Here is a 72089-nt window from a genome sequence, read left to right as displayed (position 1 = left end):
TGGAGGCCAACTGACATGACATCACAAAGAGCTCACCTGTGTTGCCTGGAGGGGAAAGACGCCACCTTACTGGCCTTGGGGCGATCTTTAAACAGAGACTACGAGTCAAACAGGAGGCCAACCTCCTGAGAGAAAGTGGAGGCCAACTGACATGACATCACAAATAGCTCACCTGTGTTGCCTTAAGGGGAAAGACGCCTCTTACTGGCCTTGGGGCGATCTTTAAACAGACTAGGAGTCAAACAGGAGGCCAACCTCCTGAGAGAAACTGGAGGCCAACTGACATGACATCACAAAGAGCTAACCTGTGTTGCCTTAAGTGGAAAGACGCCACTTACTGGCCTTGGAGCGATCTTTAAACAGACTAGGAGTCAAACAGGAGGCCAACGAACTGACAGAAACTGGAGGCCAACTTACATGACATCACAAAGAGCTCACCTGTGTTGCCTTAAGTGGAAAGACGCCACTTACTGGCCTTGGGGCGATCTTTAAACAGACTAGGAGTCAAACAGGAGGCCAACGAACTGAGAGAAGCTGGAGGCCAACTGACATGACATCACAAAGAGCTCACCTGTGTTGCCTTAAGTGGAAAGACGCCACTTACTGGCCTTGGGGCGATCTTTAAACAGACTAGGAGTCAAACAGGAGGCCAACGAACTGAGAGAAGCTGGAGGCCAACTGACATGACATCACAAAGAGCTCACCTGTGTTGCCTTAAGGGGAAAGACGCCACTTACTGGCCTTGGGGCGATCTTTAAACAGACTAGGAGTCAAACAGGAGGCCAACCTCCTGAGAGAACCTGGAGGCCAACTGACATGACATCAAAAAGAGCTCACCTGTGTTGCCTGGAGGGGAAAGGACGTCTCTTACTGGCCTTGGGGCGATCTTTAAACAAACTACAAGTCAAACAGGAGGCCAACCTCCTGAGAGAAACTGGAGGCCAACTGACATGACATCACAAAGAGCTCACCTGTGTTGCCTTAAGGGGAGAGACTCCTCTTACTGGCCTTGGGGCGATCTTTAAACAGACTAGGAGTCAAACAGGAGGCCAACGAACTGAGAGAAGCTGGAGGCCAACTGACATGACATCACAAAGAGCTCACCTGTGTTGCCTGGAGGGGAAAGGACGTCTCTTACTGGCCTTGGGGCGATCTTTAAACAAACTACAAGTCAAACAGGAGGCCAACCTCCTGAGAGAAACTGGAGGCCAACTGACATGACATCACAAAGAGCTAACCTGTGTTGCCTTAAGGGGAAAGACGCCACTTACTGGCCTTGGGGCGATCTTTAAACAGACTACGAGTCAAACAGGAGGCCAACCTCCTGAGAGAAACTGGAGGCCAACTTACATGACATCACAAAGAGCTCACCTGTGTTGCCTTAAGCGGAAAGGCGCCTCTTACTGGCCTTGGGGCGGTCGTTAAACAGAATAGGAGTCAAACAGGAGGCCAACCTCCTGAGAGAAACTGGAGGCCAACTGACATGATATCACAAAGAGCTCACCTGTGTTGCCTGGAGGGGAAAGGACATCTCTTACTGGCCTTGGGGCGATCTTTAAACAAACTACAAGTCAAACAGGAGGCCAACCTCCTGAGAGAAACTGGAGGCCAACTGACATGACATCACAAAGAGCTCACCTGTGTTGCCTTAAGGGGAGAGACTCCTCTTACTGGCCTTGGGGCGATCTTTAAACAGACTAGGAGTCAAACAGGAGGCCAACGAACTGAGAGAAGCTGGAGGCCAACTGACATGACATCACAAAGAGCTAACCTGTGTTGCCTTAAGTGGAAAGACGCCACTTACTGGCCTTGGGGCGATCTTTAAACAGACTAGGAGTCAAACAGGAGGCCAACGAACTGAGAGAAGCTGGAGGCCAACTGACATGACATCACAAAGAGCTAACCTGTGTTGCCTTAAGTGGAAAGACGCCACTTACTGGCCTTGGGGCGATCTTTAAACAGACTAGGAGTCAAACAGGAGGCCAACGAACTGAGAGAAGCTGGAGGCCAACTGACATGACATCACAAAGAGCTAACCTGTGTTGCCTTAAGTGGAAAGACGCCACTTACTGGCCTTGGAGCGATCTTTAAACAGACTAGGAGTCAAACAGGAGGCCAACGAACTGAGAGAAGCTGGAGGCCAACTGACATGACATCACAAAGAGCTCACCTGTGTTGCCTTAAGTGGAAAGACGCCACTTACTGGCCTTGGGGCGATCTTTAAACAGACTAGGAGTCAAACAGGAGGCCAACGAACTGAGAGAAGCTGGAGGCCAACTGACATGACATCACAAAGAGCTAACCTGTGTTGCCTTAAGTGGAAAGACGCCACTTACTGGCCTTGGAGCGATCTTTAAACAGACTAGGAGTCAAACAGGAGGCCAACGAACTGAGAGAAGCTGGAGGCCAACTGACATGACATCACAAAGAGCTCACCTGTGTTGCCTTAAGTGGAAAGACGCCACTTACTGGCCTTGGGGCGATCTTTAAACAGACTAGGAGTCAAACAGGAGGCCAACGAACTGAGAGAAGCTGGAGGCCAACTGACATGACATCACAAAGAGCTCACCTGTGTTGCCTGGAGGGGAACGGACGTCTCTTACTGGCCTTGGGGCGATCTTTAAACAGACTACAAGTCAAACAGGAGGCCAACCTCCTGAGAGAAACTGGAGGCCAACTGACATGACATCACAAAGAGCTCACCTGTGTTGCCTGGAGGGGAAAGGACGTCTCTTACTGGCTTTGGGGCGATCTTTAAACAGACTAGGAGTCAAACAGGAGGCCAACCTCCTGAGAGAAACTGGAGGCCAACTGACATGACATCACAAAGAGCTCACCTGTGTTGCCTTAAGGGGAAAGACGCCACTTACTGGCCTTGGAGCGATTTTTAAACAGACTAGGAGTCAAACAGGAGGCCAACCTCCTGAGAGAACCTGGAGGCCAACTGACATGACATCAAAAAGAGCTCACCTGTGTTGCCTGGAGGGGAAAGGACGTCTCTTACTGGCCTTGGGGCGATCTTTAAACAAACTACAAGTCAAACAGGAGGCCAACCTCCTGAGAGAAACTGGAGGCCAACTGACATGACATCACAAAGAGCTCACCTGTGTTGCCTTAAGGGGGGAGACTCCTCTTACTGGCCTTGGGGCGATCTTTAAACAGACTAGGAGTCAAACAGGAGGCCAACCTCCTGAGAGAACCTGGAGGCCAACTGACATGACATCAAAAAGAGCTCACCTGTGTTGCCTGGAGGGGAAAGGACGTCTCTTACTGGCCTTGGGGCGATCTTTAAACAAACTACAAGTCAAACAGGAGGCCAACCTCCTGAGAGAAACTGGAGGCCAACTGACATGACATCACAAAGAGCTCACCTGTGTTGCCTTAAGGGGAGAGACTCCTCTTACTGGCCTTGGGGCGATCTTTAAACAGACTTGGAGTCAAACAGGAGGCCAACGAACTGAGAGAAACTGGAGGCCAACTGACATGACATCACAAAGAGCTCACCTGTGTTGCCTGGAGGGGAAAGACGCCACCTTACTGGCCTTGGGGCGATCTTTAAACAGAGACTACGAGTCAAACAGGAGGCCAACCTCCTGAGAGAAAGTGGAGGCCAACTGACATGACATCACAAATAGCTCACCTGTGTTGCCTTAAGGGGAAAGACGCCTCTTACTGGCCTTGGGGCGATCTTTAAACAGACTAGGAGTCAAACAGGAGGCCAACCTCCTGAGAGAAACTGGAGGCCAACTGACATGACATCACAAAGAGCTCACCTGTGTTGCCTTAAGGGGAAAGATGCCACTTACTGGCCTTGGGGCGATCTTTAAACAGACTAGGAGTCAAACAGGAGGCCAACCTCCTGAGAGAAACTGGAGGCCAACTGACATGACATCACAAAGAGCTCACCTGTGTTGCCTTAAGGGGAAAGACGCCACTTACTGGCCTTGGGGCGATCTTTAAACAGACTAGGAGTCAAACAGGAGGCCAACGAACTGAGAGAAGCTGGAGGCCAACTGACATGACATCACAAAGAGCTAACCTGTGTTGCCTTAAGTGGAAAGACGCCACTTACTGGCCTTGGGGCGATCTTTAAACAGACTAGGAGTCAAACAGGAGGCCAACGAACTGAGAGAAGCTGGAGGCCAACTGACATGACATCACAAAGAGCTCACCTGTGTTGCCTTAAGTGGAAAGACGCCACTTACTGGCCTTGGGGCGATCTTTAAACAGACTAGGAGTCAAACAGGAGGCCAACGAACTGAGAGAAGCTGGAGGCCAACTGACATGACATCACAAAGAGCTAACCTGTGTTGCCTTAAGTGGAAAGACGCCACTTACTGGCCTTGGGGCGATCTTTAAACAGACTAGGAGTCAAACAGGAGGCCAACGAACTGAGAGAAGCTGGAGGCCAACTGACATGACATCACAAAGAGCTAACCTGTGTTGCCTTAAGTGGAAAGACGCCACTTACTGGCCTTGGAGCGATCTTTAAACAGACTAGGAGTCAAACAGGAGGCCAACGAACTGACAGAAACTGGAGGCCAACTGACATGACATCACAAAGAGCTCACCTGTGTTGCCTTAAGTGGAAAGACGCCACTTACTGGCCTTGGGGCGATCTTTAAACAGACTAGGAGTCAAACAGGAGGCCAACGAACTGAGAGAAGCTGGAGGCCAACTGACATGACATCACAAAGAGCTCACCTGTGTTGCCTTAAGTGGAAAGACGCCACTTACTGGCCTTGGGGCGATCTTTAAACAGACTAGGAGTCAAACAGGAGGCCAACGAACTGAGAGAAGCTGGAGGCCAACTGACATGACATCACAAAGAGCTCACCTGTGTTGCCTTAAGGGGAAAGACGCCACTTAGTGGCCTTGGGGCGATCTTTAAACAGACTAGGAGTCAAACAGGAGGCCAACCTCCTGAGAGAACCTGGAGGCCAACTGACATGACATCAAAAAGAGCTCACCTGTGTTGCCTGGAGGGGAAAGGACGTCTCTTACTGGCCTTGGGGCGATCTTTAAACAAACTACAAGTCAAACAGGAGGCCAACCTCCTGAGAGAAACTGGAGGCCAACTGACATGACATCACAAAGAGCTCACCTGTGTTGCCTTAAGGGGAGAGACTCCTCTTACTGGCCTTGGGGCGATCTTTAAACAGACTAGGAGTCAAACAGGAGGCCAACCTCCTGAGAGAAAGTGGAGGCCAACTGACATGACATCACAAAGAGCTCACCTGTGTTGCCTTAAGGGGAAAGACGCCTCTTACTGGCCTTGGGGCGATCTTTAAACAGACTAGGAGTCAAACAGGAGGCCAACCTCCTGAGAGAAACTGGAGGCCAACTGACATGACATCACGAAGAGCTCACCTGTGTTGCCTTAAGTGGAAAGACGCCACTTACTGGCCTTGGGGCGATCTTTAAACAGACTAGGAGTCAAACAGGAGGCCAACCTCCTGAGAGAAACTGGAGGCCAACTGACATGACATCACAAAGAGCTCACCTGTGTTGCCTTAAGCGGAAAGGCGCCTCTTACTGGCCTTGGGGCGATCTTTAAACAGACTACGAGTCAAACAGGAGGCCAACGAACTGAGAGAAGCTGGAGGCCAACTGACATGACATCACAAAGAGCTAACCTGTGTTGCCTTAAGTGGAAAGACGCCACTTACTGGCCTTGGAGCGATCTTTAAACAGACTAGGAGTCAAACAGGAGGCCAACGAACTGACAGAAACTGGAGGCCAACTTACATGACATCACAAAGAGCTCACCTGTGTTGCCTTAAGTGGAAAGACGCCACTTACTGGCCTTGGGGCGATCTTTAAACAGACTAGGAGTCAAACAGGAGGCCAACGAACTGAGAGAAGCTGGAGGCCAACTGACATGACATCACAAAGAGCTCACCTGTGTTGCCTTAAGTGGAAAGACGCCACTTACTGGCCTTGGGGCGATCTTTAAACAGACTAGGAGTCAAACAGGAGGCCAACGAACTGAGAGAAGCTGGAGGCCAACTGACATGACATCACAAAGAGCTCACCTGTGTTGCCTTAAGGGGAAAGACGCCACTTACTGGCCTTGGGGCGATCTTTAAACAGACTAGGAGTCAAACAGGAGGCCAACCTCCTGAGAGAACCTGGAGGCCAACTGACATGACATCAAAAAGAGCTCACCTGTGTTGCCTGGAGGGGAAAGGACGTCTCTTACTGGCCTTGGGGCGATCTTTAAACAAACTACAAGTCAAACAGGAGGCCAACCTCCTGAGAGAAACTGGAGGCCAACTGACATGACATCACAAAGAGCTCACCTGTGTTGCCTTAAGGGGAGAGACTCCTCTTACTGGCCTTGGGGCGATCTTTAAACAGACTAGGAGTCAAACAGGAGGCCAACGAACTGAGAGAAACTGGAGGCCAACTGACATGACATCACAAAGAGCTCACCTGTGTTGCCTGGAGGGGAAAGACGCCACCTTACTGGCCTTGGGGCGATCTTTAAACAGAGACTACGAGTCAAACAGGAGGCCAACCTCCTGAGAGAAAGTGGAGGCCAACTGACATGACATCACAAATAGCTCACCTGTGTTGCCTTAAGGGGAAAGACGCCTCTTACTGGCCTTGGGGCGATCTTTAAACAGACTAGGAGTCAAACAGGAGGCCAACCTCCTGAGAGAAACTGGAGGCCAACTGACATGACATCACAAAGAGCTCACCTGTGTTGCCTTAAGTGGAAAGACGCCACTTACTGGCCTTGGGGCGATCTTTAAACAGACTAGGAGTCAAACAGGAGGCCAACCTCCTGAGAGAAACTGGAGGCCAACTGACATGACATCACAAAGAGCTCACCTGTGTTGCCTTAAGCGGAAAGGCGCCTCTTACTGGCCTTGGGGCGATCTTTAAACAGACTACGAGTCAAACAGGAGGCCAACCTCCTGAAAGAAACTGGAGGCCAACTTACATGACATCAAAAAGAGCTCACCTGTGTTGCCTTAAGGGGAAAGACACCTCTTACTGGCCTTGGGGCGATCTTTAAACAGACTAGGAGTCAAACAGGAGGCCAACCTCCTGAGAGAAACTGGAGGCCAACTGACATGACATCACAAAGAGCTCACCTGTGTTGCCTGGAGGGGAAAGACGCCTCTTACTGGCCTTGGGACGATCTTTAAACAAACTACAAGTCAAACAGGAGGCCAACCTCCTGAGAGAAACTGGAGGCCAACTGACATGACATCACAAAGAGCTAACCTGTGTTGCCTTAACGGGAAAGACGCCACTTACTGGCCTTGGGGCGATCTTTAAACAGACTAGGAGTCAAACAGGAGGCCAACCTCCTGAGAGAAACTGGAGGCCAACTTACATGACATCAAAAAGAGCTCACCTGTGTTGCCTGGAGGGGAAAGTTCTTCTCTTACTGGCCTTGGGGCGATCTTTAAACAAACTACAAGTAAAACAGGAGGCCAACCTCCTGAGAGAAACTGGAGGCCAACTGACATGACATCACAAAGAGCTCACCTGTGTTGCCTTAAGGGGAACGACGCCACTTACTGGCTTTGGGGCGATCTTTAAACAGACTACGAGTCAAACAGGAGGCCAACCTCCTGAGAGAAACTGGAGGCCAACTGACATGACATCAAAAAGAGCTCACCTGTGTTGCCTTAAGCGGAAAGGCGCCTCTTACTGGCCTTGGGGCGGTCGTTAAACAGACTAGGAGTCAAACAGGAGGCCAACCTCCTGAGAGAAAGTGGAGGCCAACTGACATGACATCACAAAGAGCTCACCTGTGTTGCCTTAAGGGGAAAGACGCCACATACTGGCCTTGGGGCGATCTTTAAACAGACTAGGAGTGAAACAGGAGGCCAACCTCCTGAGAGAAACTGGAGGCCAACTTACATGACATCAAAAAGAGCTCACCTGTGTTGCCTGGAGGGGAAAGGACGTCTCTTACTGGCCTTGGGGCGATCTTTAAACAAACTACAAGTCAAACAGGAGGCCAACCTCCTGAGAGAAACTGGAGGCCAACTGACATGACATCACAAAGAGCTCACCTGTGTTGCCTTAAGGGGAGAGACTCCTCTTACTGGCCTTGGGGCGATCTTTAAACAGACTAGGAGTCAAACAGGAGGCCAACGAACTGAGAGAAGCTGGAGGCCAACTGACATGACATCACAAAGAGCTCACCTGTGTTGCCTGGAGGGGAAAGGACGTCTCTTACTGGCCTTGGGGCGATCTTTAAACAAACTACAAGTCAAACAGGAGGCCAACCTCCTGAGAGAAACTGGAGGCCAACTGACATGACATCACAAAGAGCTCACCTGTGTTGCCTTAAGGGGAAAGACGCCACTTACTGGCCTTGGGGCGATCTTTAAACAGACTACGAGTCAAACAGGAGGCCAACCTCCTGAGAGAAACTGGAGGCCAACTTACATGACATCACAAAGAGCTCACCTGTGTTGCCTTAAGCGGAAAGGCGCCTCTTACTGGCCTTGGGGCGGTCGTTAAACAGAATAGGAGTCAAACAGGAGGCCAACCTCCTGAGAGAAACTGGAGGCCAACTGACATGACATCACAAAGAGCTCACCTGTGTTGCCTGGAGGGGAAAGGACATCTCTTACTGGCCTTGGGGCGATCTTTAAACAAACTACAAGTCAAACAGGAGGCCAACCTCCTGAGAGAAACTGGAGGCCAACTGACATGACATCACAAAGAGCTCACCTGTGTTGCCTTAAGGGGAGAGACTCCTCTTACTGGCCTTGGGGCCATCTTTAAACAGACTAGGAGTCAAACAGGAGGCCAACGAACTGAGAGAAGCTGGAGGCCAACTGACATGACATCACAAAGAGCTAACCTGTGTTGCCTTCAGTGGAAAGACGCCACTTACTGGCCTTGGGGCGATCTTTAAACAGACTAGGAGTCAAACAGGAGGCCAACGAACTGAGAGAAGCTGGAGGCCAACTGACATGACATCACAAAGAGCTAACCTGTGTTGCCTTAAGTGGAAAGACGCCACTTACTGGCCTTGGGGCGATCTTTAAACAGACTAGGAGTCAAACAGGAGGCCAACGAACTGAGAGAAGCTGGAGGCCAACTGACATGACATCACAAAGAGCTAACCTGTGTTGCCTTAAGTGGAAAGACGCCACTTACTGGCCTTGGAGCGATCTTTAAACAGACTAGGAGTCAAACAGGAGGCCAACGAACTGAGAGAAGCTGGAGGCCAACTGACATGACATCACAAAGAGCTCACCTGTGTTGCCTTAACTGGAAAGACGCCACTTACTGGCCTTGGGGCGATCTTTAAACAGACTAGGAGTCAAACAGGAGGCCAACGAACTGAGAGAAGCTGGAGGCCAACTGACATGACATCACAAAGAGCTAACCTGTGTTGCCTTAAGTGGAAAGACGCCACTTACTGGCCTTGGAGCGATCTTTAAACAGACTAGGAGTCAAACAGGAGGCCAACGAACTGAGAGAAGCTGGAGGCCAACTGACATGACATCACAAAGAGCTCACCTGTGTTGCCTTAAGTGGAAAGACGCCACTTACTGGCCTTGGGGCGATCTTTAAACAGACTAGGAGTCAAACAGGAGGCCAACGAACTGAGAGAAGCTGGAGGCCAACTGACATGACATCACAAAGAGCTCACCTGTGTTGCCTGGAGGGGAAAGGACGTCTCTTACTGGCCTTGGGGCGATCTTTAAACAGACTACAAGTCAAACAGGAGGCCAACCTCCTGAGAGAAACTGGAGGCCAACTGACATGACATCACAAAGAGCTCACCTGTGTTGCCTGGAGGGGAAAGGACGTCTCTTACTGGCTTTGGGGCGATCTTTAAACAGACTAGGAGTCAAACAGGAGGCCAACCTCCTGAGAGAAACTGGAGGCCAACTGACATGACATCACAAAGAGCTCACCTGTGTTGCCTTAAGGGGAAAGACGCCACTTACTGGCCTTGGAGCGATCTTTAAACAGACTAGGAGTCAAACAGGAGGCCAACCTCCTGAGAGAACCTGGAGGCCAACTGACATGACATCAAAAAGAGCTCACCTGTGTTGCCTGGAGGGGAAAGGACGTCTCTTACTGGCCTTGGGGCGATCTTTAAACAAACTACAAGTCAAACAGGAGGCCAACCTCCTGAGAGAAACTGGAGGCCAACTGACATGACATCACAAAGAGCTCACCTGTGTTGCCTTAAGGGGGGAGACTCCTCTTACTGGCCTTGGGGCGATCTTTAAACAGACTAGGAGTCAAACAGGAGGCCAACTTCCTGAGAGAACCTGGAGGCCAACTGACATGACATCAAAAAGAGCTCACCTGTGTTGCCTGGAGGGCAAAGGACGTCTCTTACTGGCCTTGGGGCGATCTTTAAACAAACTACAAGTCAAACAGGAGGCCAACCTCCTGAGAGAAACTGGAGGCCAACTGACATGACATCACAAAGAGCTCACCTGTGTTGCCTTAAGGGGAGAGACTCCTCTTACTGGCCTTGGGGCGATCTTTAAACAGACTAAGAGTCAAACAGGAGGCCAACGAACTGAGAGAAACTGGAGGCCAACTGACATGACATCACAAAGAGCTCACCTGTGTTGCCTGGAGGGGAAAGACGCCACCTTACTGGCCTTGGGGCGATCTTTAAACAGAGACTACGAGTCAAACAGGAGGCCAACCTCCTGAGAGAAAGTGGAGGCCAACTGACATGACATCACAAATAGCTCACCTGTGTTGCCTTAAGGGGAAAGACGCCTCTTACTGGCCTTGGGGCGATCTTTAAACAGACTAGGAGTCAAACAGGAGGCCAACCTCCTGAGAGAAACTGGAGGCCAACTGACATGACATCACAAAGAGCTCACCTGTGTTGCCTTAAGGGGAAAGATGCCACTTACTGGCCTTGGGGCGATCTTTAAACAGACTAGGAGTCAAACAGGAGGCCAACCTCCTGAGAGAAACTGGAGGCCAACTGACATGACATCAGAAAGAGCTCACCTGTGTTGCCTTAAGGGGAAAGACGCCACTTACTGGCCTTGGGGCGATCTTTAAACAGACTAGGAGTCAAACAGGAGGCCAACGAACTGAGAGAAGCTGGAGGCCAACTGACATGACATCACAAAGAGCTAACCTGTGTTGCCTTAAGTGGAAAGACGCCACTTACTGGCCTTGGAGCGATCTTTAAACAGACTAGGAGTCAAACAGGAGGCCAACGAACTGAGAGAAGCTGGAGGCCAACTGACATGACATCACAAAGAGCTAACCTGTGTTGCCTTAAGTGGAAAGACGCCACTTACTGGCCTTGGGGCGATCTTTAAACAGACTAGGAGTCAAACAGGAGGCCAACGAACTGAGAGAAGCTGGAGGCCAACTGACATGACATCACAAAGAGCTCACCTGTGTTGCCTTAAGTGGAAAGACGCCACTTACTGGCCTTGGGGCGATCTTTAAACACACTAGGAGTCAAACAGGAGGCCAACGAACTGAGAGAAGCTGGAGGCCAACTGACATGACATCACAAAGAGCTAACCTGTGTTGCCTTAAGTGGAAAGACGCCACTTACTGGCCTTGGAGCGATCTTTAAACAGACTAGGAGTCAAACAGGAGGCCAACGAACTGACAGAAACTGGAGGCCAACTGACATGACATCACAAAGAGCTCACCTGTGTTGCCTTAAGTGGAAAGACGCCACTTACTGGCCTTGGGGCGATCTTTAAACAGACTAGGAGTCAAACAGGAGGCCAACGAACTGAGAGAAGCTGGAGGCCAACTGACATGACATCACAAAGAGCTAACCTGTGTTGCCTTAAGTGGAAAGACGCCACTTACTGGCCTTGGAGCGATCTTTAAACAGACTAGGAGTCAAACAGGAGGCCAACGAACTGACAGAAACTGGAGGCCAACTGACATGACATCACAAAGAGCTCACCTGTGTTGCCTTAAGTGGAAAGACGCCACTTACTGGCCTTGGGGCGATCTTTAAACAGACTAGGAGTCAAACAGGAGGCCAACGAACTGAGAGAAGCTGGAGGCCAACTGACATGACATCACAAAGAGCTCACCTGTGTTGCCTTAAGTGGAAAGACGCCACTTACTGGCCTTGGGGCGATCTTTAAACAGACTAGGAGTCAAACAGGAGGCCAACGAACTGAGAGAAGCTGGAGGCCAACTGACATGACATCACAAAGAGCTCACCTGTGTTGCCTTAAGGGGAAAGACGCCACTTACTGGCCTTGGGGCGATCTTTAAACAGACTAGGAGTCAAACAGGAGGCCAACGAACTGAGAGAAGCTGGAGGCCAACTGACATGACATCACAAAGAGCTCACCTGTGTTGCCTTAAGTGGAAAGACGCCACTTACTGGCCTTGGGGCGATCTTTAAACAGACTAGGAGTCAAACAGGAGGCCAACGAACTGAGAGAAGCTGGAGGCCAACTGACATGACATCACAAAGAGCTCACCTGTGTTGCCTTAAGGGGAAAGACGCCACTTACTGGCCTTGGGGCGATCTTTAAACAGACTAGGAGTCAAACAGGAGGCCAACGAACTGAGAGAAGCTGGAGGCCAACTGACATGACATCACAAAGAGCTCACCTGTGTTGCCTTAAGTGGAAAGACGCCACTTACTGGCCTTGGGGCGATCTTTAAACAGACTAGGAGTCAAACAGGAGGCCAACGAACTGAGAGAAGCTGGAGGCCAACTGACATGACATCACAAAGAGCTCACCTGTGTTGCCTTAAGTGGAAAGACGCCACTTACTGGCCTTGGGGCGATCTTTAAACAGACTAGGAGTCAAACAGGAGGCCAACGAACTGAGAGAAGCTGGAGGCCAACTGACATGACATCACAAAGAGCTCACCTGTGTTGCCTTAAGGGGAAAGACGCCTCTTACTGGCCTTGGGGCAATCTTTAAACAGACTAGGAGTCAAACAGGAGGCCAACCTCCTGAGAGAAACTGGAGGCCAACTGACATGACATCACAAAGAGCTCACCTGTGTTGCCTGGAGGGGAAAGGACGTCTCTTACTGGCTTTGGGGCGATCTTTAAACATACTAGGAGTCAAACAGGAGGCCAACCTCCTGAGAGAAACTGGAGGCCAACTGACATGACATCACAAAGAGCTCACCTGTGTTGCCTTAAGGGGAAAGACACCACTTACTGGCCTTGGAGCGATCTTTAAACAGACTAGGAGTCAAACAGGAGGCCAACCTCCTGAGAGAACCTGGAGGCCAACTGACATGACATCAAAAAGAGCTCACCTGTGTTGCCTGGAGGGGAAAGGACGTCTCTTACTGGCCTTGGGGCGATCTTTAAACAAACTACAAGTCAAACAGGAGGCCAACCTCCTGAGAGAAACTGGAGGCCAACTGACATGACATCACAAAGAGCTCACCTGTGTTGCCTTAAGGGGGGAGACTCCTCTTACTGGCCTTGGGGCGATCTTTAAACAGACTAGGAGTCAAACAGGAGGCCAACCTCCTGAGAGAACCTGGAGGCCAACTGACATGACATCAAAAAGAGCTCACCTGTGTTGCCTAGAGGGGAAAGGACGTCTCTTACTGGCCTTGGGGCGATCTTTAAACAAACTACAAGTCAAACAGGAGGCCAACCTCCTGAGAGAAACTGGAGGCCAACTGACATGACATCACAAAGAGCTCACCTGTGTTGCCTTAAGGGGAGAGACTCCTCTTACTGGCCTTGGGGCGATCTTTAAACAGACTAGGAGTCAAACAGGAGGCCAACGAACTGAGAGAAACTGGAGGCCAACTGACATGACATCACAAAGAGCTCACCTGTGTTGCCTGGAGGGGAAAGACGCCACCTTACTGGCCTTGGGGCTATCTTTAAACAGAGACTACGAGTCAAACAGGAGGCCAACCACCTGAGAGAAAGTGGAGGCCAACTGACATGACATCACAAATAGCTCACCTGTGTTGCCTTAAGGGGAAAGACGCCTCTTACTGGCCTTGGGGCGATCTTTAAACAGAATAGGAGTCAAACAGGAGGCCAACCTCCTGAGAGAAACTGGAGGCCAACTGACATGACATCACAAAGAGCTCACCTGTGTTGCCTTAAGGGGTAAGACGCCTCTTACTGGCCTTGGGGCGATCTTTCAACAGACTAGGAGTCAAACAGGAGGCCAACATCCTGAGAGAAACTGGAGGCCAACTGACATGACATCACAAAGAGCTCACCTGTGTTTCCTGGAGGGGAAAGGACGTCTCTTACTGGCCTTGGGGCGATCTTTAAACAGAATAGGAGTCAAACAGGAGGCCAACCTCCTGAGAGAAACTGGAGGCCAACTGACATGACATCACAAAGAGCTCACCTGTGTTGCCTTAAGGGGAGAGACTCCTCTTACTGGCCTTGGGGCGATCTTTAAACAGACTAGGAGTCAAACAGGAGGCCAACGAACTGAGAGAAACTGGAGGCCAACTGACATGACATCACAAAGAGCTCACCTGTGTTGCCTGGAGGGGAAAGACGCCACCTTACTGGCCTTGGGGCGATCTTTAAACAGAGACTACGAGTCAAACAGGAGGCCAACCACCTGAGAGAAAGTGGAGGCCAACTGACATGACATCACAAATAGCTCACCTGTGTTGCCTTAAGGGGAAAGACGCCTCTTACTGGCCTTGGGGCGATCTTTAAACACTTTAGGAGTCAAACAGGTGGCCAACCTCCTGAGAGAAACTGGAGGCCAACTGACATGACATCACAAAGAGCTCACCTGTGTTGCCTTAAGCGGAAAGGCGCCTCTTACTGGCCTTGGGGCGATCTTTAAACAGAGTACGAGTCAAACAGGAGGCCAACCTCCTGAGAGAAACTGGAGGCCAACTGACATGACATCACAAAGAGCTCACCTGTGTTGCCTTAAGGAGAAAGATGCCTCTTACTGGCCTTGGGGCGATCTTTAAACAGACTAGGAGTCAAACAGGAGGCCAACGAACTGAGAGAAGCTGGAGGCCAACTGACATGACATCACAAAGAGCTAACCTGTGTTGCCTTAAGTGGAAAGACGCCACTTACTGGCCTTGGAGCGATCTTTAAACAGACTAGGAGTCAAACAGGAGGCCAACGAACTGACAGAAACTGGAGGCCAACTGACATGACATCACAAAGAGCTCACCTGTGTTGCCTTAAGTGGAAAGACGCCACTTACTGGCCTTGGGGCGATCTTTAAACAGACTAGGAGTCAAACAGGAGGCCAACGAACTGAGAGAAGCTGGAGGCCAACTGACATGACATCACAAAGAGCTCACCTGTGTTGCCTTAAGTGGAAAGACGCCACTTACTGGCCTTGGGGCGATCTTTAAACAGACTAGGAGTCAAACAGGAGGCCAACGAACTGAGAGAAGCTGGAGGCCAACTGACATGACATCACAAAGAGCTCACCTGTGTTGCCTTAAGGGGAAAGACGCCACTTACTGGCCTTGGGGCGATCTTTAAACAGACTAGGAGTCAAACAGGAGGCCAACGAACTGAGAGAAGCTGGAGGCCAACTGACATGACATCACAAAGAGCTCACCTGTGTTGCCTTAAGTGGAAAGACGCCACTTACTGGCCTTGGGGCGATCTTTAAACAGACTAGGAGTCAAACAGGAGGCCAACGAACTGAGAGAAGCTGGAGGCCAACTGACATGACATCACAAAGAGCTCACCTGTGTTGCCTTAAGGGGAAAGACGCCACTTACTGGCCTTGGGGCGATCTTTAAACAGACTAGGAGTCAAACAGGAGGCCAACGAACTGAGAGAAGCTGGAGGCCAACTGACATGACATCACAAAGAGCTCACCTGTGTTGCCTTAAGTGGAAAGACGCCACTTACTGGCCTTGGGGCGATCTTTAAACAGACTAGGAGTCAAACAGGAGGCCAACGAACTGAGAGAAGCTGGAGGCCAACTGACATGACATCACAAAGAGCTCACCTGTGTTGCCTTAAGTGGAAAGACGCCACTTACTGGCCTTGGGGCGATCTTTAAACAGACTAGGAGTCAAACAGGAGGCCAACGAACTGAGAGAAGCTGGAGGCCAACTGACATGACATCACAAAGAGCTCACCTGTGTTGCCTTAAGGGGAAAGACGCCTCTTACTGGCCTTGGGGCAATCTTTAAACAGACTAGGAGTCAAACAGGAGGCCAACCTCCTGAGAGAAACTGGAGGCCAACTGACATGACATCACAAAGAGCTCACCTGTGTTGCCTGGAGGGGAAAGGACGTCTCTTACTGGCTTTGGGGCGATCTTTAAACATACTAGGAGTCAAACAGGAGGCCAACCTCCTGAGAGAAACTGGAGGCCAACTGACATGACATCACAAAGAGCTCACCTGTGTTGCCTTAAGGGGAAAGACACCACTTACTGGCCTTGGAGCGATCTTTAAACAGACTAGGAGTCAAACAGGAGGCCAACCTCCTGAGAGAACCTGGAGGCCAACTGACATGACATCAAAAAGAGCTCACCTGTGTTGCCTGGAGGGGAAAGGACGTCTCTTACTGGCCTTGGGGCGATCTTTAAACAAACTACAAGTCAAACAGGAGGCCAACCTCCTGAGAGAAACTGGAGGCCAACTGACATGACATCACAAAGAGCTCACCTGTGTTGCCTTAAGGGGGGAGACTCCTCTTACTGGCCTTGGGGCGATCTTTAAACAGACTAGGAGTCAAACAGGAGGCCAACCTCCTGAGAGAACCTGGAGGCCAACTGACATGACATCAAAAAGAGCTCACCTGTGTTGCCTAGAGGGGAAAGGACGTCTCTTACTGGCCTTGGGGCGATCTTTAAACAAACTACAAGTCAAACAGGAGGCCAACCTCCTGAGAGAAACTGGAGGCCAACTGACATGACATCACAAAGAGCTCACCTGTGTTGCCTTAAGGGGAGAGACTCCTCTTACTGGCCTTGGGGCGATCTTTAAACAGACTAGGAGTCAAACAGGAGGCCAACGAACTGAGAGAAACTGGAGGCCAACTGACATGACATCACAAAGAGCTCACCTGTGTTGCCTGGAGGGGAAAGACGCCACCTTACTGGCCTTGGGGCTATCTTTAAACAGAGACTACGAGTCAAACAGGAGGCCAACCACCTGAGAGAAAGTGGAGGCCAACTGACATGACATCACAAATAGCTCACCTGTGTTGCCTTAAGGGGAAAGACGCCTCTTACTGGCCTTGGGGCGATCTTTAAACAGAATAGGAGTCAAACAGGAGGCCAACCTCCTGAGAGAAACTGGAGGCCAACTGACATGACATCACAAAGAGCTCACCTGTGTTGCCTTAAGGGGTAAGACGCCTCTTACTGGCCTTGGGGCGATCTTTCAACAGACTAGGAGTCAAACAGGAGGCCAACATCCTGAGAGAAACTGGAGGCCAACTGACATGACATCACAAAGAGCTCACCTGTGTTTCCTGGAGGGGAAAGGACGTCTCTTACTGGCCTTGGGGCGATCTTTAAACAGAATAGGAGTCAAACAGGAGGCCAACCTCCTGAGAGAAACTGGAGGCCAACTGACATGACATCACAAAGAGCTCACCTGTGTTGCCTTAAGGGGAGAGACTCCTCTTACTGGCCTTGGGGCGATCTTTAAACAGACTAGGAGTCAAACAGGAGGCCAACGAACTGAGAGAAACTGGAGGCCAACTGACATGACATCACAAAGAGCTCACCTGTGTTGCCTGGAGGGGAAAGACGCCACCTTACTGGCCTTGGGGCGATCTTTAAACAGAGACTACGAGTCAAACAGGAGGCCAACCACCTGAGAGAAAGTGGAGGCCAACTGACATGACATCACAAATAGCTCACCTGTGTTGCCTTAAGGGGAAAGACGCCTCTTACTGGCCTTGGGGCGATCTTTAAACACTTTAGGAGTCAAACAGGAGGCCAACCTCCTGAGAGAAACTGGAGGCCAACTGACATGACATCACAACACCTGTGTTGCCTTAAGGGGTAAGACGCCTCTTACTGGCCTTGGGGCGATCTTTCAACAGACTAGGAGTCAAACAGGAGGCCAACATCCTGAGAGAAACTGGAGGCCAACTGACATGACATCACAAAGAGCTCACCTGTGTTTCCTGGAGGGGAAAGGACGTCTCTTACTGGCCTTGGGGCGATCTTTAAACAGAATAGGAGTCAAACAGGAGGCCAACCTCCTGAGAGAAACTGGAGGCCAACTGACATGACATCACAAAGAGCTCACCTGTGTTGCGTGGAGGGGAAAGGATGTCTCTTACTGGCCTTGGGGCGATCTTTAAACAGACTAGGAGTCAAACAGGAGGCCAACGTCCTGAGAGAAACTGGAGGCCAACTGACATGACCTCAGAAAGAGCTCACCTGTGTTGCCTTAAGGGGAAAGACGCCTCTTTCTGGCCTTGGGGCGATCTTTAAACAGACTAGGAGTCAAACAGGTGGCCAACCTCCTGAGAGAAACTGGAGGCCAACTGACATGACATCACAAAGAGCTCACCTGTGTTGCCTTAAGCGGAAAGGCGCCTCTTACTGGCCTTGGGGCGATCTTTAAACAGAGTACGAGTCAAACAGGAGGCCAACCTCCTGAGAGAAACTGGAGGCCAACTGACATGACATCACAAAGAGCTCACCTGTGTTGCCTTAAGGAGAAAGATGCCTCTTACTGGCCTTGGGGCGATCTTTAAACAGACTAGGAGTCAAACAGGAGGCTTACATGACATCAAAAAGGGGAGGGGAAAGGACGTCTGGAGGGGAAAGGACGTCTCTTACTGGCCTTGGGGCGATCTTTAAACAAACTACAAGTCAAACAGGAGGCCAACCTCCTGAGAGAACCTGGAGGCCAACTGACATGACATCAAAAAGAGCTCACCTGTGTTGCCTGGAGGGGAAAGGACGTCTCTTACTGGCCTTGGGGCGATCTTTAAACAAACTACAAGTCAAACAGGAGGCCAACCTCCTGAGAGAAACTGGAGGCCAACTGACATGACATCACAAAGAGCTCACCTGTGTTGCCTTAAGGGGGGAGACTCCTCTTACTGGCCTTGGGGCGATCTTTAAACAGACTAGGAGTCAAACAGGAGGCCAACCTCCTGAGAGAACCTGGAGGCCAACTGACATGACATCAAAAAGAGCTCACCTGTGTTGCCTAGAGGGGAAAGGACGTCTCTTACTGGCCTTGGGGCGATCTTTAAACAAACTACAAGTCAAACAGGAGGCCAACCTCCTGAGAGAAACTGGAGGCCAACTGACATGACATCACAAAGAGCTCACCTGTGTTGCCTTAAGGGGAGAGACTCCTCTTACTGGCCTTGGGGCGATCTTTAAACAGACTAGGAGTCAAACAGGAGGCCAACGAACTGAGAGAAACTGGAGGCCAACTGACATGACATCACAAAGAGCTCACCTGTGTTGCCTGGAGGGGAAAGACGCCACCTTACTGGCCTTGGGGCTATCTTTAAACAGAGACTACGAGTCAAACAGGAGGCCAACCACCTGAGAGAAAGTGGAGGCCAACTGACATGACATCACAAATAGCTCACCTGTGTTGCCTTAAGGGGAAAGACGCCTCTTACTGGCCTTGGGGCGATCTTTAAACAGAATAGGAGTCAAACAGGAGGCCAACCTCCTGAGAGAAACTGGAGGCCAACTGACATGACATCACAAAGAGCTCACCTGTGTTGCCTTAAGGGGTAAGACGCCTCTTACTGGCCTTGGGGCGATCTTTCAACAGACTAGGAGTCAAACAGGAGGCCAACATCCTGAGAGAAACTGGAGGCCAACTGACATGACATCACAAAGAGCTCACCTGTGTTTCCTGGAGGGGAAAGGACGTCTCTTACTGGCCTTGGGGCGATCTTTAAACAGAATAGGAGTCAAACAGGAGGCCAACCTCCTGAGAGAAACTGGAGGCCAACTGACATGACATCACAAAGAGCTCACCTGTGTTGCCTTAAGGGGAGAGACTCCTCTTACTGGCCTTGGGGCGATCTTTAAACAGACTAGGAGTCAAACAGGAGGCCAACGAACTGAGAGAAACTGGAGGCCAACTGACATGACCTCAGAAAGAGCTCACCTGTGTTGCCTTAAGGGGAAAGACGCCTCTTTCTGGCCTTGGGGCGATCTTTAAACAGACTAGGAGTCAAACAGGTGGCCAACCTCCTGAGAGAACCTGGAGGCCAACTGACATGACATCACAAAGAGCTAACCTGTGTTGCCTTAAGCGGAAAGGCGCCTCTTACTGGCCTTGGGGCGATCTTTAAACAGAATAGGAGTCAAACAGGAGGCCAACCTCCTGAGAGAAACTGGAGGCCAACTGACATGACATCACAAAGAGCTCACCTGTGTTGCCTTAAGCGGAAAGGCGCCTCTTACTGGCCTTGGGGCGATCTTTAAACAGAGTACGAGTCAAACAGGAGGCCAACCTCCTGAGAGAAACTGGAGGCCAACTGACATGACATCACAAAGAGCTCACCTGTGTTGCCTTAAGGAGAAAGATGCCTCTTACTGGCCTTGGGGCGATCTTTAAACAGACTAGGAGTCAAACAGGAGGCTTACATGACATCAAAAAGGGGAGGGGAAAGGACGTCTGGAGGGGAAAGGACGTCTCTTACTGGCCTTGGGGCGATCTTTAAACAAACTACAAGTCAAACAGGAGGCCAACCTCCTGAGAGAACCTGGAGGCCAACTGACATGACATCAAAAAGAGCTCACCTGTGTTGCCTGGAGGGGAAAGGACGTCTCTTACTGGCCTTGGGGCGATCTTTAAACAAACTACAAGTCAAACAGGAGGCCAACCTCCTGAGAGAAACTGGAGGCCAACTGACATGACATCACAAAGAGCTCACCTGTGTTGCCTTAAGGGGGGAGACTCCTCTTACTGGCCTTGGGGCGATCTTTAAACAGACTAGGAGTCAAACAGGAGGCCAACCTCCTGAGAGAACCTGGAGGCCAACTGACATGACATCAAAAAGAGCTCACCTGTGTTGCCTAGAGGGGAAAGGACGTCTCTTACTGGCCTTGGGGCGATCTTTAAACAAACTACAAGTCAAACAGGAGGCCAACCTCCTGAGAGAAACTGGAGGCCAACTGACATGACATCACAAAGAGCTCACCTGTGTTGCCTTAAGGGGAGAGACTCCTCTTACTGGCCTTGGGGCGATCTTTAAACAGACTAGGAGTCAAACAGGAGGCCAACGAACTGAGAGAAACTGGAGGCCAACTGACATGACATCACAAAGAGCTCACCTGTGTTGCCTGGAGGGGAAAGACGCCACCTTACTGGCCTTGGGGCTATCTTTAAACAGAGACTACGAGTCAAACAGGAGGCCAACCACCTGAGAGAAAGTGGAGGCCAACTGACATGACATCACAAATAGCTCACCTGTGTTGCCTTAAGGGGAAAGACGCCTCTTACTGGCCTTGGGGCGATCTTTAAACAGAATAGGAGTCAAACAGGAGGCCAACCTCCTGAGAGAAACTGGAGGCCAACTGACATGACATCACAAAGAGCTCACCTGTGTTGCCTTAAGGGGTAAGACGCCTCTTACTGGCCTTGGGGCGATCTTTCAACAGACTAGGAGTCAAACAGGAGGCCAACATCCTGAGAGAAACTGGAGGCCAACTGACATGACATCACAAAGAGCTCACCTGTGTTTCCTGGAGGGGAAAGGACGTCTCTTACTGGCCTTGGGGCGATCTTTAAACAGAATAGGAGTCAAACAGGAGGCCAACCTCCTGAGAGAAACTGGAGGCCAACTGACATGACATCACAAAGAGCTCACCTGTGTTGCCTTAAGGGGAGAGACTCCTCTTACTGGCCTTGGGGCGATCTTTAAACAGACTAGGAGTCAAACAGGAGGCCAACGAACTGAGAGAAACTGGAGGCCAACTGACATGACATCACAAAGAGCTCACCTGTGTTGCCTGGAGGGGAAAGACGCCACCTTACTGGCCTTGGGGCGATCTTTAAACAGAGACTACGAGTCAAACAGGAGGCCAACCACCTGAGAGAAAGTGGAGGCCAACTGACATGACATCACAAATAGCTCACCTGTGTTGCCTTAAGGGGAAAGACGCCTCTTACTGGCCTTGGGGCGATCTTTAAACACTTTAGGAGTCAAACAGGAGGCCAACCTCCTGAGAGAAACTGGAGGCCAACTGACATGACATCACAACACCTGTGTTGCCTTAAGGGGTAAGACGCCTCTTACTGGCCTTGGGGCGATCTTTCAACAGACTAGGAGTCAAACAGGAGGCCAACATCCTGAGAGAAACTGGAGGCCAACTGACATGACATCACAAAGAGCTCACCTGTGTTTCCTGGAGGGGAAAGGACGTCTCTTACTGGCCTTGGGGCGATCTTTAAACAGAATAGGAGTCAAACAGGAGGCCAACCTCCTGAGAGAAACTGGAGGCCAACTGACATGACATCACAAAGAGCTCACCTGTGTTGCGTGGAGGGGAAAGGATGTCTCTTACTGGCCTTGGGGCGATCTTTAAACAGACTAGGAGTCAAACAGGAGGCCAACGTCCTGAGAGAAACTGGAGGCCAACTGACATGACCTCAGAAAGAGCTCACCTGTGTTGCCTTAAGGGGAAAGACGCCTCTTTCTGGCCTTGGGGCGATCTTTAAACAGACTAGGAGTCAAACAGGTGGCCAACCTCCTGAGAGAACCTGGAGGCCAACTGACATGACATCACAAAGAGCTAACCTGTGTTGCCTTAAGCGGAAAGGCGCCTCTTACTGGCCTTGGGGCGATCTTTAAACAGAATAGGAGTCAAACAGGAGGCCAACCTCCTGAGAGAAACTGGAGGCCAACTGACATGACATCACAAAGAGCTCACCTGTGTTGCCTTAAGCGGAAAGGCGCCTCTTACTGGCCTTGGGGCGATCTTTAAACAGAGTACGAGTCAAACAGGAGGCCAACCTCCTGAGAGAAACTGGAGGCCAACTGACATGACATCACAAAGAGCTCACCTGTGTTGCCTTAAGGAGAAAGATGCCTCTTACTGGCCTTGGGGCGATCTTTAAACAGACTAGGAGTCAAACAGGAGGCTTACATGACATCAAAAAGGGGAGGGGAAAGGACGTCTGGAGGGGAAAGGACGTCTCTTACTGGCCTTGGGGCGATCTTTAAACAAACTACAAGTCAAACAGGAGGCCAACCTCCTGAGAGAAACTGGAGGCCAACTGACATGACATCACAAAGAGCTCACCTGTGTTGCCTTAAGCGGAAAGGCGCCTCTTACTGGCCTTGGGGCGGTCGTTAAACAGAATAGGAGTCAAACAGGAGGCCAACCTCCTGAGAGAAACTGGAGGCCAACTGACATGATATCACAAAGAGCTAACCTGTGTTGCCTTAAGTGGAAAGACGCCACTTACTGGCCTTGGGGCGATCTTTAAACAGACAAGGAGTCAAACAGGAGGCCAACCTCCTGAGAGAAACTGGAGGCCAACTGACATGACATAACAAAGAGCTCACCTGTGTTGCCTTAAGCGGAAAGGCGCCTCTTACTGGCCTTGGGGCGATCCTTAAACAGACTAGGAGTCAAACAGGAGGCCAACCTCCTGAGAGAAACTGGAGGCCAACTGACATGACATCACAAAGAGCTAACCTATGTTGCCTTAAGGGGAAAGACGCCACTTACTGGCCTTGGGGCGATCTTTAAACATACTACGAGTCAAACAGGAGGCCAACCTCCTGAGAGAAAGGGGAGGCCAACTGACACCACATCACAAAGAGCTCACCTGTGTTGCCTGGAGGGGAAGGGACGTCTCTTACTGGCCTTGGGGCTCTGTTTAAACAGACTAGGAGTCAAACAGGAGGCCAACCTCCTGAGAGAAACTGGAGGCCAACTGACATGACATCACAAAGAGCTCACCTGTGTTGCCTTAAGGGGAAAGACGCCTCTTACTGGCCTTGGGGCGATCTTTAAACAGACTAGGAGTCAAACAGGAGGCCAACCTCCTGAGAGAAACTGGAGGCCAACTCACATGACATCACAAAGAGCTCACCTGTGATGCCTGGAGGGGAAAAGCGACTCTTACTGGCCTTGGGGCTCTGTTTAAACAGACTAGGAGTCAAACAGGAGGCCAACTGACATGACATCACAAAGAGCTCACCTGTGTTGCCTTAAGGGGAAAGACACCTCTTACTGCCCTTGGGGCGATCTTTAAACAGACTAGGAGTCAAACAGGAGGCCAACCTCCTGAGAGAAACTGGAGGCCAACTGACATGACATCACAAAGAGCTCACCTGTGTTGCCTTAAAAGGAAAGACGCCTCTTACTGGCCTTGGGGCGATCTTTAAACAGACTAGGAGTCAAACAGGAGGCCAACCTCCTGAGAGAAACTGGAGGCCAACTCACATGACATCACAAAGAGCTCACCTGTGTTGCCTGGAGGGGAAAGGACGTCTCTTACTGGCCTTGGGGCGATCTTTAAACAAACTACAAGTCAAACAGGAGGCCAACTGACATGACATCACAAAGAGCTCACCTGTGTTGCCTTAAAAGGAAAGAGGCCTCTTACTGGCCTTGGGGCGATCGTTAAACAGACTAGGAGTCAAACAGGAGGCCAACCTCCTGAGAGAAACTGGAGGCCAACAAACATGACATCACAAAGAGCTCACCTGTGTTGCCTGGAGGGGAAAGGATGTCTCTTACTGGCCTTGGGGCGATCTTCAAACAAACTACGAGTCAAACAGGAGGCCAACCTCCTGAGAGAAACTGGAGACCCACTGAGATGACATCACAAAGAGCTCACCTGTGTTGCCTTAAGGAGTAAGACGCCTCTTACTGGCCTTGGGGCGATCTTTAAACAGACTAGGAGTCAAACAGGAGGCCAACCTCCTGAGAGAAAGTGGAGGCCAACTGACATGACATCACAAAGAGCTAACCTGTGTTGCCTTAAGGGGAAAGACGCCTCTTACTGCCCTTGGGGCGATCTTTAAACAGACTAGGAGTCAAACAGGAGGCCAACCTCCTGAGAGAAACTGGAGGCCAACTGACATGACATCACAAAGAGCTCACCTGTGTTGCCTTAAGGGGAAAGACGCCTCTTACTGCCCTTGGGGCGATCTTTAAACAGACTAGGAGTCAAACAGGAGGCCAACCTCCTGAGAGAAACTGGAGGCCAACTGACATGACATCACAAAGAGCTCACCTGTGTTGCCTTAAGCGGAAAGGCGCCTCTTACTGGCCTTGGGGCGATCCTTAAAAAGACTAGGAGTCAAACAGGAGGCCAACCTCCTGAGAGAAACTGGAGGCCAACTGACATGACATCACAAAGAGCTAACCTATGTTGCCTTAAGGGGAAAGACGCCACTTACTGGCCTTGGGGCGATCTTTAAACATACTACGAGTCAAACAGGAGGCCAACCTCCTGAGAGAAAGGGGAGGCCAACTGACACCACATCACAAAGAGATCAGCTGTGTTGCCTGGAGGGGAAAGACGCCTCTTACTGGCCTTGGGGCTCTGTTTAAACAGACTAGGAGTCAAACAGGAGGCCAACCTCCTGAGAGAAACTGGAGGCCAACTGACATGACATCACAAAGAGCTCACCTGTGTTGCCTTAAGGGGAAAGACGCCTCTTACTGGCCTTGGGGCGATCTTTAAACAGACTAGGAGTCAAACAGGAGGCCAACCTCCTGAGAGAAACTGGAGATCAACTTACATGACATCACAAAGTTCTCACCTGTGTTGCCTGGAGGGGAAAGGACGTCTCTTACTGGCCTTGGGGCGATCTTTAAACAGAATAGGAGTCAAACAGCAGGCCAACCTCCTGAGAGAAACTGGAGGCCAACTCACATGACATCACAAAGAGCTCACCTGTGTTGCCTGGAGGGGAAAAGCGACTCTTACTGGCCTTGGGGCTCTGTTTAAACAGACTAGGAGTCAAACAGGAGGCCAACTGACATGACATCACAAAGAGCTCACCTGTGTTGCCTTAAGGGGAAAGACGCCTCTTACTGCCCTTGGGGCGATCTTTAAACAGACTAGGAGTCAAACAGGAGGCCAACCTCCTGAGAGAAACTGGAGGCCGACTGACATGACATCACAAAGAGCTCACCTGTGTTGCCTTAAAAGGAAAGACGCCTCTTACTGGCCTTGGGGCGATCTTTAAACAGACTAGGAGTCAAACAGGAGGCCAACCTCCTGAGAGAAACTGGAGGCCAACTCACATGACATCACAAAGAGCTCACCTGTGTTGCCTGGAGGGGAAAGGACGTCTCTTACTGGCCTTGGGGCGATCTTTAAACAAACTACAAGTCAAACAGGAGGCCAACCTCCTGAAAGAAACTGGAGGCCAACTGACATGACATCACAAAGAGCTCACCTGTGTTGCCTTAAAAGGAAAGAGGCCTCTTACTGGCCTTGGGGCGATCGTTAAACAGACTAGGAGTCAAACAGGAGGCCAACCTCCTGAGAGAAACTGGAGGCCAACAAACATGACATCACAAAGAGCTCACCTGTGTTGCCTGGAGGGGAAAGGATGTCTCTTACTGGCCTTGGGGCGATCTTTAAACAAACTACGAGTCAAACAGGAGGCCAACCTCCTGAGAGAAACTGGAGACCCACTGAGATGACATCACAAAGAGCTCACCTGTGTTGCCTTAAGGGGTAAGACGCCTCTTACTGGCCTTGGGGCGATCTTTAAACAGACTAGGAGTCAAACAGGAGGCCAACCTCCTGAGAGAAAGTGGAGGCCAACTGACATGACATCACAAAGAGCTCACCTGTGTTGCCTTAAGGGGAAAGACGCCTCTTACTGGCCTTGGGGTGATCTTTAAACAGACTAGGAGTCAAACAGGAGGCCAACCTCCTGAGAGAAACTGGAGGCCAACTGACATGACATCACAAAGAGCTCACCTGTGTTGCCTTAAGCGGAAAGGCGCCTCTTACTGGCCTTGGGGCGATCTTTAAACAGACTAGGAGTCAAACAGGAGGCCAACCTCCTGAGAGAAACTGGAGGCCAACTGACATGACATCACAAAGAGCTCACCTGTGTTGCCTTAAGGGGAAACACGCCTCTTACTGGCCTTGGGGCGATCTTTAAACAAACTAGGAGTCAAACAGGAGGCCAACCTCCTGAGAGAAACTGGAGATCAACTTACATGACATCACAAAGATCTCACCTGTGTTGCCTGGAGGGGAAAGGACGTCTCTTACTGGCCTTGGGGCGATCTTTAAACAGAATAGGAGTCAAACAGGAGGCCAACCTCCTGAGAAAAACTGGAAGCCAACTCACATGACATCACAAAGAGCTCACCTGTGTTGCCTGGAGGGGAAAAGCGACTCTTACTGGCCTTGGGGCTCTGTTTAAACAGACTAGGAGTCAAACAGGAGGCCAACTGACATGACATCACAAAGAGCTCACCTGTGTTGCCTTAAGGGGAAAGACGCCTCTTACTGCCCTTGGGGCGATCTTTAAACAGACTAGGAGTCAAACAGGAGGCCAACCTCCTGAGAGAAACTGGAGGCCAACTCACATGACATCACAAAGAACTCACCTGTGTTGCCTAGAGGGGAAAGGACGTCTCTTACTGGCCTTGGGGCGATCTTTAAACAAACTACAAGTAAAACAGGAGGCCAACCTCCTGAGAGAAACTGGAGGCCAACTGACATGACATCACAAAGAGCTCACCTGTGTTGCCTTAAGGAGAAAGATGCCTCTTACTGGCCTTGGGGCGATCTTTAAACAGACTAGGAGTCAAACAGGAGGCCAACCTCCTGAGAGAAACTGGAGGCCAACTGACATGACATCACAAAGAGCTCACCTGTGTTGCCTTAAGGGGTAAGACGCCTCTCACTGGCCTTGGGGCGATCTTTAAACAGACTAGGAGTCAAACAGGAGGCCAACGAACTGAGAGAAACTGGAGGTCAACTGACATGACATCACAAAGAGCTCACCTATGTTGCCTTAAGGGGAAAGACGCCTCTTACTGGCCTTGGGGCGATCTTTAAACAGACTAGGAGTCAAACAGGAGGCCAACCTCCTGAGAGAAACTGGAGGCCAACTGACATGACATCACAAAGAGCTCACCCGTGTTTCCTGGAGGGGAAAGGACGTCTCTTACTGGCCATGAGGCGATCTTTAAACAGAATAGGAGTCAAACAGGAGGCCAACCTCCTGAGAGAAACTGGAGGCCAACTGACATGACATCACAAAGAGCTCACCTGTGTTGCCTTAAGGGGAAAAGCGACTCTTACTGGCCTTGGGGCGATCTTTAAACAAACTACGAGTGAAACAGGAGGCCAACCTCCTGAGAGAAACTGGAGACCCACTGAGATGACATCACAAAGAGCTCACCTGTGTTGCCTTAAGGGGTAAGACGCCTCTTACTGGCCTTGGGGCGATCCTTAAACAGACTAGGAGTCAAACAGGAGGCCAACCTCCTGAGAGAAACTGGAGGCCAACTGACATGACATCACAAAGAGCTAACCTATGTTGCCTTAAGGGGAAAGACGCCACTTACTGGCCTTGGGGCGATCTTTAAACATACTACGAGTCAAACAGGAGGCCAACCTCCTGAGAGAAAGGGGAGGCCAACTGACACCACATCACAAAGAGCTCACCTGTGTTGCCTGGAGGGGAAGGGACGTCTCTTACTGGCCTTGGGGCTCTGTTTAAACAGACTAGGAGTCAAACAGGAGGCCAACCTCCTGAGAGAAACTGGAGGCCAACTGACATGACATCACAAAGAGCTCACCTGTGTTGCCTTAAGGGGAAAGACGCCTCTTACTGGCCTTGGGGCGATCTTTAAACAGACTAGGAGTCAAACAGGAGGCCAACCTCCTGAGAGAAACTGGAGGCCAACTCACATGACATCACAAAGAGCTCACCTGTGATGCCTGGAGGGGAAAAGCGACTCTTACTGGCCTTGGGGCTCTGTTTAAACAGACTAGGAGTCAAACAGGAGGCCAACTGACATGACATCACAAAGAGCTCACTTGTGTTGCCTTAAGGGGAAAGACACCTCTTACTGCCCTTGGGGCGATCTTTAAACAGACTAGGAGTCAAACAGGAGGCCAACCTCCTGAGAGAAACTGGAGGCCAACTGACATGACATCACAAAGAGCTCACCTGTGTTGCCTTAAAAGGAAAGACGCCTCTTACTGGCCTTGGGGCGATCTTTAAACAGACTAGGAGTCAAACAGGAGGCCAACCTCCTGAGAGAAACTGGAGGCCAACTCACATGACATCACAAAGAGCTCACCTGTGTTGCCTGGAGGGGAAAGGACGTCTCTTACTGGCCTTGGGGCGATCTTTAAACAAACTACAAGTCAAACAGGAGGCCAACTGACATGACATCACAAAGAGCTCACCTGTGTTGCCTTAAAAGGAAAGAGGCCTCTTACTGGCCTTGGGGCGATCGTTAAACAGACTAGGAGTCAAACAGGAGGCCAACCTCCTGAGAGAAACTGGAGGCCAACAAACATGACATCACAAAGAGCTCACCTGTGTTGCCTGGAGGGGAAAGGATGTCTCTTACTGGCCTTGGGGCGATCTTCAAACAAACTACGAGTCAAACAGGAGGCCAACCTCCTGAGAGAAACTGGAGACCCACTGAGATGACATCACAAAGAGCTCACCTGTGTTGCCTTAAGGAGTAAGACGCCTCTTACTGGCCTTGGGGCGATCTTTAAACAGACTAGGAGTCAAACAGGAGGCCAACCTCCTGAGAGAAAGTGGAGGCCAACTGACATGACATCACAAAGAGCTAACCTGTGTTGCCTTAAGGGGAAAGACGCCTCTTACTGCCCTTGGGGCGATCTTTAAACAGACTAGGAGTCAAACAGGAGGCCAACCTCCTGAGAGAAACTGGAGGCCAACTGACATGACATCACAAAGAGCTCACCTGTGTTGCCTTAAGGGGAAAGACGCCTCTTACTGCCCTTGGGGCGATCTTTAAACAGACTAGGAGTCAAACAGGAGGCCAACCTCCTGAGAGAAACTGGAGGCCAACTGACATGACATCACAAAGAGCTCACCTGTGTTGCCTTAAGCGGAAAGGCGCCTCTTACTGGCCTTGGGGCGATCCTTAAAAAGACTAGGAGTCAAACAGGAGGCCAACCTCCTGAGAGAAACTGGAGGCCAACTGACATGACATCACAAAGAGCTAACCTATGTTGCCTTAAGGGGAAAGACGCCACTTACTGGCCTTGGGGCGATCTTTAAACATACTACGAGTCAAACAGGAGGCCAACCTCCTGAGAGAAAGGGGAGGCCAACTGACACCACATCACAAAGAGATCAGCTGTGTTGCCTGGAGGGGAAAGACGCCTCTTACTGGCCTTGGGGCTCTGTTTAAACAGACTAGGAGTCAAACAGGAGGCCAACCTCCTGAGAGAAACTGGAGGCCAACTGACATGACATCACAAAGAGCTCACCTGTGTTGCCTTAAGGGGAAAGACGCCTCTTACTGGCCTTGGGGCGATCTTTAAACAGACTAGGAGTCAAACAGGAGGCCAACCTCCTGAGAGAAACTGGAGATCAACTTACATGACATCACAAAGTTCTCACCTGTGTTGCCTGGAGGGGAAAGGACGTCTCTTACTGGCCTTGGGGCGATCTTTAAACAGAATAGGAGTCAAACAGCAGGCCAACCTCCTGAGAGAAACTGGAGGCCAACTCACATGACATCACAAAGAGCTCACCTGTGTTGCCTGGAGGGGAAAAGCGACTCTTACTGGCCTTGGGGCTCTGTTTAAACAGACTAGGAGTCAAACAGGAGGCCAACTGACATGACATCACAAAGAGCTCACCTGTGTTGCCTTAAGGGGAAAGACGCCTCTTACTGCCCTTGGGGCGATCTTTAAACAGACTAGGAGTCAAACAGGAGGCCAACCTCCTGAGAGAAACTGGAGGCCGACTGACATGACATCACAAAGAGCTCACCTGTGTTGCCTTAAAAGGAAAGACGCCTCTTACTGGCCTTGGGGCGATCTTTAAACAGACTAGGAGTCAAACAGGAGGCCAACCTCCTGAGAGAAACTGGAGGCCAACTCACATGACATCACAAAGAGCTCACCTGTGTTGCCTGGAGGGGAAAGGACGTCTCTTACTGGCCTTGGGGCGATCTTTAAACAAACTACAAGTCAAACAGGAGGCCAACCTCCTGAAAGAAACTGGAGGCCAACTGACATGACATCACAAAGAGCTCACCTGTGTTGCCTTAAAAGGAAAGAGGCCTCTTACTGGCCTTGGGGCGATCGTTAAACAGACTAGGAGTCAAACAGGAGGCCAACCTCCTGAGAGAAACTGGAGGCCAACAAACATGACATCACAAAGAGCTCACCTGTGTTGCCTGGAGGGGAAAGGATGTCTCTTACTGGCCTTGGGGCGATCTTTAAACAAACTACGAGTCAAACAGGAGGCCAACCTCCTGAGAGAAACTGGAGACCCACTGAGATGACATCACAAAGAGCTCACCTGTGTTGCCTTAAGGGGTAAGACGCCTCTTACTGGCCTTGGGGCGATCTTTAAACAGACTAGGAGTCAAACAGGAGGCCAACCTCCTGAGAGAAAGTGGAGGCCAACTGACATGACATCACAAAGAGCTCACCTGTGTTGCCTTAAGGGGAAAGACGCCTCTTACTGGCCTTGGGGTGATCTTTAAACAGACTAGGAGTCAAACAGGAGGCCAACCTCCTGAGAGAAACTGGAGGCCAACTGACATGACATCACAAAGAGCTCACCTGTGTTGCCTTAAGCGGAAAGGCGCCTCTTACTGGCCTTGGGGCGATCTTTAAACAGACTAGGAGTCAAACAGGAGGCCAACCTCCTGAGAGAAACTGGAGGCCAACTGACATGACATCACAAAGAGCTCACCTGTGTTGCCTTAAGGGGAAACACGCCTCTTACTGGCCTTGGGGCGATCTTTAAACAAACTAGGAGTCAAACAGGAGGCCAACCTCCTGAGAGAAACTGGAGATCAACTTACATGACATCACAAAGATCTCACCTGTGTTGCCTGGAGGGGAAAGGACGTCTCTTACTGGCCTTGGGGCGATCTTTAAACAGAATAGGAGTCAAACAGGAGGCCAACCTCCTGAGAAAAACTGGAAGCCAACTCACATGACATCACAAAGAGCTCACCTGTGTTGCCTGGAGGGGAAAAGCGACTCTTACTGGCCTTGGGGCTCTGTTTAAACAGACTAGGAGTCAAACAGGAGGCCAACTGACATGACATCACAAAGAGCTCACCTGTGTTGCCTTAAGGGGAAAGACGCCTCTTACTGCCCTTGGGGCGATCTTTAAACAGACTAGGAGTCAAACAGGAGGCCAACCTCCTGAGAGAAACTGGAGGCCAACTCACATGACATCACAAAGAACTCACCTGTGTTGCCTAGAGGGGAAAGGACGTCTCTTACTGGCCTTGGGGCGATCTTTAAACAAACTACAAGTAAAACAGGAGGCCAACCTCCTGAGAGAAACTGGAGGCCAACTGACATGACATCACAAAGAGCTCACCTGTGTTGCCTTAAGGAGAAAGATGCCTCTTACTGGCCTTGGGGCGATCTTTAAACAGACTAGGAGTCAAACAGGAGGCCAACCTCCTGAGAGAAACTGGAGGCCAACTGACATGACATCACAAAGAGCTCACCTGTGTTGCCTTAAGGGGTAAGACGCCTCTCACTGGCCTTGGGGCGATCTTTAAACAGACTAGGAGTCAAACAGGAGGCCAACGAACTGAGAGAAACTGGAGGTCAACTGACATGACATCACAAAGAGCTCACCTATGTTGCCTTAAGGGGAAAGACGCCTCTTACTGGCCTTGGGGCGATCTTTAAACAGACTAGGAGTCAAACAGGAGGCCAACCTCCTGAGAGAAACTGGAGGCCAACTGACATGACATCACAAAGAGCTCACCCGTGTTTCCTGGAGGGGAAAGGACGTCTCTTACTGGCCATGAGGCGATCTTTAAACAGAATAGGAGTCAAACAGGAGGCCAACCTCCTGAGAGAAACTGGAGGCCAACTGACATGACATCACAAAGAGCTCACCTGTGTTGCCTTAAGGGGAAAAGCGACTCTTACTGGCCTTGGGGCGATCTTTAAACAAACTACGAGTGAAACAGGAGGCCAACCTCCTGAGAGAAACTGGAGACCCACTGAGATGACATCACAAAGAGCTCACCTGTGTTGCCTTAAGGGGTAAGACGCCTCTTACTGGCCTTGGGGCGATCTTTAAACAGACTAGGAGTCAAACAGGAGGCCAACCTCCTGAGAGAAAGTGGAGGCCAACTGACATGACATCACAAAGAGCTCACCTGTGTTGCCTTAAGGGGAAAGACGCCTCTTACTGGCCTTGGGGCGATCTTTAAACAGACTAGGAGTCAAACAGGAGGCCAACCTCCTGAGAGAAAGGGGAGGCCAACTGACATGACATCACAAAGAGCTCACTTGTGTTGCCTGGAGGGGAAAGGACGTCTCTTACTGGCCTTGGGGCGATCTTTAAACAGACTAGGAGATAAACAGGAGGCCAACCTCCTGAGAGAAACTGGAGATCAACTTACATGACATCACAAAGATCTCACCTGTGTTGCCTGGAGGGAAAAGGACGTCTCTTACTGGCCTTGGGGCGATCTTTAAACAGAATAGGAGTCAAACAGGAGGCCAACCTCCTGAGAGAAACTGGAGGCCAACTCACATGACATCACAAAGAGCTCACCTGTGTTGCCTGGAGGGGAAAAGCGACTCTTACTGGCCTTGGGGCTCTGTTTAAACAGACTAGGAGTCAAACAGGAGGCCAACTGACATGACATCACAAAGAGTTCACCTGTGTTGCCTTAAGGGGAAAGACGCCTCTTACTGCCCTTGGGGCGATCTTTAAACAGACTAGGAGTCAAACAGGGGGCCAACCTCCTGAGAGAAACTGGAGGCCAACTCACATGACATCACAAAGAACTCACCTGTGTTGCCTGGAGGGGAAAGGACGTCTCTTACTGGCCTTGGGGCGATCTTTAAACAAACTACAAGTCAAACAGGAGGCCAACCTCCTGAGAGAAACTGGAGGCCAACTGACATGACATCACAAAGAGCTCACCTGTGTTGCCTTAAGGGGTAAGACGCCTCTTACTGGCCTTGGGGCGATCTTTAAACAGACTAGGAGTCAAACAGGAGGCCAACGAACTGAGAGAAACTGGAGGTCAACTGACATGACATCACAAAGAGCTCACCTGTGTTGCCTTAAGGGGAAAGACGCCTCTTACTGGCCTTGGGGCGATCTTTAAACAGACTAGGAGTCAAACAGGAGGCCAACCTCCTGAGAGAAACTGGAGGCCAACTGACATGACATCACAAAGAGCTCACCCGTGTTTCCTGGAGGGGAAAGGACGTCTCGTACTGGCCATGGGGCGATCTTTAAACAGAATAGGAGTCAAACAGGAGGCCAACCTCCTGAGAGAAACTGGAGGCCAACTGACATGACATCACAAAGAGCTCACCTGTGTTGCCTTAAGGGGAAAAGCGACTCTTACTGGCCTTGGGGCGATCTTTAAACAGACTAGGAGTCAAACAGGAGGCCAACCTCCTGAGAGAAACTGGAGGCCAACTGACATGACATCACAAAGAGCTCACCTGTGTTGCGTGGAGGGGAAAGGACGTCTCTTACTGGCCTTGGGGCGATCTTTAAACAGACTAGGAGTCAAATAGGAGGCCAACATCCTGAGAGAAACTGGAGGCCAACTGACATGACATCACAAAGAGCTCACCTGTGTTGCCTTAAGGGGAAAGACGCCTCTTTCTGGCCTTGGGGCGATCTTTAATCAGACTAGGAGTCAAACAGGAGGCCAACCTCCTGAGAGAAACTGGAGGCCAACTGACATGACATCACAAAGAGCTCACCTGTGTTGCCTTAAGGGGAAAGACTCCTCTTTCTGGCCTTGGGGCAATCTTTAAACAGACTAGCAGTCAAACAGGAGGCCAACCTCCTGAGAGAAACTGGAGGCCAACTGACATGACATCACAAAGAGCTCACCTGTGTTGCCTTAAGGGGAAAGACGCCTCTTACTGGCCTTGGGGCGATCTTTAAACAGAATAGGAGTCAAACAGGAAGCCAACCTCCTGAGAGAACCTGGAGGCCAACTGACATGACATCACAAAGAGCTAACCTGTGTTGCCTTAAGGGGAAAGACGCCTCTTACTGGCCTTGGGGCGATCTTTAAACAGACTAGGAGTCAAACAGGAGGCCAACCTCCTGCGAGAAACTGGAGGCCAACTGACATGACATCACAAAGAGCTCACCTGTGTTGCGTGGAGGGGAAAGGACGTCTCTTACTGGCCTTGGGGCGATCTTTAAACAGACTAGGAGTCAAACAGGAGGCCAACCTCCTGAGAGAACCTGGAGGCCAACTGACATGACATCACAAAGAGCTAACCTGTGTTGCCTTAAGCGGAAAGGCGCCTCTTACTGGCCTTGGGGCGATCTTTAAACAGAATAGGAGTCAAACAGGAGGCCAACCTCCTGAGAGAAACTGGAGGCCAACTGACATGACATCACAAAGAGCTCACCTGTGTTGCCTTAAGCGGAAAGGCGCCTCTTACTGGCCTTGGGGCGATCTTTAAACAGAGTACGAGTCAAACAGGAGGCCAACCTCCTGAGAGAAACTGGAGGCCAACTGACATGACATCACAAAGAGCTCACCTGTGTTGCCTTAAGCGGAAAGGCGCCTCTTACTGGCCTTGGGGCGATCTTTAAACAGACTAGGAGTCAAACAGGAGGCCAACGAACTGAGAGAAACTGGAGGCCAACTGACATTACATCACAAAGAGCTCACCTGTGTTGCCTTAATCGGGTAGGCGCCTTTTACTGGCCTTGGGGCGATCTTTAAACAGACTAGGAGTCAAACAGGAGGCCAACCTCCTGAGAGAAACTGGAGGCCAACTGACATGACATCACAAAGAGCTCAACTGTGTTGCCTGGAGGGGAATGGACGTCTCTTACTGGCCTTGGGGCGATCTTTAAACAGACTAGGAGTCAAACAGGAGGCCAACATCCTGAGAGAAACTGGAGGCCAACTGACATGACATCAGAAAGAGCTCACCTGTGTTGCCTTAAGGGGAAAGGACGTCTCTTACTGGCCTTGGGGCGATCTTTAAACAGACTAGGAGTCAAACAGGAGGCCAACATCCTGAGAGAAACTGGAGGCCAACTGACATGACATCACAAAGAGCTCACCTGTGTTGCCTGGAGGGGAATGGACATCTCTTACTGGCCTTGGGGCGATCTTTAAACAGACTAGGAGTCAAACAGGAGGCCAACTGACATGACATCACAAAGAGGTCACCTTTGTTGCGTGGAGGGGAAAGGACGTCTCTTACTGGCCTTGGGGCGATCTTTAAACAGACTAGGAGTCAAACAGGAGGCCAACCTCCTGAGAGAAACTGGAGACCAACTGACATGACATCACAAAGAGCTCACCTGTGTTGCCTGGAGGGGAATGGACGTCTCTTACTGGCCTTGGGACGATCTTTAAACAGACTAGGAGTCAAACAGGAGGCCAAACTCCTGAGAGAAACTGGAGGCCAACTGACATGACATCACAAAGAGGTCACCTTTGTTGCGTGGAGGGGAAAGGACGTCTCTTACTGGCCTTGGGGCGATCTTTAAACAGACTAGGAGTCAAACAGGAGGCCAACCTCCTGAGAGAAACTGGAGGCCAACTGACATGACATCACAAAGAGCTCACCTGTGTTGCCTTAAGGGGAAAGACGCCTCTTTCTGGCCTTGGGGCGATCTTTAAACAGACTAAGAGTCAAACAGGAGGCCAACCTCCAGAGAAACTGGAGGCCAACTGACATGACATCACAAAGAGCTAACCTGTGTTGCCTTAAGGGGAAAGACGCCTCTTACTGGCCTTGGGGCGATCTTTAAACAGAATAGGAGTCAAACAGGAAGCCAACCTCCTGAGAGAACCTGGAGGCCAACTGACATGACATCACAAAGAGCTCACCTGTGTTGCCTTAAGCGGAAAGGCGCCTCTTACTGGACTTGGGTCGATCTTTAAACAGACTAGGAGTCAAACAGGAGGCCAACCTCCTGAGAGAAACTGGAGGTCAACTGACATGACATCACAAAGAGCTCATCTGTGTTGCCTTAAGCGGAAAGACACCTCTTACTGGCCTTGGGGCGATCTTTAAACAGACCAGTAGTCAAACAGGAGGCCAACCTCCTGAGAGAAACTGGAGGTCAACTGACATGACATCACAAAGAGCTCACCTGTGTTGCATTAAGCGGAAAGGCGCCTCTTACTGGCCTTGGGTCGATCTTTAAACAGACTACGAGTCAAACAGGAGGCCAACGAACTAAGAGAAACTGGAGGCCAACTGACATGACATCACAAAGAGCTCACCTGTGTTGCCTGGAGGGGAAAGGACGTCTCTTACTGGCCTTGGGGCGATCTTTAAACAGAATAGGAGTCAAACAGGAAGCCAACCTCCTGAGAGAACCTGGAGGCCAACTGACATGACATCACATAGAGCTAACCTGTGTTGCCTTAAGGGGAAAGACGCCTCTTACTGGCCTTGGGGCGATCTTTAAACAGACTAGGAGTCAAACAGGAGGCCAACCTCCTGAGAGAAACTGGAGGCCAACTGACATGACATCACAAAGAGCTCACCTGTGTTGCCTTAAGGGGGAAGACGCCTCTTACTGGCCTTGGAGCGATCTTTAAACAGACTAGGAGTCAAATAGGAGGCCAACCTCCGGAGAGAAAGTGGAGGCCAACTGACATGACATCACAAAGAGCTCACCTGTGTTGCCTTAAGGGGAAAGACGCCACTTACTGGCCTTGGGGCGATCTTTAAACAGACTAGGAGTCAAACAGGAGGCCAACCTCCTGAGAGAAACTGGAGGCCAACTGACAGGACATCACAAAGAGCTCACCTGTGTTGCCTTAAGAGGAAAGACGCCTCTTACTGGCCTTGGGGCGATCTTTAAACAGACTAGGACTCAAACAGGAGGCCAACCTCCTGAGAGAAACTGGAGGCCAACTGACATGACATCACAAAGAGCTCACCTGTGTTGCCTTAAGGGGAAAGACGCCACTTACTGGCCTTGGGGCGATCTTTAAACAGACTAGGAGTCAAACAGGAGGCCAACCTCCTGAGAGAAACTGGAGGCCAACTGACAGGACATCACAAAGAGCTCACCTGTGTTGCCTTAAGGGGAAAGACGCCTCTTACTGGCCTTGGGGCGATCTTTAAACAGACTAGGAGTCAAACAGGAGGCCAACCTCCTGAGAGAAACTGGAGGCCAACTGACATGACATCACAAAGAGCTCACCTGTGTTGCCTGGAGGAGAAAGGACGTCTCTTACTGGCCTTGGGGCGATCTTTAAACAAACTACAAGTCAAACAGGAGGCCAACGAACTGAGAGAAACTGGAGGCCAACTGACATGACATCACAAAGAGCTCCCCTGTGTTGCCTGGAGGGGAAGGGACGTCTGTTACTGGCTTTGAGTCGATCTTTAAACAGACTAGGAGTCAACCAGGAGGCCAACCTCCTGAGAGAAACTGGAGGCCAACTGACATGACCTCACAAAGAGCTCACCTGTGTTGCCTTAAGGGGAAAGGATGTCTCTTACTGGCTTTGGGGCGATCTTTAAACAAACTACAAGTCAAACAGGAGGACAACAAACTGAGAGAAACTGGAGGCCAACTGATATGACATCACAAAGAGCTCACCTGTGTTGCCTTAAGGGGAAAGACGCCACTTACTGGCCTTGGGGCCATCTTTAAACAGACTAGGAATCAAACAGGAGGCCAACCTCCTGAGAGAAACTGGAGGCCAACTGCCAGGACATCACAAAGAGCTTACCTGTGTTGCCTTAAGGGGAAAGACGCCTCTTACTGGCCTTGGGGCGATCTTTAAACAGACTAGGAGTCAAACAGGAGGCCAACCTCCTGAGAGAAACTGGAGGCCAACTGACAGGACATCACAAAGAGCTCACCTGTGTTGCCTTAAGGGGAAAGACGCCTCTTACTGGCCTTGGGGCGATCTTTAAACAGACTAGGAGTCAAACAGGAGGCCAACCTCCTGAGAGAAACTGGAGGCCAACTGACATGACATCACAAAGAGCTCACCTGTGTTGCCTGGAGGAGAAAGGACGTCTCTTACTGGCCTTGGGGCGATCTTTAAACAAACTACAAGTCAAACAGGAGGCCAACGAACTGAGAGAAACTGGAGGCCAACTGACATGACATCACAAAGAGCTCCCCTGTGTTGCCTGGAGGGGAAGGGACGTCTGTTACTGGCTTTGAGTCGATCTTTAAACAGACTAGGAGTCAACCAGGAGGCCAACCTCCTGAGAGAAACTGGAGGCCAACTGACATGACCTCACAAAGAGCTCACCTGTGTTGCCTTAAGGGGAAAGGATGTCTCTTACTGGCCTTGGGGCAATCTTTAAACAAACTACAAGTCAAACAGGAGGACAACAAACTGAGAGAAACTGGAGGCCAACTGACATGACATCACAAAGAGCTCACCTGTGTTGCCTTAAGGGGAAAGACGCCACTTACTGGCCTTGGGGCCATCTTTAAACAGACTAGGAATCAAACAGGAGGCCAACCTCCTGAGAGAAACTGGAGGCCAACTGCCAGGACATCACAAAGAGCTTACCTGTGTTGCCTTAAGGGGAAAGACGCCTCTTACTGGCCTTGGGGCGATCTTTAAACAGACTAGGAGTCAAACAGGAGGCCAACCTCATGAGAGAAACTGGAGGACAACTGACAGGACATCACAAAGAGCTCACCTGTGTTGCCTTAAGGGGAAAGACGCCTCTTACTGGCCTTGGGGCGATCTTTAAACAGACTAGGAGTCAAACAGGAGGCCAACCTCCTGAGAGAAACTGGAGGCCAACTGACAGGACATTACAAAGAGCTCACCTGTGTTGCCTTAAGGGGAAATACTCCACTTACTGGCCTTGGGGCGATCTTTAAACAGACTAGGAGTCAAACAGGAGGCCAACCTCCTGAGAGAAACTGGAGGCCAACTGACAGGACATCACAAAGAGCTCACCTGTGTTGCCTTAAGGGGAAAGACGCCTCTTACTGGCCTTGGGGCGATCTTTAAACAGACTAGGAGTCAAACAGGAGGCCAACCTCCTGAGAGAAACTGGAGGCCAACTGACATGACATCACAAAGAGCTCACCTGTGTTGCCTGGAGGAGAAAGGACGTCTCTTACTGGCCTTGGGGCAATCTTTAAACAAACTACAAGTCAAACAGGAGGCCAACGAACTGAGAGAAACTGGAGGCCAACTGACATGACATCACAAAGAGCTCCCCTGTGTTGCCTGGAGGGGAAGGGACGTCTGTTACTGGCTTTGAGTCGATCTTTAAACAGACTAGGAGTCAACCAGGAGGCCAACCTCCTGAGAGAAACTGGAGGCCAACTGACATGACATCACAAAGAGCTCACCTGTGTTGCCTGGAGGGGAAAGGACGTCTCTTACTGGCCTTGGGGCTCTGTTTAAACAGACTAGGAGTCAACCAGGAGGCCAACCTCCTGAGAGAAACTGGAGGCCAACTGACATGACATCACAAAGAGATCACCTGTGTTGCCTGGAGGGGAAAGGACGTCTCTTACTGGCCTTGGGGCTCTGTTTAAACAGACTAGGAGTCAAACATGAGGCCAACCTCCTGAGAGAAACTGGAGGCCAACTGATATGACATCACAAAGAGCTCACCTGTGTTGCCTGGAGGGGAAAGGACGTCTCTTACTGGCCTTGGGGCTCTGTTTAAACAGACTAGGAGTCAACCAGGAGGCCAACCTCCTGAGAGAAACTGGAGGCCAACTGACATGACATCACAAAGAGCTCACCTGTGTTGCCTGGAGGGGAAAGGACGTCTCTTACTGGCCTTGGGGCTCTGTTTAAACAGACTAGGAGTCAAACATGAGGCCAACCTCCTGAGAGAAACTGGAGGCCAACTGATATGACATCACAAAGAGCTCACCTGTGTTGCCTGGAGGGGAAAGGACGTCTCTTACTGGCCTTGGGGCGATCTTTAAACAGACTAGGAGTCAAACAGGAGGCCAACCTCCTGAGAGAAACTGAAGGCCAACTGACATGACATCACAAAGAGCTCACCTGTGTTGCCTTAAGCGGAAAGGCGCCTCTTACTGGACTTGGGGCGGTCGTTAAACAGAATAGGAGTCAAACAGGAGGCCAACCTCCTGAGAGAAACTGGAGGCCAACTGACATGACATCACAAAGAGCTAACCTGTGTTGCCTTAAGGGGAAAGACGCCACTTACTGGCCTTGGGGCGATCTTTAAACAGACTAGGAGTCAAACAGGAGGCCAACCTCCTGAGAGAAACTGGAGGCCAACTGACATGACATCACAAAGAGCTCACCTGTGTTGCCTTAAGCGGAAAGGCGTCTCTTACTGGACTTGGGGCGATCTTTAAACAGACTAGGAGTCAAACAGGAGGCCAACCTCCTGAGAGAAACTGGAGGCCAACTGACATGACATCACAAAGAGCTAACCTGTGTTGCCTTAAGGGGAAAGACACCTCTTACTGGCCTTGGGGCGATCTTTAAACAGACTAGGAGTCAAACAGGAGGCCAACCTGCTGAGAGAAACTGGAGGCCAACTGACATGACATCACAAAGAGCTCACCTGTGTTGCCTTAAGCGGAAAGGCGCCTCTTACTGGCCTTGGGGCGGTCGTTAAACAGACTAGGAGTCAAACAGGAGGCCAACCTCCTGAGAGAAACTGGAGGCCAACTTACATGACATCAAAAAGAGCTCACCTGTGTTGCCTGGAGGGGAAAGGACGTCTCTTACTGGCCTTGGGGCGATCTTTAAACAGACTACGAGTCAAACAGGAGGCCAACCTCCTGAGAGAAACTGGAGGCCAACTGACATGACATCAAAAAGAGCTCACCTGTGTTGCCTGGAGGGGAAAGGACGTCTCTTACTGGCCTTGGGGCGATCTTTAAACAGACTACGAGTCAAACAGGAGGCCAACCTCCTGAGAGAAACTGGAGGCCAACTGACATGACATCACAAAGAGCTAACCTGTGTTTCCTGGAGGGGTAAGGACGTCTCTTACAGTTCTTGGGGCGATCTTTAAACAGACTAGGAGTCAAACAGGAGGCCAACCTCCTGAGAGAAACTGGAGGCCAACTGACATGACATCACAAAGAGCTCACCTGTGTTGCCTTAAGCGGAAAGGCGCCTCTTACTGGACTTGGGGCGATCTTTAAACAGACTAGGAGTCAAACAGGAGGCCAACCTCCTGAGAGAAACTGGAGGCCAACTGACATGACATCACAAAGAGCTAACCTGTGTTGCCTTAAGGGGAAAGACACCTCTTACTGGCCTTGGGGCGATCTTTAAACAGACTAGGAGTCAAACAGGAGGCCAACCTGCTGAGAGAAACTGGAGGCCAACTGACATGACATCACAAAGAGCTCACCTGTGTTGCCTTAAGCGGAAAGGCGCCTCTTACTGGCCTTGGGGCGGTCGTTAAACAGACTAGGAGTCAAACAGGAGGCCAACCTCCTGAGAGAAACTGGAGGCCAACTTACATGACATCAAAAAGAGCTCACCTGTGTTGCCTGGAGGGGAAAGGACGTCTCTTACTGGCCTTGGGGCGATCTTTAAACAGACTACGAGTCAAACAGGAGGCCAACCTCCTGAGAGAAACTGGAGGCCAACTGACATGACATCACAAAGAGCTCACCTGTGTTGCCTGGAGGGGAAAGGACGTCTCTTACTGGCCTTGGGGCGATCTTTAAACAGACTACGAGTCAAACAGGAGGCCAACCTCCTGAGAGAAACTGGAGGCCAACTGACATGACATCACAAAGAGCTAACCTGTGTTTCCTGGAGGGGTAAGGACGTCTCTTACAGTTCTTGGGGCGATCTTTAAACAGACTAGGAGTCAAACAGGAGGCCAACCTCCTGAGAGAAACTGGAGGCCAACTGACATGACATCACAAAGAGCTAACCTGTGTTGCCTGGAGGGGAAAGACGCCACTTACTGGCCTTGGGGCGATCTTTAAACAGACTACGAGTCAAACAGGAGGCCAACCTCCTGAGAAACACTGGAGGCCAACTGACATGACATCACAAAGAGCTCACCTGTGTTGCCTGGAGGGGAAAGGACATCTCTTACTGGCCTTGGGGCGATCTTTAAACAGACTAGGAGTCAAACAGGAGGCCAACCTCCTGAGAGAAACTGGAGGCCAACTGACATGACAACACAAAGAGCTCACCTGTGTTGCCTTAAGTGGAAAGACGCCACTTACTGGCCTTGGGGCGATCTTTAAACAGACTAGGAGTCAAACAGGAGGCCAACCTCCTGAGAGAAACTGGAGGCCAACTGACATGACATCAAAAAGAGCTCACCTGTGTTGCCTGGAGGGGAAAGGACGTCTCTTACTGGCCTTGGGGCGATCTTTAAACAAACTACAAGTCAAACAGGAGGCCAACCTTCTGAGAGAAACTGGAGGCCAACTGACATGACATCACAAAGAGCTCACCTGTGTTGCCTTAAGGGGAAAGACGCCTCTTACTGGCCTTGGGGCGATCTTTAAACAGACTAGGAGTCAAACAGGAGGCCAACCTCCTGAGAGAAACTGGAGGCCAACTGACATGACATCACAAAGAGCTCACCTGTGTTGCCTTAAGGGGAAAGACTCCTCTTACAGGCCTTGGGACGATCTTTAAACAGACTAGGAGTCAAACAGGAGGCCAACGAACTGAGAGAAGCTGGAGGCCAACTGACATGACATCACAAAGAGCTCACCTGTGTTGCCTGGAGGGGAAAGGACGTCTCTTACTGGATTTGGGGCGGTCGTTAAACAGACTAGGAGTCAAACAGGAGGCCAACCTCCTGAGAGAAAATGGAGGCCAACTGACAAGACATCACAAAGAGCTCACCTGTGTTGCCTTAAGGGGAAAGACTCCTCTTACTGGCCTTGGGGCGATCTTTAAACAGACTAGGAGTCAAACAGGAGGCCAACTTCCTGAGAGAAACTGGAGGCCAACTGATATGACATCACAAAGAGCTCACCTGTGTTGCCTTAAGGGGAAAGACTCCTCTTACAGGCCTTGGGACGATCTTTAAACAGACTAGGAGTCAAACAGGAGGCCAACGAACTGAGAGAAGCTGGAGGCCAACTGACATGACATCACAAAGAGCTCACCTGTGTTGCCTGGAGGGGAAAGGACGTCTCTTACTGGATTTGGGGCGGTCGTTAAACAGACTAGGAGTCAAACAGGAGGCCAACCTCCTGAGAGAAAATGGAGGCCAACTGACAAGACATCACAAAGAGCTCACCTGTGTTTCCTTAAGGGGAAAGACTCCTCTTACTGGCCTTGGGGCGATCTTTAAACAGACTAGGAGTCAAACATGAGGCCAACCTCCTGAGAGAAACTGGAGGCCAACTGATATGACATCACAAAGAGCTCACCTGTGTTGCCTGGAGGGGAAAGGACGTCTCTTACTGGCCTTGGGGCGATCTTTAAACAGACTAGGAGTCAAACAGGAGGCCAACCTCCTGAGAGAAACTGAAGGCCAACTGACATGACATCACAAAGAGCTCACCTGTGTTGCCTTAAGCGGAAAGGCGCCTCTTACTGGACTTGGGGCGGTCGTTAAACAGAATAGGAGTCAAACAGGAGGCCAACCTCCTGAGAGAAACTGGAGGCCAACTGACATGACATCACAAAGAGCTAACCTGTGTTGCCTTAAGGGGAAAGACGCCACTTACTGGCCTTGGGGCGATCTTTAAACAGACTAGGAGTCAAACAGGAGGCCAACCTCCTGAGAGAAACTGGAGGCCAACTTACATGACATCAAAAAGAGCTCACCTGTGTTGCCTGGAGGGGAAAGGACGTCTCTTACTGGCCTTGGGGCGATCTTTAAACAGACTACGAGTCAAACAGGAGGCCAACCTCCTGAGAGAAACTGGAGGCCAACTGACATGACATCACAAAGAGCTCACCTGTGTTGCCTGGAGGGGAAAGGACGTCTCTTACTGGCCTTGGGGCGATCTTTAAACAGACTACGAGTCAAACAGGAGGCCAACCTCCTGAGAGAAACTGGAGGCCAACTGACATGACATCACAAAGAGCTAACCTGTGTTTCCTGGAGGGGTAAGGACGTCTCTTACAGTTCTTGGGGCGATCTTTAAACAGACTAGGAGTCAAACAGGAGGCCAACCTCCTGAGAGAAACTGGAGGCCAACTGACATGACATCACAAAGAGCTCACCTGTGTTGCCTTAAGCGGAAAGGCGCCTCTTACTGGACTTGGGGCGATCTTTAAACAGACTAGGAGTCAAACAGGAGGCCAACCTCCTGAGAGAAACTGGAGGCCAACTGACATGACATCAAAAAGAGCTAACCTGTGTTGCCTTAAGGGGAAAGACACCTCTTACTGGCCTTGGGGCGATCTTTAAACAGACTAGGAGTCAAACAGGAGGCCAACCTGCTGAGAGAAACTGGAGGCCAACTGACATGACATCACAAAGAGCTCACCTGTGTTGCCTTAAGCGGAAAGGCGCCTCTTACTGGCCTTGGGGCGGTCGTTAAACAGACTAGGAGTCAAACAGGAGGCCAACCTCCTGAGAGAAACTGGAGGCCAACTTACATGACATCAAAAAGAGCTCACCTGTGTTGCCTGGAGGGGAAAGGACGTCTCTTACTGGCCTTGGGGCGATCTTTAAACAGACTACGAGTCAAACAGGAGGCCAACCTCCTGAGAGAAACTGGAGGCCAACTGACATGACATCACAAAGAGCTCACCTGTGTTGCCTGGAGGGGAAAGGACGTCTCTTACTGGCCTTGGGGCGATCTTTAAACAGACTACGAGTCAAACAGGAGGCCAACCTCCTGAGAGAAACTGGAGGCCAACTGACATGACATCACAAAGAGCTAACCTGTGTTTCCTGGAGGGGTAAGGACGTCTCTTACAGTTCTTGGGGCGATCTTTAAACAGACTAGGAGTCAAACAGGAGGCCAACCTCCTGAGAGAAACTGGAGGCCAACTGACATGACATCACAAAGAGCTAACCTGTGTTGCCTGGAGGGGAAAGACGCCACTTACTGGCCTTGGGGCGATCTTTAAACAGACTACGAGTCAAACAGGAGGCCAACCTCCTGAGAAACACTGGAGGCCAACTGACATGACATCACAAAGAGCTCACCTGTGTTGCCTGGAGGGGAAAGGACATCTCTTACTGGCCTTGGGGCGATCTTTAAACAGACTAGGAGTCAAACAGGAGGCCAACCTCCTGAGAGAAACTGGAGGCCAACTGACATGACAACACAAAGAGCTCACCTCTGTTGCCTTAAGTGGAAAGACGCCACTTACTGGCCTTGGGGCGATCTTTAAACAGACTAGGAGTCAAACAGGAGGCCAACCTCCTGAGAGAAACTGGAGGCCAACTGACATGACATCAAAAAGAGCTCACCTGTGTTGCCTGGAGGGGAAAGGACGTCTCTTACTGGCCTTGGGGCGATCTTTAAACAAACTACAAGTCAAACAGGAGGCCAACCTTCTGAGAGAAACTGGAGGCCAACTGACATGACATCACAAAGAGCTCACCTGTGTTGCCTTAAGGGGAAAGACGCCTCTTACTGGCCTTGGGGCGATCTTTAAACAGACTAGGAGTCAAACAGGAGGCCAACCTCCTGAGAGAAACTGGAGGCCAACTGACATGACATCACAAAGAGCTCACCTGTGTTGCCTTAAGGCAGTGGTCCCCAACCTTTCCGAGGCTGGGGACCGGCAGGGCATCGGGCCGCGCCCCCGCGGACCGCGCCCGTGCGGGCCACGCCCGCGGATCGGGCCGCGCCCGCGGGCCGCGCCCACGCTGCGCCCGCGGGCCGCGCCCACGCCGCGCCCGCGGATCGGGCCGCACCCGAGCCGCGCCCGGGCCGCGCCCACGGATCGGGCCGCGCCCGCGGATCGGGCCGAGCGGGCGTGGCCCGCACAGGCGCGGCCCGGCCCTGATTCCCTCTCCCCGCCTCCCGCAGTAAGAAGCTTCCCGGCCCGCAAGATTGCGGCCTGGGAAGTTTTTTACTGCGGGGGCGGGGCGGGGAGAGGGAGCCGCGGCCCGGTGCCATGGCCTTTGCGGCCCGGCACCGGGCCGCGGCCCGCAGGTTGGGGACCACTGCCTTAAGGGGAAAGACTCCTCTTACAGGCCTTGGGACGATCTTTAAACAGACTAGGAGTCAAACAGGAGGCCAACGAACTGAGAGAAGCTGGAGGCCAACTGACATGACATCACAAAGAGCTCACCTGTGTTGCCTGGAGGGGAAAGGACGTCTCTTACTGGATTTGGGGCGGTCGTTAAACAGACTAGGAGTCAAACAGGAGGCCAACCTCCTGAGAGAAAATGGAGGCCAACTGACAAGACATCACAAAGAGCTCACCTGTGTTGCCTTAAGGGGAAAGACTCCTCTTACTGGCCTTGGGGCGATCTTTAAACAGACTAGGAGTCAAACAGGAGGCCAACTTCCTGAGAGAAACTGGAGGCCAACTGACATGACATCACAAATAGCTCACCTGTGTTGCCTTAAGGGGAAAGACGCCTCTTACTGGCCTTGGGGCGATCTTTAAACAGACTAGGAGTCAAACAGGAGGCCAACCTCCTGAGAGAAGCTGGAGGCCAACTGACATGACATCACAAAGAGCTCACCTGTGTTGCCTTAAGCGGAAAGGCGCCTCTTACTGGCCTTGGGGCGATCTTTAAACAGACTAGGAGTCAAACAGGAGGCCAACCTCCTGAGTGAAACTGGAGGCCAACTGACATGACATCACAAAGAGCTAACCTGTGTTGCCTTAAGGGGAAAGACGCCAGTTACTGGCTTTGGGGCGATATTTAAACAGACTACGAGTCAAACAGGAGGCCAACCTCCTGAGAGAAACTGGAGACCAACTTACATGACATCACAAAGAGCTCACCTGTGTTGCCTTAAGCGGAAAGGCGCCTCTTACTGGCCTTGGGGCGATCTTTAAACAGACTAGGAGTCAAACAGGAGGCCAACCTCCTGAGTGAAACTGGAGGCCAACTGACATGACATCACAAAGAGCTAACCTGTGTTGCCTTAAGGGGAAAGACGCCACTTACTGGCCTTGGGGCGATCTTTAAACAGACTACGAGTCAAACAGAAGGCCAACCTCCTGAGAGAAACTGGAGACCAACTTACATGACATCACAAAGAGCTCACCTGTGTTGCCTGGAGGGGAAAGGACGTCTCTTACTGGCCTTGGGGCGATCTTTAAACAGAAAAGGAGTCAAACAGGAGGCCAACCTCCTGAGAGAAACTGGAGGCCAACTCACATGACATCACAAAGAGCTCACCTGTGTTGCCTGGAGGGGAAAAGCGACTCTTACTGGCCTTGGGACTCTGTTTAAACAGACTAGGAGTCAACAGGAGGCCAACCTTCTGAGAGAAACTGGAGGCCAACTGACATGACATCACAAAGTGCTCACCTGTGTTGCCTGGAGGGGAAAGGACGTCTCTTACTGGCCTTGGGGCGATCTTTAAACAGACTAGGAGTCAAACAGGAGGCCAACCTTCTGGAAGAAACTGGAGGCCAACTGACAGGACATCACAAAGAGCTCACCTGTGTTGCCTTAGGGGGAAAGATGCCTCTTACTGCCCTTGGGGCTCTGTTTAAACAGACTAGGAGTCAAACAGGAGGCCAACCTCCTGAGAGAAACTGGAGGCCAACTGACAGGACATCACAAAGAGCTCACCTGTGTTGCCTGGAGGGGAAAGGACGTCTCTTACTGGCCTTGGGGCGATCTTTAAACAGACTAGGAGTCAAACAGGAGGCCAACCTCCTGGGAGAAACTGGTGGCCAACTTACATGACATCAAAAAGAGCTCACCTGTGTTGCCTGGAGGGGAAAGGACGTCTCTTACTGGCCTTGGGGCGATCTTTAAACAAACTACAAGTCAAACAGGAGGCCAACATCCTGAGAGAAACTGGAGGCCAACTGACAGGACATCACAAAGAGCTCACCTGTGTTGCCTGGAGGGGAAAGGACGTCTCTTACTGGCCTTGGGGCGATCTTTAAACAGACTAGGAGTCAAACAGGAGGCCAACTTCCTGAGAGAAACTGGAGGCCAACTGACATGACATCACAAATAGCTCACCTGTGTTGCCTTAAGGGGAAAGACGCCTCTTACTGGCCTTGGGGCGATCTTTAAACAGGCTAGGAGTCAAACAGGAGGCCAACCTCCTGAGAGAAAGTGGAGGCCAACTGACATGACATCACAAAGAGCTCACCTGTGTTGCCTTAAGGGGAAAGACGCCTCTTACTGGCCTTGGGGCGATCTTTAAACAGACTAGGAGTCAAACAGGAGGCCAACCTCCTGAGAGAAGCTGGAGGCCAACTGACATGACATCACAAAGAGCTCACCTGTGTTGCCTTAAGCGGAAAGGCGCCTCTTACTGGCCTTGGGGCGATCTTTAAACAGACTAGGAGTCAAACAGGAGGCCAACCTCCTGAGTGAAACTGGAGGCCAACTGACATGACATCACAAAGAGCTAACCTGTGTTGCCTTAAGGGGAAAGACGCCACTTACTGGCCTTGGGGCGATCTTTAAACAGACTACGAGTCAAACAGGAGGCCAACCTCCTGAGAGAAACTGGAGACCAACTTACATGACATCACAAAGAGCTCACCTGTGTTGCCTGGAGGGGAAAGGACGTCTCTTACTGGCCTTGGGGCTCTGTTTAAACAGACTAGGAGTCAAACAGGAGGCCAACCTTCTGAGAGAAACTGGAGGCCAACTGACATGACATCACAAAGAGCTCACCTGTGTTGCCTGGAGGGGAAAGGACGTCTCTTACTGGCCTTGGGGCGATCTTTAAACAGACTAGGAGTCAAACAGGAGGCCAACCTTCTGGAAGAAACTGGAGGCCAACTGACAGGACATCACAAAGAGCTCACCTGTGTTGCCTTAAGGGGAAAGATGCCTCTTACTGCCCTTGGGGCTCTGTTTAAACAGACTAGGAGTCAAACAGGAGGCCAACCTCCTGAGAGAAACTGGAGGCCAACTGACAGGACATCACAAAGAGCTCACCTGTGTTGCCTGGAGGGGAAAGGACGTCTCTTACTGGCCTTGGGGCAATCTTTAAACAGACTAGGAGTCAAACAGGAGGCCAACCTCCTGGGAGAAACTGGAGGCCAACTTACATGACATCAAAAAGAGCTCACCTGTGTTGCCTGGAGGGGAAAGGACGTCTCTTACTGGCCTTGGGGCGATCTTTAAACAAACTACAAGTCAAACAGGAGGCCAACATCCTGAGAGAAACTGGAGGCCAACTGACAGGACATCACAAAGAGCTCACCTGTGTTGCCCTAAGGGGAAAGCCGCCTCTTACTGGCCTTGGGGCGATCTTTAAATAAACTAGGAGTCAAACAGGAGGCCAACCTCCTGAGAGAAACTGGAGGCCAACTGACATGACATCACAAAGAGCTCACCTGTGTTGCCTTAAGGGGAAAGGCGCCTCTTACTGGCCTTGGGGCTCTGTTTAAACAGACTAGGAGTCAAACAGGAGGCCAACCTCCTGAGAGAAACTGGAGGCCAACTGACATGACATCACAAAGAGCTCACCTGTGTTGCCTTAAGGGGAAAGATGCCTCTTACTGGCCTTGGAGCGATCTTTAAACAGACTAGGAGTCAAACAGGAGGCCAACCTCCTGAGAGAAACTGGAGGCCAACTGACATGACATCACAAAGAGCTCACCTGTGTTGCCTTAAGGGGAAAGGCGCCTCTTACTGGCCTTGGGGCTCTGTTTAAACAGACTAGGAGTCAAACAGGAGGCCAACCTCCTGAGAGAAACTGGAGGCCAACTGACATGACATCACAAAGAGCTCACCTGTGTTGCCTTAAGGGGAAAGATGCCTCTTACTGGCCTTGGAGCGATCTTTAAACAGACTAGGAGTCAAACAGGAAGCCAACCTCCTGAGAGAAACTGGAGGCCAACTGACATGACATCACAAAGAGCTCACCTGTGTTGCCTTAAGGGGAAAGATGCCTCTTACTGGCCTTGGAGCGATCTTTAAACAGACTAGGAGTCAAACAGGAGGCCAACCTCCTGAGAGAAACTAGAGGCCAACTGACATGACATCACAAAGAGCTAACCTATGTTGCCTTAAGGGGAAAGATGCCACTTACTGGCCTTGGGGCGATCTTTAAACAGACTAGGAGTCAAACAGGAGGCCAACCTCCTGAGAGAAACTGGAGGCCAACTGACAGGACATCACAAAGAGCTCACCTGTGTTGCCTTAAGGGGAAAGACGCCTCTTACTGGCCTTGGGGCGATCTTTAAACAGACTAGGAGTCAAACAGGAGGCCAACCTCCTGAGAGAAATTGGAGGCCAACTGACATGACATCACAAAGAGCTCACCTGTGTTGCCTGGAGGAGAAAGGAGGTCTCTTACTGGCCTTGGGGCGATCTTTAAACAAACTACAAGTCAAACAGGAGGCCAACGAACTGAGAGAAGCTGGAGGCCAACTGACATGACATCACAAAGAGCTCACCTGTGTTGCCTGGAGGGGAAAGGACGTCTCTTACTGGCTTTGGGGCGGTCGTTAAACAGACTAGGAGTCAAACAGGAGGCCAACCTCCTGAGAGAAACTGGAGGCCGACTGACATGACATCACAAAGAGCTCACCTGTGTTGCCTTAAGGGGAAAGACTCCTCTTACTGGCCTTGGGGCGATCTTTAAACAGACTAGGAGTCAAACAGGAGGCCAACTTCCTGAGAGAAACTGGAGGCCAACTGACATGACATCACAAATAGCTCACCTGTGTTGCCTTAAGGGGAAAGACGCCTCTTACTGGCCTTGGGGCGATCTTTAAACAGGCTAGGAGTCAAACAGGAGGCCAACCTCCTGAGAGAAAGTGGAGGCCAACTGACATGACATCACAAAGAGCTCACCTGTGTTGCCTTAAGGGGAAAGACGCCTCTTACTGGCCTTGGGGCGATCTTTAAACAGACTAGGAGTCAAACAGGAGGCCAACCTCCTGAGAGAAGCTGGAGGCCAACTGACATGACATCACAAAGAGCTCACCTGTGTTGCCTTAAGCGGAAAGGCGCCTCTTACTGGCCTTGGGGCGATCTTTAAACAGACTAGGAGTCAAACAGGAGGCCAACCTCCTGAGTGAAACTGGAGGCCAACTGACATGACATCACAAAGAGCTAACCTGTGTTGCCTTAAGGGGAAAGACGCCACTTACTGGCCTTGGGGCGATCTTTAAACAGACTACGAGTCAAACAGGAGGCCAACCCCCTGAGAGAAACTGGAGACCAACTTACATGACATCACAAAGAGCTCACCTGTGTTGCCTGGAGGGGAAAGGACGTCTCTTACTGGCCTTGGGGCGATCTTTAAACAGAAAAGGAGTCAAACAGGAGGCCAACCTCCTGAGAGAAACTGGAGGCCAACTCACATGACATCACAAAGAGCTCACCTGTGTTGCCTGGAGGGGAAAAGCGACTCTTACTGGCCTTGGGGCTCTGTTTAAACAGACTAGGAGTCAAACAGGAGGCCAACCTTCTGAGAGAAACTGGAGGCCAACTGACATGACATCACAAAGAGCTCACCTGTGTTGCCTGGAGGGGAAAGGACGTCTCTTACTGGCCTTGGGGCGATCTTTAAACAGACTAGGAGTCAAACAGGAGGCCAACCTTCTGGAAGAAACTGGAGGCCAACTGACAGGACATCACAAAGAGCTCACCTGTGTTGCCTTAAGGGGAAAGATGCCTCTTACTGCCCTTGGGGCTCTGTTTAAACAGACTAGGAGTCAAACAGGAGGCCAACCTCCTGAGAGAAACTGGAGGCCAACTGACAGGACATCACAAAGAGCTCACCTGTGTTGCCTGGAGGGGAAAGGACGTCTCTTACTGGCCTTGGGGCGATCTTTAAACAAACTACAAGTCAAACAGGAGGCCAACCTCCTGAGAGAAACTGGAGGCCAACTGACATGACATCACAAAGAGCTCACCTGTGTTGCCTTAAGGGGAAAGATGCCTCTTACTGGCCTTGGAGCGATCTTTAAACAGACTAGGAGTCAAACAGGAGGCCAACCTCCTGAGAGAAACTGGAGGCCAACTGACATGACATCACAAAGAGCTCACCTGTGTTGCCTTAAGGGGAAAGATGCCTCTTACTGGCCTTGGAGCGATCTTTAAACAGACTAGGAGTCAAACAGGAGGCCAACCTCCTGAGAGAAACTGGAGGCCAACTGACATGACATCACAAAGAGCTAACCTATGTTGCCTTAATGGGAAAGATGCCACTTACTGGCCTTGGGGCGATCTTTAAACAGACTAGGAGTCAAACAGGAGGCCAACCTCCTGAGAGAAACTGGAGGCCAACTGACATGACATCACAAAGAGCTAACCTATGTTGCCTTAAGGGGAAAGATGCCACTTACTGGCCTTGGGGCGATCTTTAAACAGACTAGGAGTCAAACAGGAGGCCAACCTCCTGAGAGAAACTGGAGGCCAACTGACATGACATCAAAAAGAGCTCACCTGTGTTGCCTGGAGGGGAAAGGACGTCTCTTACTGGCCTTGGGGCGATCTTTAAATAAACTAGGAGTCAAACAGGAGGCCAACCTCCTGAGAGAAACTGGAGGCCAACTGACATGACATCACAAAGAGCTCACCTGTGTTGCCTTAAGGGGAAAGGCGCCTCTTACTGGCCTTGGGTCTCTGTTTAAACAGACTAGGAGTCAAACAGGAGGCCAACCTCCTGAGAGAAACTGGAGGCCAACTGACATGACATCACAAAGAGCTCACCTGTGTTGCCTTAAGGGGAAAGATGCCTCTTACTGGCCTTGGGGCGATCTTTAAACAGACTAGGAATCAAACAGGAGGCCAACCTCCTGAGAGAAACTGGAGGCCAACTGACATGACATCACAAAGAGCTCACCTGTGTTGCCTTAAGGGGAAAGATGCCTCTTACTGGCCTTGGAGCGATCTTTAAACAGACTAGGAGTCAAACAGGAGGCCAACCTCCTGAGAGAAACTGGAGGCCAACTGACATGACATCACAAAGAGCTCACCTGTGTTGCCTTAAGGGGAAAGATGCCTCTTACTGGCCTTGGAGCGATCTTTAAACAGACTAGGAGTCAAACAGGAGGCCAACCTCCTGAGAGAAACTGGAGGCCAACTGACATGACATCACAAAGAGCTAACCTATGTTGCCTTAATGGGAAAGATGCCACTTACTGGCCTTGGGGCGATCTTTAAACAGACTAGGAGTCAAACAGGAGGCCAATCTCCTGAGAGAAACTGGAGGCCAACTGACATGACATCACAAAGAGCTAACCTATGTTGCCTTAAGGGGAAAGATGCCACTTACTGGCCTTGGGGCGATCTTTAAACAGACTAGGAGTCAAACAGGAGGCCAACCTCCTGAGAGAAACTGGAGGCCAACTGACATGACATCAAAAAGAGCTCACCTGTGTTGCCTGGAGGGGAAAGGACGTCTCTTACTGGCCTTGGGGCGATCTTTAAATAAACTAGGAGTCAAACAGGAGGCCAACCTCCTGAGAGAAACTGGAGGCCAACTGACATGACATCACAAAGAGCTCACCTGTGTTGCCTTAAGGGGAAAGGCGCCTCTTACTGGCCTTGGGTCTCTGTTTAAACAGACTAGGAGTCAAACAGGAGGCCAACCTCCTGAGAGAAACTGGAGGCCAACTGACATGACATCACAAAGAGCTCACCTGTGTTGCCTTAAGGGGAAAGATGCCTCTTACTGGCCTTGGAGCGATCTTTAAACAGACTAGGAGTCAAACAGGAGGCCAACCTCCTGAGAGAAACTGGAGGCCAACTGACATGACATCACAAAGAGCTCACCTGTGTTGCCTGAAGGGGAAAGGCGCCTCTTACTGGCCTTGGGGCTCTGTTTAAACAGACTAGGAGTCAAACAGGAGGCCAACCTCCTGAGAGAAACTGGAGGCCAACTGACATGACATCACAAAGAGCTCACCTGTGTTGCCTTAAGGGGAAAGATGCCTCTTACTGGCCTTGGAGCGATCTTTAAACAGACTAGGAGTCAAACAGGAGGCCAACCTCCTGAGAGAAACTGGAGGCCAACTGACATGACATCACAAAGAGCTCACCTGTGTTGCCTTAAGGGGAAAGATGCCTCTTACTGGCCTTGGAGCGATCTTTAAACAGACTAGGAGTCAAACAGGAGGCCAACCTCCTGAGAGAAACTGGAGGCCAATTGACATGACATCACAAAGAGCTAACCTATGTTGCCTTAAGGGGAAAGATGCCACTTACTGGCCTTGGGGCGATCTTTAAACAGACTAGGAGTCAAACAGGAGGCCAACCTCCTGAGAGAAACTGGAGGCCAACTGACATGACATCACAAAGAGCTCACCTGTGTTACCTGGAGGAGAAAGGACGTCTCTTACTGGCCTTGGGGCGATCTTTAAACAAACTACAAGTCAAACAGGAGGCCAACGAACTGAGAGAAACTGGAGGCCAACTGACATGACATCAGAAAGAGCTCCCCTGTGTTGCCTGGAGGGGAAGGGACGTCTGTTACTGGCTTTGAGTCGATCTTTAAACAGACTAGGAGTCAACCAGGAGGCCAACCTCCTGAGAGAAACTGTTGGCCAACTGACATGACATCACAAAGAGCTCACCTGTGTTGCCTGGAGGGGAAGGGACGTCTGTTACTGGCTTTGAGTCGATCTTTAAACAGACTAGGAGTCAACCAGGAGGCCAACCTCCTGAGAGAAACTGGAGGCCAACTGACATGACGTCACAAAGAGCTCACCTGTGTTGCCTTAAGGGGAAAGGCGCCTCTTACTGGCCTTGGGGCTCTGCTTAAACAGACTAGGAGTCAACCAGGAGGCCAACCTCCTGAGAGAAACTGGAGGCCAACTGACATGACATCACAAAGAGCTCACCTGTGTTGCCTGGAGGGGAAAGGACGTCTCTTACTGGCCTTGGGGCTCTGTTTAAACAGACTAGGAGTCAACCAGGAGGCCAACCTCCTGACAGAAACTGGAGGCCAACTTACATGACATCAAAAAGAGCTCACCTGTGTTGCCTGGAGGGGAAAGGACGTCTCTTACTGGCCTTGGGGCTCTGTTTAAACAGACTAGGAGTCAAACATGAGGCCAACCTCCTGAGAGAATCTGGAGGCCAACTGATATGACATCACAAAGAGCTCACCTGTGTTGCCTGGAGGGGAAAGGACGTCTCTTACTGGCCTTGGGGCGATCTTTAAACAGACTAGGAGTCAAACAGGAGGCCAACGAACTGAGAGAAACTGGAGGCCAACTGACATGACATCACAAAGAGCTCACCTGTGTTGCCTTAAGCGGAAAGGCACCTCTTACTGGACTTGGGGCGGTCGTTAAACAGAATAGGAGTCAAACAGGAGGCCAACCTCCTGAGAGAAACTGGAGGCCAACTGACATGACATCACAAAGAGCTAACCTGTGTTGCCTTAAGGGGAAAGACGCCACTTACTGGCCTTGGGGCGATTTTTAAACAGACTAGGAGTCAAACAGGAGGCCAACCTCCTGAGAGAAAATGGAGGCCAACTGACATGACATCACAAAGAGCTCAACTGTGTTGCCTTAAGTGGAAAGGCGCCTCTTACTGGACTTGGGGCGGTCGTTAAACAGAATAGGAGTCAAACAGGAGGCCAACCTCCTGAGAGAAACTGGAGGCCAACTGACATGACATCACAAAGAGCTAACCTGTGTTGCCTTAAGGGGAAAGATGCCACTTACTGGCCTTGGGGCGATCTTTAAACAGACTAGGAGTCAAACAGGAGGCCAACCTCCTGAGAGAAACTGGAGGCCAACTGACATGACATCACAAAGAGCTAACCTGTGTTGCCTTAAGGGGAAAGACACCTCTTACTGGCCTTGGGGCGATCTTTAAACAGACTAGGAGTCAAACAGGAGGCCAACCTCCTGAGAGAAACTGGAGGCCAACTGACATGACATCACAAAGAGCTCACCTGTGTTGCCTGGAGGGGAAAGGACGTCTCTTACTGGCCTTGGGGCGATGTTTAAACAGACTAGGAGTCAAACAGGAGGCCAACCTCCTGAGAGAAACTGGAGGCCAACTGAGATGACATCACAAAGAGCTCACCTGTGTTGCCTGGAGGGGAAAGGACGTCTCTTACTGGCCTTGGGGCGATGTTTAAACAGACTAGGAGTCAAACAGGAGGCCAACCTCCTGAGAGAAACTGGAGGCCAACTGACATGACATCAAAAAGAGCTCACCTGTGTTGCCTGGAGGGGAAAGGACGTCTCTTACTGGCCTTGGGGCGATCTTTAAACAGACTAGGAGTCAAACAGGAGGCCAACCTCCTGAGAGACACTGGAGGCCAACTGACATGACATCACAAAGAGCTCACCTGTGTTGCCTTAAGGGGAAAGACGCCACTTACTGGCCTTGGGGCGTTCTTTAAACAGACTAGGAGTCAAACAGGAGGCCAACCTCCTGAGAGAAACTGGAGGCCAACTTACATGACATCACAAAGAGCTAACCTGTGTTGCCTTAAGGGGAAAGACGCCACTTACTGGCCTTGGGGCGATCTTTAAACAGACTAGGAGTCAAACAGGAGGCCAACCTCCTGAGAGAAACCGGAGGCCAACTGACATGACATCACAAAGAGCTCACCTGTGTTGCCTTAAGCAGAAAGGCGCCTCTTACTGGACTTGGGGCGGTCGTTAAACAGAATTGGAGTCAAACAGGAGGCCAACCTCCTGAGAGTAACTGGAGGCCAACTGACATGACATCACAAAGAGCTAACCTGTGTTGCCTTAAGGGGAAAGATGCCACTTACTGGCCTTGGGGCGATCTTTAAACAGACTAGGAGTCAAACAGGAGGCCAACCTCCTGAGAGAGACTGGAGGCCAACTGACATGACATCACAAAGAGCTAACCTGTGTTGCCTTAAGGGGAAAGACACCTCTTACTGGCCTTGGGGCGATCTTTAAACAGACTAGGAGTCAAACAGGAGGCCAACCTCCTGAGAGAAACTGGAGGCCAACTTACATGACATCACAAAGAGCTCACCTGTGTTGCCTTAAGCGGAAAGGCGCCTCTTACTGGCCTTGGGCCGGTCGTTAAACAGACTAGGAGTCAAACAGGAGGCCAACCTCCTGAGAGAAACTGGAGGTCAACTTACATGACATCAAAAAGAGCTCACCTGTGTTGCCTTAAGGGGAAAGGACGTCTCTTACTGGCCTTGGGGCTATCTTTAAACAGACTACGAGTCAAACAGGAGGCCAACCTCCTGAGAGAAACTGGAGGCCAACTGACATGACATCACAAAGAGCTCACCTGTGTTGCCTGGAGGGGAAAGGACGTCTCTTACTGGCCTTGGGGCGATCTTTAAACAGACTAGGAGTCAAACAGGAGGCCAACCTCCTGAGAGAAACTGGAGGCCAACTGACATGACATCACAAAGAGCTCACCTGTGTTGCCTGGAGGGGAAAGGACGTCTCTTACTGGCCTTGGGGCGATGTTTAAACAGACTAGGAGTCAAACAGGAGGCCAACCTCCTGAGAGAAACTGGAGGCCAACTGACATGACATCACAAAGAGCTCACCTGTGTTGCCTTAAGGGGAAAGACGCCACTTACTGGCCTTGGGGCGATCTTTAAACAGACTAGGAGTCAAACAGGAGGCCAACCTCCTGAGAGAAACTGGAGGCCAACTTACATGACATCAAAAAGAGCTCACCTGTGTTTCCTGGAGGGGAAAGGACGTCTCTTACTGGCCTTGGGGCTCTGTTTAAACAGACTAGGAGTCAAACAGGAGGCCAACCTCCTGAGAGAAACTGGAGGCCAACTGACATGACATCACAAAGAGCTAACCTGTGTTGCCTTAAGGGGAAAGACGCCACTTACTGGCCTTGGGGCGATCTTTAAACAGACTAGGAGTCAAACAGGAGGCCAACCTCCTGAGAGAAACTGGAGGCCAACTGACATGACATCACAAAGAGCTAACCTGTGTTGCCTGGAGGGGAAAGACGCCACTTACTGGCCTTGGGGCGATCTTTAAACAGACTACGAGTCAAACAGGAGGCCAACCTCCTGAGAGAAACTGGAGGCCAACTGACATGACAACACAAAGAGCTCACCTGTGTTGCCTTAAGGGGAAAGACGCCTCTTACTGGCCTTGGGGCGATCTTTAAACAGACTAGGAGTCAAACAGGAGGCCAACCTCCTGAGAGAAGCTGGAGGCCAACTGACATGACATCACAAAGAGCTAACCTGTGTTGCCTGGAGGGGAAAGACGCCACTTACTGGCCTTGGGGCGATCTTTAAACAGACTACGAGTCAAACAGGAGGCCAACCTCCTGAGAGAAACTGGAGGCCAACTGACATGACAACACAAAGAGCTCACCTGTGTTGCCTTAAGGGGAAAGACGCCTCTTACTGGCCTTGGGGCGATCTTTAAACAGACTAGGAGTCAAACAGGAGGCCAACCTCCTGAGAGAAGCTGGAGGCCAACTGACATGACATCACAAAGAGCTCACCTGTGTTGCCTTAAGCGGAAAGGCGCCTCTTACTGGCCTTGGGGCGATCTTTAAACAGACTACGAGTCAAACAGGAGGCCAACCTCCTGAGAGAAACTGGAGGCCAACTGACATGACAACACAAAGAGCTCACCTGTGTTGCCTTAAGGGGAAAGACGCCTCTTACTGGCCTTGGGGCGATCTTTAAACAGACTAGGAGTCAAACAGGAGGCCAACCTCCTGAGAGAAGCTGGAGGCCAACTGACATGACATCACAAAGAGCTCACCTGTGTTGCCTGGAGGGGAAAGACGCCACTTACTGGCCTTGGGGCGATCTTTAAACAGACTAGGAGTCAAACAGGAGGCCAACCTCCTGAGAGAAACTGGAGGCCAACTGACATGACATCACAAAGAGCTCACCTGTGTTGCCTTAAGCGGAAAGGCGCCTCTTACTGGCCTTGGGGCGATCTTTAAACAGACTACGAGTCAAACAGGAGGCCAACCTCCTGAGAGAAACTGGAGACCAACTTACATGACATCACAAAGAGCTCACCTGTGTTGCCTGGAGGGGAAAGGACGTCTCTTACTGGCCTTGGGGCGATCTTTAAACAGAAAAGGAGTCAAACAGGAGGCCAACCTCCTGAGAGAAACTGGAGGCCAACTGACATGACATCACAAAGAGCTCACCTGTGTTGCCTTAAGGGGAAAGATTCCTCTTACTGGCCTTGGAGGGATCTTTAAACAGACTAGGAGTCAAACAGGAGGCCAACCTCCTGAGAGAAACTGGAGGCCAACTGACATGACATCATAAAGAGCTCACCTGTGTTGCCTTAAGGGGAAAGGCGCCTCTTACTGACCTTGGGGCTCTGTTTAAACAGACTAGGAGTCAAACAGGAGGCCAACCTCCTGAGAGAAACTGGAGGCCAACTGACATGACATCACAAAGAGCTCACCTGTGTTGCCTTAAGGGGAAAGATTCCTCTTACTGGCCTTGGGGCAATCTTTAAACAGACTAGGAGTCAAACAGGAGGCCAACCTCCTGAGAGAAACTGGAGGCCAACTGACATGACATCACAAAGAGCTCACCTGTGTTGCCTTAAGGGGAAAGGCGCCTCTTACTGGCCTTGGGGCGATCTTTAAACAGACTAGGAGTCAAACAGGAGGCCAACCTCCTGAGAGAAACTGGAGGCCAACTGACATGACATCACAAAGAGCTCACCTGTGTTGCCTTAAGGGGAAAGGCGCCTCTTACTGGCCTTGGGGCGATCTTTAAACAGACTAGGAGTCAAACAGGAGGCCAACCTCCTGAGAGAAACTGCAGCCCTACTGACAAGACATCACAAAGAGCTCACCTGTGTTGCCTTAAGGGGAAAGACGCCTCTTACTGGCCTTGGGGCGGTGTTTAAACAGACTAGGAGCCAAACAGGAGGCCAACCTCCTGAGAGAAGCTGCAGAGCTACTGAGATGACATCACAAAGAGCTCACCTGTGTTGCCTTAAGGGGAAAGACGTTTCATACTGGTCTTGGGGCTCTGTTTAAACAGACTAGGAGTCAAACAGGAGGCCAACATCCTGAGAGAAACTGCAGCCCTATTGACAAGACATCACAAAGAGCTCACCCGAGTTGCCTTAAGGGGAAAGACGCCTCTTACTGGCCTTGGGGCGATCTTTAAACAGACTAGGAGTCATACAGGAGGCCAACCTCCTGAGAGAAACTGGGAACTTACTGAGATGACATCACAAAGAGCTCACCTGTGTTGCCTGGAGGGGAAAGACGCCACTTACTGGCCTTGGGGCGATCTTTAAACAGACTAGGAGTCAAACAGGAGGCCAACCTCCTGAGAGAAACTGGAGGCCAACTGACATGACATCACAAAGAGCTCACCTGTGTTGCCTTAAGCGGAAAGGCGCCTCTTACTGGCCTTGGGGCGATCTTTAAACAGACTACGAGTCAAACAGGAGGCCAACCTCCTGAGAGAAACTGGAGACCAACTTACATGACATCACAAAGAGCTCACCTGTGTTGCCTGGAGGGGAAAGGACGTCTCTTACTGGCCTTGGGGCGATCTTTAAACAGAAAAGGAGTCAAACAGGAGGCCAACCTCCTGAGAGAAACTGGAGGCCAACTGACATGACATCACAAAGAGCTCACCTGTGTTGCCTTAAGGGGAAAGATTCCTCTTACTGGCCTTGGAGGGATCTTTAAACAGACTAGGAGTCAAACAGGAGGCCAACCTCCTGAGAGAAACTGGAGGCCAACTGACATGACATCATAAAGAGCTCACCTGTGTTGCCTTAAGGGGAAAGGCGCCTCTTACTGACCTTGGGGCTCTGTTTAAACAGACTAGGAGTCAAACAGGAGGCCAACCTCCTGAGAGAAACTGGAGGCCAACTGACATGACATCACAAAGAGCTCACCTGTGTTGCCTTAAGGGGAAAGATTCCTCTTACTGGCCTTGGGGCGATCTTTAAACAGACTAGGAGTCAAACAGGAGGCCAACCTCCTGAGAGAAACTGGAGGCCAACTGACATGACATCACAAAGAGCTCACCTGTGTTGCCTTAAGGGGAAAGGCGCCTCTTACTGGCCTTGGGGCGATCTTTAAACAGACTAGGAGTCAAACAGGAGGCCAACCTCCTGAGAGAAACTGGAGGCCAACTGACATGACATCACAAAGAGCTCACCTGTGTTGCCTTAAGGGGAAAGGCGCCTCTTACTGGCCTTGGGGCGATCTTTAAACAGACTAGGAGTCAAACAGGAGGCCAACCTCCTGAGAGAAACTGCAGCCCTACTGACAAGACATCACAAAGAGCTCACCTGTGTTGCCTTAAGGGGAAAGACGCCTCTTACTGGCCTTGGGGCGGTGTTTAAACAGACTAGGAGCCAAACAGGAGGCCAACCTCCTGAGAGAAGCTGCAGAGCTACTGAGATGACATCACAAAGAGCTCACCTGTGTTGCCTTAAGGGGAAAGACGTTTCATACTGGTCTTGGGGCTCTGTTTAAACAGACTAGGAGTCAAACAGGAGGCCAACATCCTGAGAGAAACTGCAGCCCTATTGACAAGACATCACAAAGAGCTCACCCGAGTTGCCTTAAGGGGAAAGACGCCTCTTACTGGCCTTGGGGCGATCTTTAAACAGACTAGGAGTCATACAGGAGGCCAACCTCCTGAGAGAAACTGGGAACTTACTGAGATGACATCACAAAGAGCTCACCTGTGTTGCCTGGAGGGGAAAGAAGCCTCTTACTGGCCTTGGGACGATCTTTAAATAGAATAGGAGTCAAACAGGAGGCCAACTGACATGACATCACAAAGAGCTAACCTGTGTTGCCTGGAGGGGAAAGGACGCCTCTTACTGGCCTTGGGGCGATCTTTAAAAAGACTAGGAGTCAAACAGGAGGCCAACCTCCTGAGAGAAACTGGAGGCCAACTGACATGACATCACAAAGAGCTCACCTGTGTTGCCTTCTGGGGAAAGACGCCTCTTACTGGCCTTGGGGCGGTCTTTAAACAGACTAGGAGTCAAACAGGAGGACAACCTCCTGAGAGAAACTGGAGGCCAACAGACATGACATCACAAAGAGCTCAACTGTGTTGCCTTAAGGGGAAAGACGCCACTTACTGGCCTTGGGGCGATCTTTAAACAGACTAGGAGTCAAACAGGAGGCCAACCTCCTGAGAGAAACTGGAGGCCAACTGACATGACATCACAAAGAGCTAACCTGTGTTGCCTGGAGGGGAAAGGACGTCTCTTACTGGCCTTGGGGCGATCTTTAAACAGACTACGAGTCAAACAGGAGGCCAACCTACTGAGAGAAACCGGAGGCCAACTGACATGACATCACAAAGAGCTCACCTGTGTTGCCTGGAGGGAAAAGGACGCCTCTTACTGGCCTTGGGGCGACATTTAAACAGACTGGACATCACAAAGAGCTCACCTGTATTGCCTGGAGGGGAAAGGACGTCTCTTACTGGTCTTGGGGCGATCTTTAAACAGACTACGAGTCAAACAGGACGCCAACCTTCTGGGAGAAACGGGAGGCCAACTGACAGGACATCACAAAGAGATCACCTGTGTTGCCTGGAGGGGAAAGGATGCCTCTTACTGGCCTTGGGGCGGTCTTTAAACAGACTAGGATTCAAACAGCAGGCCAACCTCCTGAGAGAAACTGCAGCCCTACTGACAAGACATCACAAAGAGCTCACCTGTGTTGCCTTAAGGGGAAAGACGCCTCTTACTGGCCTTGGGGCGATCTTTGAACAGAATAGGAGTCAAACAGGAGGCCAACTGACATGACATCACAAAGAGCTAACCTGTGTTGCCTGGAGGGGAAAGACGCCTCTTACTGGCCTTGGGACAATCTTTAAACAGACTAGGAGTCCAACAGGAGGCCAACCTCCTGAGAGAAACTGGGAACTTACTGAGATGACATCACAAAGAGCTCACCTGTGTTGCCTGGAGGGGAAAGACGCCTCTTACTGGCCTTGGGACAATCTTTAAACAGACTAGGAGTCAAACAGGAGGCCAACCTCCTGAGAGAAACTGCAGACCAACTGACATGACATCACAAAGAGCTCACCTGTGTTGCCTTAAGGGGAAAGGCGCCTCTTACTGGCCTTGGGGCGATCTTTAAACAGAATAGGAGTCAAACAGGAGGCCAACTGACATGACATCACAAAGAGCTAACCTGTGTTGCCTGGAGGGGAAAGGACGCCTCTTACTGGCCTTGGGGCGATCTTTAAAAAGACTAGGAGTCAAACAGGAGGCCAACCTCCTGAGAGAAACTGGAGGCCAACTGACATGACATCACAAAGAGCTCACCTGTGTTGCCTTCTGGGGAAAGACGCCTCTTACTGGCCTTGGGGCGGTCTTTAAACAGACTAGGAGTCAAACAGGAGGACAACCTCCTGAGAGAAACTGGAGGCCAACTGACATGACATCACAAAGAGCTCAACTGTGTTGCCTTAAGGGGAAAGACGCCACTTACTGGCCTTGGGGCGATCTTTAAACAGACTAGGAGTCAAACAGGAGGCCAACCTCCTGAGAGAAACTGGAGGCCAACTGACATGACATCACAAAGAGCTAACCTTTGTTGCCTGGAGGGGAAAGGACGTCTCTTACTGGCCTTGGGGCGATCTTTAAAAAGACTAGGAGTCAAACAGGAGGCCAACCTCCTGAGAGAAACCGGAGGCCAACTGACATGACATCACAAAGAGCTCACCTGTGTTGCCTGGAGGGAAAAGGACGCCTCTTACTGGCCTTGGGGCGATCTTTAAACAGACTACGAGTCAAAAAGGAGGCCAACCTACTGAGAGAAACCGGAGGCCAACTGACATGACATCACAAAGAGCTCACCTGTGTTGCCTGGAGGGAAAAGGACGCCTCTTACTGGCCTTGGGGCGATCTTTAAACAGACTAGGAGTCAAACAGGAGGGCAACCTGCTGAGAGAAACGGCAGACCTATTGACATGACATCACAAAGAGCTCACCTGTGTTGCCTTAAGGGGAAAGACGCCTCTTACTGGCCTTGGGGCGACATTTAAACAGACTGGACATCACAAAGAGCTCACCTGTGTTGCCTGGAGGGGAAAGGACGTCTCTTACTGGTCTTGGGGCGATCTTTAAACAGACTACGAGTCAAACAGGAGGCCAACCTTCTGGGAGAAATGGAGGCCAACTGACAGGACATCACAAAGAGCTCACCTGTGTTGCCTTAAGGGGAAAGACGCCTCTTACTGGCCTTGGGGCGGTCTTTAAACAGACTAGGAGCCAAACAGGAGGCCAACCTCCTGAGAGAAGCTGCAGAGCTACTGAGATGACATCACAAAGAGCTCACCTGTGTTGCCTTAAGGGGAAAGACGTTTCATACTGGTCTTGGGGCTCTGTTTAAACAGACTAGGAGTCAAACAGGAGGCCAACATCCTGAGAGAAACTGCAGCCCTACTGACAAGACATCACAAAGAGCTCACCAGAGTTGCCTTAAGGGGAAAGACACCTCTTACTGGCCTGGGGGCGATCTTTAAACAGACTAGGATTCAAACAGGAGGCCAACCTCCTGAGAGAAACTGGGAACTTACTGAGATGACATCACAAAGAGCCCACCTGTGTTGCCTGGAGGGGAAAGACGCCTCTTACTGGCCTTGGGACGATCTTTAAACAGACTAGGAGTCAAACAGGAGGCCAACCTCCTGAGAGAAACTGGAGACCAACTGACATGACATCACAAAGAGCTCACCTGTGTTGCCTTAAGGGGAAAGGCGCCTCTTACTGGCCTTGGGGCGATCTTTAAACAGAATAGGAGTCAAACAGGAGGCCAACTGACATGACATCACAAAGAGCTCACCTGTGTTGCCTTAAGGGGAAAGGCGCCTCTTACTGGCCTTGGGGCGATCTTTAAACAGAATAGGAGTCAAACAGGAGGCCAACCTCCTGAGAGAAACTGGAGGCCCACTGACATGACATCACAAAGAGCTCACCTGTGTTGCCTGGAGCGGAAAGGACGTCTCTTACTGGCCTTGGGGCGATCTTTAAACAGACTAGGAGTCAAACAGGAGGCCAACCTCCTGAGAGAAACTGGAGGCCAACTGACATGATATCACAAAGAGCTCACCTGTGTTGCCTTCTGGGGAAAGACACCTCTTACTGGCCTTGGGGTGGTCTTTAAACAGACTTGGAGTCAAACAGGAGGACAACCTCCTGAGAGAAACTGGAGGCCAACTGACATGACATCACAAAGAGCTCACCTGTGTTGCCTTAAGCGGGAAGGCGCCTCTTACTGGCCTTGGGGTGGTCTTTAAACAGACTAAAAGTCAAACAGGAGGCCAACCTCCTGAGAGAAACTGGAGGCCAACTGACATGACATCACAAAGAGCTCACCTGAGTTGCCTTCTGGGGAGAGACGCCTCTTACTGGCCTTGGGGCGGTCTTTAAACGGACTAGGAGTCAAACAGGAGGCCAACCTCCTGAGAGAAACTGGAGGCCAACTGACATGACATCACAAAGAGCTCACCTGTGTTGCCTTAAGGGGAAAGACGCCTCTTACTGGCCTTCGGGCTCTGTTTAAAAAGACTAGGAGTCAAACAGGAGGCCAACATCCTAAGAAAAACTGCCTACCTACTGAGATGACATCACAAAGAGCTCACCTGTGTTGCCTTAAGGGGAAAGGACGCCTCTTACTGGCCTTGGGGCGATCTTTAAACAGACTACGAGTCAAACAGGAGGCCAACCTCCTGAGAGAAACTGGAGGCCAACTGACATGACAACACAAAGAGCTCACCTGTGTTGCCTTAAGGGGAAAGACGCCTCTTACTGGCCTTGGGGCGATCTTTAAACAGACTAGGAGTCAAACAGGAGGCCAACCTCCTGAGAGAAGCTGGAGGCCAACTGACATGACATCACAAAGAGCTCACCTGTGTTGCCTTAAGCGGAAAGGCGCCTCTTACTGGCCTTGGGGCGATCTTTAAACAGACTACGAGTCAAACAGGAGGCCAACCTCCTGAGAGAAACTGGAGGCCAACTGACATGACAACACAAAGAGCTCACCTGTGTTGCCTTAAGGGGAAAGACGCCTCTTACTGGCCTTGGGGCGATCTTTAAACAGACTAGGAGTCAAACAGGAGGCCAACCTCCTGAGAGAAGCTGGAGGCCAACTGACATGACATCACAAAGAGCTCACCTGTGTTGCCTGGAGGGGAAAGACGCCACTTACTGGCCTTGGGGCGATCTTTAAACAGACTAGGAGTCAAACAGGAGGCCAACCTCCTGAGAGAAACTGGAGGCCAACTGACATGACATCACAAAGAGCTCACCTGTGTTGCCTTAAGCGGAAAGGCGCCTCTTACTGGCCTTGGGGCGATCTTTAAACAGACTACGAGTCAAACAGGAGGCCAACCTCCTGAGAGAAACTGGAGACCAACTTACATGACATCACAAAGAGCTCACCTGTGTTGCCTGGAGGGGAAAGGACGTCTCTTACTGGCCTTGGGGCGATCTTTAAACAGAAAAGGAGTCAAACAGGAGGCCAACCTCCTGAGAGAAACTGGAGGCCAACTGACATGACATCACAAAGAGCTCACCTGTGTTGCCTTAAGGGGAAAGATTCCTCTTACTGGCCTTGGAGGGATCTTTAAACAGACTAGGAGTCAAACAGGAGGCCAACCTCCTGAGAGAAACTGGAGGCCAACTGACATGACATCATAAAGAGCTCACCTGTGTTGCCTTAAGGGGAAAGGCGCCTCTTACTGACCTTGGGGCTCTGTTTAAACAGACTAGGAGTCAAACAGGAGGCCAACCTCCTGAGAGAAACTGGAGGCCAACTGACATGACATCACAAAGAGCTCACCTGTGTTGCCTTAAGGGGAAAGATTCCTCTTACTGGCCTTGGGGCAATCTTTAAACAGACTAGGAGTCAAACAGGAGGCCAACCTCCTGAGAGAAACTGGAGGCCAACTGACATGACATCACAAAGAGCTCACCTGTGTTGCCTTAAGGGGAAAGGCGCCTCTTACTGGCCTTGGGGCGATCTTTAAACAGACTAGGAGTCAAACAGGAGGCCAACCTCCTGAGAGAAACTGGAGGCCAACTGACATGACATCACAAAGAGCTCACCTGTGTTGCCTTAAGGGGAAAGGCGCCTCTTACTGGCCTTGGGGCGATCTTTAAACAGACTAGGAGTCAAACAGGAGGCCAACCTCCTGAGAGAAACTGCAGCCCTACTGACAAGACATCACAAAGAGCTCACCTGTGTTGCCTTAAGGGGAAAGACGCCTCTTACTGGCCTTGGGGCGGTGTTTAAACAGACTAGGAGCCAAACAGGAGGCCAACCTCCTGAGAGAAGCTGCAGAGCTACTGAGATGACATCACAAAGAGCTCACCTGTGTTGCCTTAAGGGGAAAGACGTTTCATACTGGTCTTGGGGCTCTGTTTAAACAGACTAGGAGTCAAACAGGAGGCCAACATCCTGAGAGAAACTGCAGCCCTATTGACAAGACATCACAAAGAGCTCACCCGAGTTGCCTTAAGGGGAAAGACGCCTCTTACTGGCCTTGGGGCGATCTTTAAACAGACTAGGAGTCATACAGGAGGCCAACCTCCTGAGAGAAACTGGGAACTTACTGAGATGACATCACAAAGAGCTCACCTGTGTTGCCTGGAGGGGAAAGACGCCACTTACTGGCCTTGGGGCGATCTTTAAACAGACTAGGAGTCAAACAGGAGGCCAACCTCCTGAGAGAAACTGGAGGCCAACTGACATGACATCACAAAGAGCTCACCTGTGTTGCCTTAAGCGGAAAGGCGCCTCTTACTGGCCTTGGGGCGATCTTTAAACAGACTACGAGTCAAACAGGAGGCCAACCTCCTGAGAGAAACTGGAGACCAACTTACATGACATCACAAAGAGCTCACCTGTGTTGCCTGGAGGGGAAAGGACGTCTCTTACTGGCCTTGGGGCGATCTTTAAACAGAAAAGGAGTCAAACAGGAGGCCAACCTCCTGAGAGAAACTGGAGGCCAACTGACATGACATCACAAAGAGCTCACCTGTGTTGCCTTAAGGGGAAAGATTCCTCTTACTGGCCTTGGAGGGATCTTTAAACAGACTAGGAGTCAAACAGGAGGCCAACCTCCTGAGAGAAACTGGAGGCCAACTGACATGACATCATAAAGAGCTCACCTGTGTTGCCTTAAGGGGAAAGGCGCCTCTTACTGACCTTGGGGCTCTGTTTAAACAGACTAGGAGTCAAACAGGAGGCCAACCTCCTGAGAGAAACTGGAGGCCAACTGACATGACATCACAAAGAGCTCACCTGTGTTGCCTTAAGGGGAAAGATTCCTCTTACTGGCCTTGGGGCGATCTTTAAACAGACTAGGAGTCAAACAGGAGGCCAACCTCCTGAGAGAAACTGGAGGCCAACTGACATGACATCACAAAGAGCTCACCTGTGTTGCCTTAAGGGGAAAGGCGCCTCTTACTGGCCTTGGGGCGATCTTTAAACAGACTAGGAGTCAAACAGGAGGCCAACCTCCTGAGAGAAACTGGAGGCCAACTGACATGACATCACAAAGAGCTCACCTGTGTTGCCTTAAGGGGAAAGGCGCCTCTTACTGGCCTTGGGGCGATCTTTAAACAGACTAGGAGTCAAACAGGAGGCCAACCTCCTGAGAGAAACTGCAGCCCTACTGACAAGACATCACAAAGAGCTCACCTGTGTTGCCTTAAGGGGAAAGACGCCTCTTACTGGCCTTGGGGCGGTGTTTAAACAGACTAGGAGCCAAACAGGAGGCCAACCTCCTGAGAGAAGCTGCAGAGCTACTGAGATGACATCACAAAGAGCTCACCTGTGTTGCCTTAAGGGGAAAGACGTTTCATACTGGTCTTGGGGCTCTGTTTAAACAGACTAGGAGTCAAACAGGAGGCCAACATCCTGAGAGAAACTGCAGCCCTATTGACAAGACATCACAAAGAGCTCACCCGAGTTGCCTTAAGGGGAAAGACGCCTCTTACTGGCCTTGGGGCGATCTTTAAACAGACTAGGAGTCATACAGGAGGCCAACCTCCTGAGAGAAACTGGGAACTTACTGAGATGACATCACAAAGAGCTCACCTGTGTTGCCTGGAGGGGAAAGAAGCCTCTTACTGGCCTTGGGACGATCTTTAAATAGAATAGGAGTCAAACAGGAGGCCAACTGACATGACATCACAAAGAGCTAACCTGTGTTGCCTGGAGGGGAAAGGACGCCTCTTACTGGCCTTGGGGCGATCTTTAAAAAGACTAGGAGTCAAACAGGAGGCCAACCTCCTGAGAGAAACTGGAGGCCAACTGACATGACATCACAAAGAGCTCACCTGTGTTGCCTTCTGGGGAAAGACGCCTCTTACTGGCCTTGGGGCGGTCTTTAAACAGACTAGGAGTCAAACAGGAGGACAACCTCCTGAGAGAAACTGGAGGCCAACAGACATGACATCACAAAGAGCTCAACTGTGTTGCCTTAAGGGGAAAGACGCCACTTACTGGCCTTGGGGCGATCTTTAAACAGACTAGGAGTCAAACAGGAGGCCAACCTCCTGAGAGAAACTGGAGGCCAACTGACATGACATCACAAAGAGCTAACCTGTGTTGCCTGGAGGGGAAAGGACGTCTCTTACTGGCCTTGGGGCGATCTTTAAACAGACTACGAGTCAAACAGGAGGCCAACCTACTGAGAGAAACCGGAGGCCAACTGACATGACATCACAAAGAGCTCACCTGTGTTGCCTGGAGGGAAAAGGACGCCTCTTACTGGCCTTGGGGCGACATTTAAACAGACTGGACATCACAAAGAGCTCACCTGTATTGCCTGGAGGGGAAAGGACGTCTCTTACTGGTCTTGGGGCGATCTTTAAACAGACTACGAGTCAAACAGGACGCCAACCTTCTGGGAGAAACGGGAGGCCAACTGACAGGACATCACAAAGAGATCACCTGTGTTGCCTGGAGGGGAAAGGATGCCTCTTACTGGCCTTGGGGCGGTCTTTAAACAGACTAGGATTCAAACAGCAGGCCAACCTCCTGAGAGAAACTGCAGCCCTACTGACAAGACATCACAAAGAGCTCACCTGTGTTGCCTTAAGGGGAAAGACGCCTCTTACTGGCCTTGGGGCGATCTTTGAACAGAATAGGAGTCAAACAGGAGGCCAACTGACATGACATCACAAAGAGCTAACCTGTGTTGCCTGGAGGGGAAAGACGCCTCTTACTGGCCTTGGGACAATCTTTAAACAGACTAGGAGTCCAACAGGAGGCCAACCTCCTGAGAGAAACTGGGAACTTACTGAGATGACATCACAAAGAGCTCACCTGTGTTGCCTGGAGGGGAAAGACGCCTCTTACTGGCCTTGGGACAATCTTTAAACAGACTAGGAGTCAAACAGGAGGCCAACCTCCTGAGAGAAACTGCAGACCAACTGACATGACATCACAAAGAGCTCACCTGTGTTGCCTTAAGGGGAAAGGCGCCTCTTACTGGCCTTGGGGCGATCTTTAAACAGAATAGGAGTCAAACAGGAGGCCAACTGACATGACATCACAAAGAGCTAACCTGTGTTGCCTGGAGGGGAAAGGACGCCTCTTACTGGCCTTGGGGCGATCTTTAAAAAGACTAGGAGTCAAACAGGAGGCCAACCTCCTGAGAGAAACTGGAGGCCAACTGACATGACATCACAAAGAGCTCACCTGTGTTGCCTTCTGGGGAAAGACGCCTCTTACTGGCCTTGGGGCGGTCTTTAAACAGACTAGGAGTCAAACAGGAGGACAACCTCCTGAGAGAAACTGGAGGCCAACTGACATGACATCACAAAGAGCTCAACTGTGTTGCCTTAAGGGGAAAGACGCCACTTACTGGCCTTGGGGCGATCTTTAAACAGACTAGGAGTCAAACAGGAGGCCAACCTCCTGAGAGAAACTGGAGGCCAACTGACATGACATCACAAAGAGCTAACCTTTGTTGCCTGGAGGGGAAAGGACGTCTCTTACTGGCCTTGGGGCGATCTTTAAAAAGACTAGGAGTCAAACAGGAGGCCAACCTCCTGAGAGAAACCGGAGGCCAACTGACATGACATCACAAAGAGCTCACCTGTGTTGCCTGGAGGGAAAAGGACGCCTCT

The sequence above is a fragment of the Paroedura picta genome, unplaced genomic scaffold (genome assembly GCF_049243985.1).
Source record: "Paroedura picta isolate Pp20150507F unplaced genomic scaffold, Ppicta_v3.0 Ppicta_v3_sca21, whole genome shotgun sequence".
Classification (NCBI taxonomy): domain Eukaryota; kingdom Metazoa; phylum Chordata; class Lepidosauria; order Squamata; family Gekkonidae; genus Paroedura; species Paroedura picta.
Note: the sequence above shows the minus strand (reverse complement) of the source record.